Source organism: Taurulus bubalis (genome assembly GCF_910589615.1).
Source record: "Taurulus bubalis genome assembly, chromosome: 19".
Lineage (NCBI taxonomy): Eukaryota > Metazoa > Chordata > Actinopteri > Perciformes > Cottidae > Taurulus > Taurulus bubalis.
This window is the reverse complement of record NC_136607.1, coordinates 716,725-785,000: the sequence shown is the minus strand read 5'-3', so window position 1 is coordinate 785,000 and position 68,276 is coordinate 716,725. Positions and strand designations below refer to the sequence as shown.

At 43.7% G+C, this 68,276-nt stretch overlaps 2 protein-coding genes across 2 annotated transcripts; one reads left to right on the top strand and one right to left on the bottom strand.

The window, feature by feature from the left end:
- Positions 1-18,764: 18,764 nt before the first annotated feature.
- On the top strand, positions 18,765-26,799 carry LOC306751298 (leukemia inhibitory factor receptor-like; the record flags this gene model as incomplete). The annotated part of the gene is made up of 16 exons (XM_079234859.1): positions 18,765-18,866; positions 18,970-19,123; positions 19,230-19,502; positions 19,598-19,700; positions 20,129-20,265; positions 20,341-20,483; positions 20,859-21,012; positions 21,101-21,162; positions 21,676-21,895; positions 22,282-22,458; positions 22,544-22,645; positions 22,727-22,891; positions 24,056-24,184; positions 24,270-24,363; positions 24,462-24,513; positions 26,458-26,799. The coding sequence occupies 16 exons, from the start codon at positions 18,765-18,767 to the stop codon at positions 26,797-26,799; spliced, it is 2,409 nt and encodes an 802-aa protein (XP_079090985.1).
- Positions 26,800-31,713: 4,914 nt separating this feature from the next.
- pam (peptidylglycine alpha-amidating monooxygenase) lies at positions 31,714-64,400 on the bottom strand (the record flags this gene model as incomplete). Its single annotated transcript, XM_079234858.1, has 27 exons — positions 31,714-32,463; positions 32,862-32,921; positions 33,532-33,789; positions 34,506-34,556; positions 34,799-34,895; positions 38,565-38,680; positions 39,047-39,250; positions 39,983-40,193; positions 41,802-41,874; positions 41,975-42,091; positions 42,455-42,581; positions 44,989-45,252; positions 48,842-48,898; positions 49,074-49,264; positions 51,230-51,333; positions 52,438-52,514; positions 52,598-52,678; positions 53,515-53,582; positions 53,701-53,749; positions 53,914-53,997; positions 55,101-55,192; positions 55,656-55,743; positions 58,701-58,758; positions 61,807-61,927; positions 63,223-63,367; positions 63,889-63,896; positions 64,345-64,400. 27 exons carry the CDS (start codon positions 64,398-64,400, stop codon positions 32,288-32,290), a joined length of 3,033 nt encoding a protein of 1,010 aa, XP_079090984.1. The 3' UTR covers positions 31,714-32,287.
- Between the last annotated feature and the right edge of the window lie 3,876 nt (positions 64,401-68,276).

Genomic DNA, 68,276 nt, shown 5'->3' with positions numbered 1-68,276 from the left:
TCACATGACGTGTCACATGACACGTCATGTGACACGTCACGTGACCGAGACCAGCGTCTTGATGTGTCAAGACTCACAGACGGATGTATCCGATAATTTTTCTAAATAAAACATCTTCCAGACCTGGATAATCAATCAAATATTCTTTTCCTTCATCCTCTCTGTGCGGCCGGACCTGCTGTCTAGAGTTCAGGGAGAAATGTTTCTTTGGTGGAACTATTACAAAGATTGTGAACTACAGACTGAACAATGCATTGTATGGTATGAACGCATCATCAGGGTTATTACTCCCCTGACCATCACTGTAACGCTTCAGTCCACACAGGATCCTCTCCTCAGTAGCGGAGTGCTAGCGCCCTCTAGTGCTCACTCAGGAAAATGTTAACAATGCAGCGTATCACTTATGATACGTTAACTAAATATCAGGAAATATTTCTCTCAGATTAACGGGAAACTTGTTCAGTAACAATACACAGATGTTTATTGAAGAAACTCAACAGGAGTTTTAACAGACGGATGATTCAAAGGAAACTGCATCAGTATATAATCTGTCATCATTCAAAGGTATGTCCCATATCATTTAAAATACATTACCTACTAAACATTACAGTTTTAATGTTGTATTTTTATTTTATTTCTTTTGTATGTTTGTAGTGATTGTGGCAGAACAGAAGAAGCTTGTATCAGATGTCTGTGCTGTAAGTGATGCGTTAGTCCAGTGGTGGGATAGTAAACAGGAGAATAAGTGTTGAGGCTAAGGCCGTTAGCGTCATGCTAATTGTCAGAATGTCTATGCACAGCATGTCTCCTGGTGTTGAGACTGTGTGGTGTATTGTTACCCTGAGAGCTGATGAATACATCCCAGCGCCGGTTACTGAGCCGCCTCAGAACCTCTGCTACCCTGGTGGGGTTGCTTTGACTCGTGAGAAGTGTTTGGCTTCATTTGGTGGCCGATTTAGAGTTTGAGAATTTAAATATTCGTAATCGTTCATCATATTACATATTTACATACGTACATGAAATGTGGTCCCTGCATTTAACCCATCCTAAGGAGCAGTGAGCTGCTGCGAGGCGCCCAGGGAGCAACCAGGGGTTCAGGGTCTTGATCAAGGACTCTGAGACATGCAGACTATGGGGAGACCAGGGATCGAACCGCGAACCTTGTGGTTTCAGGACGACCACTCATGAGCTATTGTAAAATACTATGCGACATAATACATTTCTTAAAGTATCAAAACTGTTTGAATTCATGTTTTCATAGTCAAGTTGACGTCAACGTGCTCTTTCCTGAACGCAACCAAGAGGTTTTGTTGCCTGAGTGATGGACTGTGTGTGTTTCTCATGTGTAGTGATGGACTGTGTGTGTTTCTCATGTGTAGTGATGGACTGTGTGTGTGTGTTTCTCATGTGTAGTGATGGACTGTGTGTGTGTGTTTCTCATGTGTAGTGATGGACTGTGTGTGTTTCTCATGTGTAGTGATGGACTGTGTGTGTGTTTCTCATGTGTAGTGATGGACTGTGTGTGTTTCTCATGTGTAGTGATGGACTGTGTGTGTGTTTCTCATGTGTAGTGATGGACTGTGTGTGTTTCTCATGTGTAGTGATGGACTGTGTGTGTGTGTTTCTCATGTGTAGTGATGGACTGTGTGTGTTTCTCATGTGTAGTGATGGACTGTGTGTGTGTTTCTCATGTGTAGTGATGGACTGTGTGTGTGTTTCTCATGTGTAGTGATGGACTGTGTGTTTCTCATGTGTAGTGATGGACTGTGTGTGTGTTTCTCATGTGTAGTGATGGACTGTGTGTGTTTCTCATGTGTAGTGATGGACTGTGTGTGTGTTTCTCATGTGTAGTGATGGACTGTGTGTGTGTTTCTCATGTGTAGTGATGGACTGTGTGTGTTTCTCATGTGTAGTGATGGACTGTGTGTGTGTGTTTCTCATGTGTAGTGATGGACTGTGTGTGTGTTTCTCATGTGTAGTGATGGACTGTGTGTGTTTCTCATGTGTAGTGATGGACTGTGTGTGTGTTTCTCATGTGTAGTGATGGACTGTGTGTGTGTTTCTCATGTGTAGTGATGGACTGTGTGTGTTTCTCATGTGTAGTGATGGACTGTGTGTGTTTCTCATGTGTAGTGATGGACTGTGTGTGTTTCTCATGTGTAGTGATGGACTGTGTGTGTGTTTCTCATGTGTAGTGATGGACTGTGTGTGTTTCTCATGTGTAGTGATGGACTGTGTGTGTTTCTCATGTGTAGTGATGGACTGTGTGTGTTTCTCATGTGTAGTGATGGACTGTGTGTGTGTGTTTCTCATGTGTAGTGATGGACTGTGTGTGTTTCTCATGTGTAGTGATGGACTGTGTGTGTTTCTCATGTGTAGTGATGGACTGTGTGTGTGTTTCTCATGTGTAGTGATGGACTGTGTGTGTTTCTCATGTGTAGTGATGGACTGTGTGTGTTTCTCATGTGTAGTGATGGACTGTGTGTTTCTCATGTGTAGTGATGGACTGTGTGTGTGTGTTTCTCATGTGTAGTGATGGACTCTGTGTGTGTTTCTCATGTGTAGTGATGGACTGTGTGTGTTTCTCATGTGTAGTGATGGACTGTGTGTGTGTGTTTCTCATGTGTAGTGATGGACTGTGTGTGTTTCTCATGTGTAGTGATGGACTGTGTGTGTTTCTCATGTGTAGTGATGGACTGTGTGTGTGTTTCTCATGTGTAGTGATGGACTGTGTGTGTGTGTTTCTCATGTGTAGTGATGGACTGTGTGTGTTTCTCATGTGTAGTGATGGACTGTGTGTGTGTGTTTCTCATGTGTAGTGATGGACTGTTTGTGTGTTTCTCATGTGTAGTGATGGACTGTGTGTGTTTCTCATGTGTAGTGATGGACTGTGTGTGTTTCTCATGTGTAGTGATGGACTGTGTGTGTTTCTCATGTGTAGTGATGGACTGTTTGTGTGTTTCTCATGTGTAGTGATGGACTGTGTGTGTGTGTTTCTCATGTGTAGTGATGGACTGTGTGTGTTTCTCATGTGTAGTGATGGACTGTGTGTGTTTCTCATGTGTAGTGATGGACTGTGTGTGTTTCTCATGTGTAGTGATGGACTGTGTGTGTGTTTCTCATGTGTAGTGATGGACTGTGTGTGTTTCTCATGTGTAGTGATGGACTGTTTGTGTGTTTCTCATGTGTAGTGATGGACTGTGTGTGTGTTTCTCATGTGTAGTGATGGACTGTGTGTGTGTGTTTCTCATGTGTAGTGATGGACTGTGTGTGTGTTTCTCATGTGTAGTGATGGACTGTGTGTGTGTGTTTCTCATGTGTAGTGATGGACTGTGTGTGTGTGTTTCTCATGTGTAGTGATGGACTGTGTGTGTGTTTCTCATGTGTAGTGATGGACTGTGTGTGTGTTTCTCATGTGTAGTGATGGACTGTGTGTGTGTGTTTCTCATGTGTAGTGATGGACTGTGTGTGTGTGTTTCTCATGTGTAGTGATGGACTGTGTGTTTCTCATGTGTAGTGATGGACTGTGTGTGTTTCTCATGTGTAGTGATGGACTGTGTGTGTTTCTCATGTGTAGTGATGGACTGTGTGTGTTTCTCATGTGTAGTGATGGACTGTGTGTGTTTCTCATGTGTAGTGATGGACTGTGTGTGTGTTTCTCATGTGTAGTGATGGACTGTGTGTGTGTTTCTCATGTGTAGTGATGGACTGTGTGTGTTTCTCATGTGTAGTGATGGACTGTGTGTTTCTCATGTGTAGTGATGGACTGTGTGTGTGTTTCTCATGTGTAGTGATGGACTGTGTGTGTTTCTCATGTGTAGTGATGGACTGTGTGTGTTTCTCATGTGTAGTGATGGACTGTGTGTGTGTGTTTCTCATGTGTAGTGATGGACTGTGTGTTTCTCATGTGTAGTGATGGACTGTGTGTGTTTCTCATGTGTAGTGATGGACTGTGTGTGTGTTTCTCATGTGTAGTGATGGACTGTGTGTGTTTCTCATGTGTAGTGATGGACTGTGTGTGTGTTTCTCATGTGTAGTGATGGACTGTTTGTGTGTTTCTCATGTGTAGTGATGGACTGTTTGTGTGTTTCTCATGTGTAGTGATGGACTGTGTGTGTGTGTTTCTCATGTGTAGTGATGGACTGTGTGTGTGTTTCTCATGTGTAGTGATGGACTGTGTGTGTTTCTCATGTGTAGTGATGGACTGTGTGTGTGTTTCTCATGTGTAGTGATGGACTGTGTGTGTGTGTTTCTCATGTGTAGTGATGGACTGTGTGTGTGTGTTTCTCATGTGTAGTGATGGACTGTGTGTGTGTTTCTCATGTGTAGTGATGGACTGTGTGTGTTTCTCATGTGTAGTGATGGACTGTGTGTTTCTCATGTGTAGTGATGGACTGTGTGTGTTTCTCATGTGTAGTGATGGACTGTGTGTGTTTCTCATGTGTAGTGATGGACTGTGTGTGTGTTTCTCATGTGTAGTGATGGACTGTGTGTGTGTGTTTCTCATGTGTAGTGATGGACTGTGTGTGTTTCTCATGTGTAGTGATGGACTGTGTGTGTGTGTTTCTCATGTGTAGTGATGGACTGTGTGTGTTTCTCATGTGTAGTGATGGACTGTGTGTGTTTCTCATGTGTAGTGATGGACTGTGTGTGTTTCTCATGTGTAGTGATGGACTGTGTGTGTGTTTCTCATGTGTAGTGATGGACTGTGTGTGTTTCTCATGTGTAGTGATGGACTGTGTGTGTGTTTCTCATGTGTAGTGATGGACTGTTTGTGTGTTTCTCATGTGTAGTGATGGACTGTTTGTGTGTTTCTCATGTGTAGTGATGGACTGTGTGTGTGTGTTTCTCATGTGTAGTGATGGACTGTGTGTGTGTTTCTCATGTGTAGTGATGGACTGTGTGTGTTTCTCATGTGTAGTGATGGACTGTGTGTGTGTTTCTCATGTGTAGTGATGGACTGTGTGTGTGTGTTTCTCATGTGTAGTGATGGACTGTGTGTGTGTGTTTCTCATGTGTAGTGATGGACTGTGTGTGTGTTTCTCATGTGTAGTGATGGACTGTGTGTGTTTCTCATGTGTAGTGATGGACTGTGTGTTTCTCATGTGTAGTGATGGACTGTGTGTGTTTCTCATGTGTAGTGATGGACTGTGTGTGTTTCTCATGTGTAGTGATGGACTGTGTGTGTTTCTCATGTGTAGTGATGGACTGTGTGTGTTTCTCATGTGTAGTGATGGACTGTGTGTGTTTCTCATGTGTAGTGATGGACTGTGTGTGTTTCTCATGTGTAGTGATGGACTGTGTGTGTTTCTCATGTGTAGTGATGGACTGTGTGTGTGTTTCTCATGTGTAGTGATGGACTGTGTGTGTTTCTCATGTGTAGTGATGGACTGTGTGTGTTTCTCATGTGTAGTGATGGACTGTGTGTTTCTCATGTGTAGTGATGGACTGTGTGTGTTTCTCATGTGTAGTGATGGACTGTGTGTGTTTCTCATGTGTAGTGATGGACTGTGTGTGTTTCTCATGTGTAGTGATGGACTGTGTGTGTTTCTCATGTGTAGTGATGGACTGTGTGTGTTTCTCATGTGTAGTGATGGACTGTGTGTGTTTCTCATGTGTAGTGATGGACTGTGTGTGTTTCTCATGTGTAGTGATGGACTGTGTGTGTGTTTCTCATGTGTAGTGATGGACTGTGTGTGTGTGTTTCTCATGTGTAGTGATGGACTGTGTGTGTGTTTCTCATGTGTGTGAGAGGCTGAGAGCATCCTGTCCTGTTGCCACATGAGGCCTCAACACATCTGACCCTGGACTCACCCTGGACTCAACCCTGTGGGAAGTAACTGCCCAAAGCAGTTCCTCCCAATGACCCAATGTCACTTTCCATCACCAAGTTCAGTCAGAAAGTGGACTTCTGAAAGCAGACATACTTTGTGATAGTGGGGTCATACATTTAAACGATCACTTTGAAAATGGCATTGTGAAATCAATAGAGACAAAAATGACTTTGAGTTACTGTGAGGAACTTTTAGCTGGTTATGAAGTCTCAATTTAATGAAGCTAGAGCGTAAGTTCAGTCAGAAGACTCTTGCACGCTTAAGCCTGTAATTTATTTCTCATACATCTGCCAATAACTTCTCACGCATGCTCACTCATTATTTCCTCCTGTCATTTCTTGGGGCCGTCAATCATGACATCAGCTGTTTAGATCAGCTGGTCTCCTCTGACCAATAAGAACACTGACATGGTTACTGTCATCTTGCTGCTGTCTCTTTCAACATGAGTGTTTCTCTACCTTCAGTCCATCCATGTTGCTGTTACACACACCTCCCCATCTCCACCCAGTCTTCATCAGGTCCATCATCTTCATCAACTCATCATTCTATCAGCCTCATCAGCACCAGGACTGGACTTCACAGAGTGATTCATCTTGCTGCTGATCGGAGAGACGGCCCTCACTTGCAAATCTCCTGGAGAGTCCAAGCGCCAAAGACTCAATCATCTTTTCTTTATCTGGCTGGTCTCTCCTGAGTGAAGTTGTCTTCTATTCTGCACTGTGTCAATCTAACTTCTTATACCTTGATACTTAACTCTCAATTGTTGATATATGTTAATATTTATATTCTATTCTTTTGTCGTAAACTTTGAGCAAACTCTGGCCTATTGCTTGACTCCCAGTATGCTTTAGTTAAAGTAAAGGCAGTCAATGAGCAGACGACCCTGCAGAGCCCTGACGCTGCTACACAGTGCAGTTCATTTGTGTCTTCAAAGCTTCTTAATATTTAATGTGCCACATGTTCAAATTGCACCAAATTGAAAAACTCACTCCAAGGGGTCCTCAGCAGTACACCCACCGAGTGTGCATAAAGTCTGGATGAGAGGACAATGACAACAAGTCTGTTCCTTATAAAAACATTTTCAAGAAGATTCTTGATTTCCCTCTTCAGTAGGGCATCGTGATAAATATTCATAACATGAAGAGGACTTTATGAAGGCAGACTGAAAGACTGAAACTAGGACCCGAACATTCAGAGTGCATGTCTGATCTGGCCACTGTGACTCACGATTACCAGAAAGATGAATCTCCATTTCCTGAAATGAATTCCACAAGGATTTCACAATCATAATGATCTCAAACAGCAAATGGATTTCCAGAGCAGTACCACTGGCTGCTTGTGAAGGGAGTGTTGGTCCAGGGACTAATTTACAGCCTCCATGGTGTTATCCGTGTCAGAGCCAAACAACCAGCCAGACTACATGCAAGTATTTTGATTCCTCTTTATGAAAATGCCTCAGGAATATGCTGCTTTATGAAGTATAGTTTTGTTACAAACTGATCATTATTTCCACAGGTATTGTTAGCAGATGGTTTTGATTTATTTTGTCATAGTGAGCGGGATTATGATGATCACCTGGTTATTGTTGGCCTCGCTGTTCTTCAAGAGCACACAAGCACATGGTGAGTGTGGCATCCTTTATCTGTTTATCTATTTACAGCTGATACTACACTGTAATAGCATAAGAATGTTTCCCTTTTTCATTTGAATTTATAATGCACATTACATTGCATTTTAAAGAAGACAATAGTCTTTATACTTGTTTAAATTTACGATAGATTATAAATCTACAGGCAGCCTATTTACTGTAATAATTATGATTGATTAAACACCATTTTTGGTTCTAACAGTGCTTATTTAAATGTTTTCATAACTTGTTCTGACATGCAATATGAAATGATACAGTATATTTAAGACTGCATGCAGCAGTCATAGACCACCTCAGCTTAAACTGAAAATATACACAAGAAAGACAAAAGAGGTGGACAAAATATTTCAACATCACGGCCCACTAGATTCATTTAAGCATGCAGTGGTGTTTCTTCCTGAAAAGATTATTGTCCTCATCTTAACATTAACATGCCAACACCTTCTAGGAAGCACTAAAAACACACTTGCTTTGGTGAGCTGAAACAGGTTCCAAGATAATGATTTTTAAACGTCATTGAACTGACTCGAGAAAAAGCAAATTGAAGAAGAGAGAAAAAAGAGGAATAAAGCATCCAGACATGGGCGTTCAAGAGGGAGGGAGTTTGTTCGGTGAGCGGTAAATGGACTCGAACCTTTTTTCTCCATCGTTCAGCCATCTACACACATTGCTACATGACGTCCTCCAGGACTAACTAACATCCACACACATTGCTACATGACGTCCTCCAGGACTAACTAACATCCACACACATTGCTACATGACGTCCTCCAGGACTAACTAACATCTACACACATTGCTACATGACGTCCTCCAGGACTAATTAACATTTACACACATTGCTACATGACGTCCTCCAGGACTAATTAACATTTACACACATTGCTACATGACGTCCTCCAGGACTAATTAACATTTACACACATTGCTACATGATGTCCTCCAGGACAAACATCCACACACATTGCTACATGACGACCTCCAGGACTAACTAACATCCAGACACATTGCTACATGACGTCCTCCAGGACTAACTAACATTTACACACATTGCTACATGACGTCCTCCAGGACAAACATCCACACACATTGCTACATGACGTCCTCCAGGACTAACTAACATCCACACACATTGCTACATGACGTCCTCCAGGACAAACATCCACACACATTGCTACATGACGTCCTCCAGGACTAACTAACATCCACACACATTGCTACATGACGTCCTCCAGGACTAACTAACATCCACACACATTGCTACAGGATGTCCTCCAGGACTAACTAACATCTACACACATTGCTACATGACGTCCTCCAGGACTAACTAACATCTACACACATTGCTACATGACGTCCTCCAGGACTAATTAACATTTACACACATTGCTACATGACGTCCTCCAGGACTAATTAACATTTACACACATTGCTACATGACGTCCTCCAGGACTAATTAACATTTACACACATTGCTACATGATGTCCTCCAGGACAAACATCCACACACATTGCTACATGACGTCCTCCAGGACAAACATCCACACACATTGCTACATGACGTCCTCCAGGACTAACTAACATCCAGACACATTGCTACATGACGTCCTCCAGGACTAACTAACATTTACACACATTGCTACATGACGTCCTCCAGGACAAACATCCACACACATTGCTACATGATGACCACCAGGGCTAACTAACATCTACACACATTGCTACATGACGTCCTCCAGGACAAACATCCACACACATTGCTACATGACGTCCTCCAGGACTAACTAACATCCACACACATTGCTACATGACGTCCTCCAGGACAAACATCCACACACATTGCTACATGACGTCCTCCAGGACTAACTAACATCCACACACATTGCTACATGACGTCCTCCAGGACAAACATCCACACACATTGCTACATGACGTCCTCCAGGACTAACTAACATCCACACACATTGCTACATGATGTCCACCAGGACTAACTAACATCCACACACATTGCTACATGATGACCACCAGGGCTAACTAACATCCACACACATTGCTACATGATGACCACCAGGACTAACTAACATCTACACACATTGCTACATGATGTCCTCCAGGACTAGCATCCACACACATTGCTACATGACGTCCTCCAGGACTAACTAACATCCACACACATTGCTACATGATGACCACCAGGACTAACTAACATTTACACACATTGCTACATGATGTCCTCCAGGACAAACATCCACACACATTGCTACATGATGACCACCAGGGCTAACTAACATCTACACACATTGCTACATGACGTCCTCCAGGACTAACTAACATTTACACACATTGCTACATGACGTCCTCCAGGACAAACATCCACACACATTGCTACATGACGTCCTCCAGGACTAACTAACATCCACACACATTGCTACATGATGTCCACCAGGACTAACTAACATCCACACACATTGCTACATGATGACCACCAGGGCTAACTAACATCCACACACATTGCTACATGATGTCCACCAGGACTAACTAACATCCACACACATTGCTACATGACGTCCTCCAGGACTAACTAACATCCACACACATTGCTACATGACGTCCTCCAGGACTAACTAACATCCACACACATTGCTACATGATGTCCACCAGGACTAATTAACATCTACACACATTGCTACATGACGTCCTCCAGGACTAACTAACATCTACACACATTGCTACATGACGTCCTCCAGGACTAACTAACATCCACACACATTGCTACATGATGTCCACCAGGACTAATTAACATCTACACACATTGCTACATGACGTCCTCCAGGACTAACTAACATCTACACACATTGCTACATGATGTCCACCAGGACTAATTAACATCTACACACATTGCTACATGACGTCCTCCAGGACTAACTAACATCTACACACATTGCTACATGACGTCCTCCAGGACTAACTAACATCCAGACACATTGCTACATGACGTCCTCCAGGACTAACTAACATTTACACACATTGCTACATGACGTCCTCCAGGACAAACATCCACACACATTGCTACATGACGTCCTCCAGGACTAACTAACATCCACACACATTGCTACATGACGTCCTCCAGGACAAACATCCACACACATTGCTACATGACGTCCTCCAGGACTAACTAACATCCACACACATTGCTACATGATGTCCACCAGGACTAACTAACATCCACACACATTGCTACATGATGACCACCAGGGCTAACTAACATCCACACACATTGCTACATGATGACCACCAGGACTAACTAACATCTACACACATTGCTACATGATGTCCTCCAGGACTAGCATCCACACACATTGCTACATGACGTCCTCCAGGACTAACTAACATCCACACACATTGCTACATGATGACCACCAGGACTAACTAACATTTACACACATTGCTACATGACGTCCTCCAGGACAAACATCCACACACATTGCTACATGATGACCACCAGGGCTAACTAACATCTACACACATTGCTACATGACGTCCTCCAGGACTAACTAACATTTACACACATTGCTACATGACGTCCTCCAGGACAAACATCCACACACATTGCTACATGACGTCCTCCAGGACTAACTAACATCCACACACATTGCTACATGATGTCCACCAGGACTAACTAACATCCACACACATTGCTACATGATGACCACCAGGGCTAACTAACATCCACACACATTGCTACATGATGTCCACCAGGACTAACTAACATCTACACACATTGCTACATGACGTCCTCCAGGACTAGCATCCACACACATTGCTACATGACGTCCTCCAGGACTAACTAACATCCACACACATTGCTACATGATGTCCACCAGGACTAATTAACATCTACACACATTGCTACATGACGTCCTCCAGGACTAACTAACATCTACACACATTGCTACATGACGTCCTCCAGGACTAACTAACATCCACACACATTGCTACATGATGTCCACCAGGACTAATTAACATCTACACACATTGCTACATGACGTCCTCCAGGACTAACTAACATCTACACACATTGCTACATGACGTCCTCCAGGACAAACTAGCATCTACACACATTGCTACATGATGTCCACCAGGACTAACTAACATCTACACACATTGCTACATGACGTCCTCCAGGACAAACTAACATCCACACACATTGCTACATGACGTCCTCCAGGACTAACTAACATTTACACACATTGCTACATGACGTCCTCCAGGACTAACTAACATCTACACACATTGCTACATGACGTCCTCCAGGACTAACTAACATTTACACACATTGCTACATGACGTCCTCCAGGACAAACATCCACACACATTGCTACATGACGTCCTCCAGGACTAACTAACATCCAGACACATTGCTACATGACGTCCTCCAGGACTAACTAACATTTACACACATTGCTACATGACGTCCTCCAGGACAAACATCCACACACATTGCTACATGACGTCCTCCAGGACTAACTAACATCCAGACACATTGCTACATGACGTCCTCCAGGACTAACTAACATCCACACACATTGCTTCATGATGTCCACCAGGACTAACTAACATCTACACACATTGCTTCATGATGTCCACCAGGACTAACTAACATCTACACACATTGCTTCATGATGTCCACCAGGACTAACTAACATCTACACACATTGCTTCATGATGTCCACCAGGACTAACTAACATCCACACACATTGCTTCATGATGTCCACCAGGACTAACTAACATCTACACACATTGCTTCATGATGTCCTCCAGGACTAACTAACATCTACACACATTGCTACATGACGTCCTCAAGGACTAACTAACATCTACACACATTGCTTCATGACGTCCTCCAGGACTAACTAACATCCACACACATTGCTTCATGATGTCCACCAGGACTAACTAACATCTACAAACATTGCTACATGACGTCCTCAAGGACTAACTAACATCCACACACATTGCTACATGATGTCCTCCAGGACTAACTAACATCCACACACATTGCTTCATGATGTCCTCAAGGACTAACTAACATCCACACACATTGCTACATGATGTCCTCAAGGACTAACTACCATCCACACACGTTGCTACATGATGTCCTCCAGGACTAACTAACATCCACACACATTGCTTCATGATGTCCTCAAGGACTAACTAACATCTACACACATTGCTACATGACGTCCTCAAGGACTAACTAACATCTACACACATTGCTTCATGACGTCCTCCAGGACTAACTAACATCCACACACATTGCTTCATGATGTCCACCAGGACTAACTAACATCTACAAACATTGCTACATGACGTCCTCAAGGACTAACTAACATCCACACACATTGCTACATGATGTCCTCCAGGACTAACTAACATCTACACACATTGCTACATGACGTCCTCAAGGACTAACTAACATCTACACACATTGCTTCATGACGTCCTCCAGGACTAACTAACATCTACACACATTGCTTCATGATGTCCTCCAGGACTAACTAACATCCACACACATTGCTACAGGATGTCCACCAAGACTAATTAACATCTACACACATTGCTACATGACATCCTCCAGGACGAACATCTACACACATTGCTACATGATGTCCACCAGGACTAACTAACATCCACACACATTGCTACATGACATCCTCCAGGACGAACATCTACACACATTGCTACATGATGACCACCAGGACTAACTAACATCCACACACATTGCTACATGATGACCACCAGGACTAACATCCACACACATTGCTACATGACGTCCTCCAGGACTAACATCCACACACATTGCTACATGATGACCACCAGGACTAACTAACATCCACACACATTGCTACATGACGTCCTCCAGGACTAACTAACATCCACACACATTGCTACATGACGTCCTCCAGGACTAACATCCACACACATTGCTACATGATGACCACCAGGACAAACTAACATCCACACACATTGCTTCATGATGTCCACCAGGACTAACATCCACACACATTGCTACATGACGTCCTCCAGGACTAACTAACATCCACACACATTGCTTCATGATGTCCACCAGGACTAACATCCACACACATTGCTACATGACGTCCTCCAGGACTAACATCCACACACATTGCTACATGACGTCCTCCAGGACTAACTAACATCCACACACATTGCTTCATGATGTCCTCCAGGACTAACTAACATCCACACACATTGCTTCATGATGTCCTCCAGGACTAACTAACATCCACACACATTGCTACATGATGTCCTCCAGGACTAACTAACATCTACACACATTGCTACATGATGTCCACCAGGACTAACTAACATCTACACACATTGCTACATGACGTCCTCCAGGACAAACATCCACACACATTGCTACATGACGTCCTCCAGGACTAACTAACATTTACACACATTGCTACATGACGTCCTCCAGGACAAACATCCACACACATTGCTACATGACGTCCTCCAGGACTAACTAACATCCAGACACATTGCTACATGACGTCCTCCAGGACTAACTAACATTTACACACATTGCTACATGACGTCCTCCAGGACAAACATCCACACACATTGCTACATGACGTCCTCCAGGACTAACTAACATCTACACACATTGCTACATGACGTCCTCCAGGACTAACTAACATCTACACACATTGCTACATGATGTCCACCAGCACTAACTAACATCCACACACATTGCTACATGATGACCACCAGGGCTAACTAACATCTACACACATTGCTACATGACGTCCTCCAGGACTAACTAACATTTACACACATTGCTACATGACGTCCTCCAGGACAAACATCCACACACATTGCTACATGACGTCCTCCAGGACTAACTAACATCCACACACATTGCTACATGATGTCCACCAGGACTAACTAACATCCACACACATTGCTACATGATGACCACCAGGACTAACTAACATCTACACACATTGCTACATGATGACCACCAGGACTAACTAACATCTACACACATTGCTACATGACGTCCTCCAGGACTAGCATCCACACACATTGCTACATGACGTCCTCCAGGACTAACATCCACACACATTGCTACATGATGTCCACCAGGACTAATTAACATCTACACACATTGCTACATGACGTCCTCCAGGACTAACTAACATCTACACACATTGCTACATGACGTCCACCAGGACTAATTAACATCTACACACATTGCTACATGACGTCCTCCAGGACTAACTAACATCTACACACATTGCTACATGATGTCCACCAGGACTAGCTAACATCTACACACATTGCTACATGACGTCCTCCAGGACTAACTAACATCTACACACATTGGTACATGACGTCCTCCAGGACAAACATCTACACACATTGCTACATGACGTCCTCCAGGACTAACTAACATCTACACACATTGCTACATGACGTCCTCCAGGACTAACTAACATCTACACACATTGCTACATGACGTCCTCCAGGACTAACTAACATCTACACACATTGCTACATGATGTCCTCCAGGACTAACTAACATCTACACACATTGCTACATGACGTCCTCCAGGACTAACTAACATCTACACACATTGCTACATGACGTCCTCCAGGACTAATTAACATCTACACACATTGCTACATGACGTCCTCCAGGACTAATTAGCATCCACACACATTGCTACATGACGTCCTCCAGGACTAATTAACATCTACACACATTGCTACATGATGTCCTCCAGGACTAACTAACATCCACCAGCCTACACATGGACATGGACCAGCAGAGCCTGGGATTGAACCGCCGATCCTTTGATTGAATGGTACGTCAGATGGGTTTTATATGAAATTGGGCATCAATAGTTGAAAAAGGGGTGCTGAGAAAAAATTAAACCTCACTTCCAAACATTTGTCTCATAAATTATTCTTAATGCAGCCACAGAAGTCACAAATATAACAAAAGAGACTATTTATTTATTTTGTGTTTTACATTTTTTTTGTATTTGTCAAAAATTATAATTTTCCTTTGTAGAAGTTAATGAATGATCGTTACCTTATATATATATATATATATATATATATATATATATATATATATATATATATATATATATATACTGTATATAACATGTTGTAACAAGCTCCTGTTACTTCTTTTAATTGTTAACTGCTTTTATTGTCACATGCACTGGCAGACTGCGCCTCTGCTCTCTCCTCCCTGTCCGCTCCATCCCTACTGAGCTTCATATAGGGACAAGACACAAACCCCTAAACAGTCTCAGCTGAGGCCAATTAGGCCTCATTCCGGCACCTGTTCCCTGAGCCGCTCCTCCACTCCCCCTCCGCAGCTGAGCATAACTAAATGGACCCGTACTTGTATAGCGCTTTTCTAGTCTTCAGACCACTCAAAGCGCTTTAACACGACATCATTCACCCATTCACACACTGATGAGAGGAGCACCATGAAGGAGCCACATCAGATTGTCAACCATTCATAGGCAAGGCAAGGCAAGTTCATTTGTAGAGCACATTTCAACAACAAGGCGATTCAAAGTGCTTCACATAAAACCATTAAAAGCATCAAAACATAATGCAGATTTAAAAACAGTTAAGAAAACATTAAAACAGTCAAAAAACAAAATAAAAGTAGAAAAAGCAACTTAAAAATTAAAAGTTGAATAAAAGTTGCAGTGCAGTTTAAGAAATAAAATGCAGTAGTGAGATGCAGTAATTGAATCTGGTTCAGTTAAAGGCAGCAGCAAACAGAAAAGTCTTCACTGTGGACTTAAAGGAGCTGAGGGTCTATGAGGGTCTCAGCAGACCTGCAGCTCTCAGGACCTTGTTCCAGATGTGTGGAGCAGAAAAGCTGAACGCTGCTTCTCCATGTTTAGTTCTGACTCTTGGAACAGAAAGTAGACCCGTCCCAGACGACCTGAGGGGCGGGATGGTTCATAAGGTAGCAGCAGATCACAAACATACTTAGGACCTAAACCATTCAGTGCTTTATAAACCAGCAGCAGGATTTTAAAGTCAATTCTTTGTTTGACAGGGAGCCAGTGCAAAGACCTCAGAACTGGAGTGATGTGATCCACTTTCCTGGTCTTAGTGAGGACTCCAGCTGCAGCTTCCTGATTGACTTTTTACAGAGGCCTGTGAACACACCGTTACAGTAGTCAAGTCTCCTGAAGATAAATGACCTGTGAACACACCGTTACAGTAGTCAAGTCTCCTGAAGATAAATGACCTGTGAACACACCGTTACAGTAGTCAAGTCTACTGAAGATAAATGACCTGTGAACACACCGTTACAGTAGTCAAGTCTACTGAAGATAAATGACCTGTGAACACACCGTTACAGTAGTCAAGTCTACTGAAGATAAATGACCTGTGAACACACCGTTACAGTAGTCAAGTCTCCTGAAGATAAATGCATGGACAAGTTTCTCCAGATCCGGTTGAGACATAAGTCCTCTAACCCTTGATATATTCTTCAGGTGGTAGTAGGCTGATTTTGTAATTGTCTTGATATGGCTGTTCAGGTTGAGGTCTGAATCCATAACTACACTTAGATTTCTGGCTTGGTTTGAGGTTTTTAACATCAGTGATTGAAGCTGAGCGCTGACTTTCAATCGTTCGTCCTTGGGACCAAAAACAATTACTTCTGTTTTATCTTGATTTAATTGAAGAAAATTCTGGCACATCCAGTTATTGATTTCTTCAATGCATTTAGCCAGCCCTTGTATGGGACTATAGTCCCCTGGTGATATAGTTATGTAGAGTTGTGTGTCATCTGCATAATTATGATAACACACTTTGTTGTTTTTCATAATCTGAGCCAGTGGAAGCATGTAGATGTTGAACAGAAGAGGCCCCAGTATTGAACCTTGGGGAACACCACATGTCATCCTAGTCAGCTCTGATGTGTAATTAGCTACCGACACAAAGTATTGTCGGTCCTTCAAGTAGGATTCAAACCAGTTAAGTGCTGCGCCAGAGAGTCCTACCCAGACTTCAGTCCGTCTAGTAGTATGTCATGATCAACCGTGTCGAATGCAGCACTGAGATCCAATAATACTAAGACTGAGGTTCTGCCACTGTCTGTGTTTAAGTGGATGTCGTTGAAAACCTTAACAAGAGCAGTTTCAGTTCTGTGGTGCTGACGAAAGCCTGGAAGACATCAAAACAGTTATTTTCAGCTAAGAAGTTGTTCAGCTGTTGAAAAACCACCTTTTTCCATTATTTTACTTAAGAATGGGAGGTTTGATATTGGTCTGTAGTTTTTAATATTCCGGGGTCTAAACTAGCCTTCTTTAGAAGTGGTTTAATAACTGCAGTTTTTAGGGCTTGTGGGAAGACACCTGAGAGAAGGGATGTGTTTACAATTTGTAAAAGATCAGCGGTCATGCAGTGTGAAATATTTTTGAAAAAGTGTGTTGGTAGAATATCCAAGCAGCAGGAGGATGTGTTCAGATGTTGTATAATGTCTTCTAGGCTTCTTTGGTTAATTGAGTGAAATTGTGTCATGATATTTGAATGGATGCTATTTAAAGATGGGGACAACACATATCCTGTGGTTGGTGTGGAGCCACCGACTGCTTGTCTAATTCTCTGAATTTTATCAGCAAAATAGGAGTCAGATTGATTGCATGTCCAGGTGGATTGGAGCGTAGCCGTTACCGACACCGGAGGGTTTGTTAGCCTGTCCACGGTAGCAAATAAGGCGCGTGTATTGTTTTTGGTTATGATGTCAGAGAAGAAGGCCTGTCTTGCATTTCTAAGTTCCAAATTATAATTGTGAAGTCTCTCTTTATAGATACCACAGTGAACCTGGAGATTAGTTTTTCGCCACCTGCGTTCAGCTTTCCCACACTCTCTTTTCTCTATTCTGACCAGCGTTGCATTTCTCCATATTCATACACCGTAGAACAGCTACGGGAGCAATGTAGGGTTAAGTGTCTTGCTCAAGGACACAACGTTATGGACTAGCAGAGCCGGGGATCGAACCACCGATCGAAGTACGACCCTGCTCACCACTGAGCCACAGTCGCCCCACCCCTACCACCACACACGTCTTCATATCTGTCTACTGTCTGTGTCGATGATGTCCTCACTATTGTTTGTCTATATGATAACTAACGTGCATTAATCATCATCCTCAGGGGCTTTGCATTGTGGACCTCAGAATCTGACTCTTTCCAGCTGTGGCCAGATGCTGCTGCTGACCTGGAGGGACACGCCCCCATGCTCTGCACTGCAGGAGGTGCTGGTCTATGAGCTGGAGGTCCTCATAGCAGACCAGCAAGTCCATTACGTAAGAGTTATATTACACCAACATGACTGACTTCCATAACAATAACTTCAGCCTCTAAAATAGCCAACGGTGCATATCTTCATTTGGTGATGTAATGTTTTAGGATGAAGTTGCTGTGGCACCTGACCAGATAGAATCCACTCACTCCTGGAACTGGACGTCCCATCTGGCCTTGCAGTGCGCTTCCCATGCAGTCCGGCTCGGTTCCCGTTACAAAAACCAAACAAGCCCATGGAAGCAAAGCCGGACTCTTCCTTGTAATGTTCAGCTCACTTATATCCATGTTCTCATCATTATTACACATTTGACAGTCATGGCACTCCTTCAATGTGCTGCTGATGTCCTGTTACTTTGCTTCTTCAGGGCTGGAAGTCGCAGTAAAGCCGGAGGTTTTTCCAAAGGACGGAGCGTTTGAGGTCGGCAGTAACGTCACCTTCTGCTGTGTTCTGCCTGCAAGGGAGGTTTTTAAAAACATGCGTCTGACTGGATATAGAAGTGGAAATATGAATGCCATACGGATCAGCAGTCAGACATATGCCCTGACCGTCCTCCTGAGCCGGGCCTCAGAGGACAGCTGCACTGACGTTAAATGCAGAACAAATACCAAGGAAAACGGGGCGTGTGCTTACATCGGCTGTGAGTAGGACTTAGTGTTGTGTGGACTTTCAGGATTTTTAAATACGTCTTCTATAATGCTGGCTGTTCTTTTTTTAAACTCTTGCATCACTCAGACCGCCCTGACGTAAGAGATCTTCAGTGTGAGACCCAAGACCTGGAGTCGGTCCTCTGCCACTGGAGCGCAGGAGGAGAGACAGACGTCCGGCTGCTTGGACGGTACGACTCAGAGGACGAAGCAACCGTCCTGAAACGCTCCACCCCGAAGAGCACGACTCCGACTGAGCGTCAACACAGTCAAACTCATAAAGGACGGTTTCACTGGAGATTAGTGTTATGTGTTGTGTTCAGGAGCTGCATGTGCTGGATCTAAATATCTAATTATGTCAAAAATATCTATTTCTGAATCAGAATCTGTGAATGTTTGACCAATATTCATGAACATTGTAGCTCGTGGGCTATAAGGATGAGTTATTGACTCTGAATGGAATAGATCAGACCTTTACCCATCAGGTCACATGATCACAAAGAGTTTTGATGAATGACTGAAATCATATCTCCAGTCAACATATTGGTATTTCATATCTGAGTTAGTCTGAGCTTTGTTTTGTATGGAATGACAAGTGAGACTCTCCTTTGTGTTCCAGTCCATGTGCAAAGCGTCTGAGGGGACGATGCCGTCACAAAGTGAAAGTAGATGTTGGTGCTAGAAACTGGACGTTGACAGCACAGAATGCATTTGGGGAGGCGGAGCTTTCAGACACTGCAGACCTGATGCAGAGAGGTAGACATACTCACAAAGTAAAGGAGCATTTCTCTTGTAATCATTGAAGTGATTGTTGTTTGTCTTTGGTTTCAGTGCACATGTTCCCTCCAAGAGAAGTGACCGCTTCAGCCCTGGATGCCAGAAGTGTCGGCCTGGAGTGGAGCTGGACGGTGCCGCGCTACAACCACCTCAACATCACATGCCAAGTACATGTCAGCAAGGGAGGAAATACCACAGTAAGATGACACAAGGAGAAGGATTACCTGAGCAAGGTCAACTAAAGGTCAACTAAAGGTCTTAAGGTCAACTTGCCTTTGATCTCCAGACATGTCAATAGTGCTTTTAACGGTTAACTATTTGTGACAGGTTACAATAATTCAGAGGTGCACGACCAACACCGACACACACACACACACACACACACACACACACACACACAGAGACAGACAGACAGACAGACAGACCAAAGTGCAGCAGGCTTGCACTACACTGGTGGTAGCTACACACGTTTAAATGATGTAAGTGATAAGACCAGCCGGTGGGATGTGATGGGCTACTGTGACTCTGCTGGTAACAATCCTCCCAGCGTTGTGTCTCTGTTGTGTTCCCAGATGGAACACTTTGGAGTTGGTCTTAAGTTTGTACTTTTGAAAAGCTTGATACCGAATTGGAGATATGAAGTGACTGTACGATGTGGAACAGTGCAACGCTTCTGGAAATGGAGTGACTGGAGCACAAGCCTCCCCTTTCAAACTAAGGGTGACGGTGAGTAATAACGTAAAGATGTCCATACGTTAATAACTCATAGCAGCAATTGAACAGATGTTGTCATGTTCTGGTTTATGTCTCACAGTTCCAGATGCTCTTGATGTGTGGATGCAGATGAAGGTCAACCAAATTACAATCATCTGGAAAGTAAGTCAGATGAGTGAGCACCACTTTATAATAAGCAACTCTTCATAAAGCTTTTTAATGAACTGCTTTATTTGATGGTGACAAATAAAAAAGCCATGGTGTTGACGTGACTCCTGCTGCTTGGATCTGAGTCATGTGGAGAAGTGAGTCACTTTAAAACCTCCTTTAGGAGCCATCCGCCCTCTGAGTTCAGAGTTCAGAGTTCAGATCAGAAACAAAAGGCCCAATAACAGACTCATGTCCCTTCAGAAGACAGTCTAACGCATGATGTTCCCTCTCTGACTCACGGGAGACTGTGGACAGAAGCTCCTCCTCTCCTCTCTTTCTGCTGGTCTGTCCTGCACTGCAAGGCTCGCTGGTCATGGACTTAGCGCCCCCTAGAGGACTGTGATGTTTAAAGAGACACAAAGAGGCCAGAGGGTTTCCCCTGCAGCAGCATGACGTGCGGAGCAGACCTCATCATGCTGCTACAGGGGAAACCTGCTCTTCCAAAGCCTGACTCCCTCTTTACAGAAACCATTGGCCAACCAGAGTCACGGACACATCCAAGACTATGAGGTGATCTGGACACAGAGCTCAGAGAGAGATCTTCATCGAGCCACAGTGCCTCTCAGCCAGCACAGCCTGGCTCTCAGCCTGGACACCGCTGAGGAGTACACCGTCAGCGTCACCGCCAGGAATATGAACGGCAGCTCGGCCCCGTCAACCATCACCACCCCCAGCCTGCATCCAGGTATGAAGCCCAAAGATGAGATCAGAACCCTTGAGTCCAGGATTACAGCAGCAGAGCACACAAGAGACATAGTAATGCAAATCAAGTCATACAAATAAACAGTAAAGAAGAATATATGAAAGTATTTCTATTGCACCAGTTGAACGTAATTAAAGTGTTGAAGTGTTTGTGGTCGACTGAGAGCTCAGCTTGTTGTGCAGCCTGACAGCAGCAGGAAGGAAGGACTTCCAGTAACACACACACACACACACACACACACACACACACACACACACACATAACGTACTACCGTTAGGGGAGAATTCAGTTTAAACAGATAGACCTTATCTTAAGAGACTCAGCACGCTCGAATACAAACCTAACTTCCGAAGCGTCTTCATGTTCAGACGTCACAGTGACCCCGTCGTGGATCGATGGCCGGGCCGGCGGCTTTGAGCTGTCCTGGTCGGCCCGGCCCGCCGCCAGCTGTGGCTACGTCGTGGACTGGCGTCCGCTCTCCGGGCCGGGCGTCGTGGAGTGGAAGAGAGTTCCTCCCAATGACACCACAACGACAATATCCTCAAGTACGTGTTGTTCGTTGTCCACACAGCAGTTACGATGCAGCAGCCTTACATTTACAAAACATCCCTCCTGTCACCTCTTATCCAGAAACCTTGAAAGGCGGCCTGAGGTACTGGTTGTCGGTGTACTCCTGCTCCCGGGACGCCCCGGTGCTGCTGCAGAGAAGAGAGGGCTACGCCCGGCAGCAACGTGAGCCGCCTGTATATATTATATCTTGTATGCACGTGTGTCTGGAATAGAACAGCTTGTCCAGCGGTCTTCTATTTGCAGGAATACCGGACGGCCTGTTTAAATCCTTGAAGGAGAAGCAGCAGCACTCGGACGTTGAGGTGTCCTGGGACCCGGTTCCTCTGAGAGAGCAGCCGGCTCGGGTCCTCGGCTACGTCCTGCGCTGTTTGGACAACGACAACAACAAAGTCCTCACGTTCAGCACCGGTATTCTGACGGCCGTTTCCCTGTGATGACACAGCGTTATTACACCAGACTCATTCACAGATATTAGAAGACGTCGCATGTCAGGACGCAGCGTCCCTGAAGGGAACATCCGTGAGGCAGCAGCGCGGCCACGTGTTCCTGGTGGTTGGTTCCCAGCAGTGCAGGCAGCTCCCGCCAGGCTGCATTATTACATGTATTTATACCACATGTCCTGTCAGCCATGACGACGACAACATTGAACAACAATACAATAAAACACACTTGTTACATCAAATGTGTTTTCATAGGAGAAGTATGAATTGTTGACACACATGGTTATTAATACATACTTAAATTATCTTTATGTCTGCATACAGCTACACTATAGTGCAATTAACATTCAACGAGGTAAGAGAGAACATTACAATAATGTCCAACTGTAGTCCAGTAAATATGGACGAGTCAGTTGATGATCACATACATGTTAATACGACTGCTGTCAATCAAATGAAGAAAGTTCAATTGAATGATATTTTAACAATATTTATTGTCAGATAAATAAATTAACTGGATAAATTATAAATATTACAGAATCTAATATTAAATAAATGATCTTCTCTCAAATGAGGACTGGATTAAAAAAATTAAATACATAACAGAAAGCTTTTTAAAATATGTGCATCTTAAAATAAAGTACTTAACTGAACTCAAACCCTGGAGCTTTAAATTCACTTCATTCAGGTGTGAAGCCGCAATATTATATTCTCATTTTTGTGCTTATGGAAACATTTTTCCAGCTGTTACCTCTCTGTTTACATTAATGTTGGCAGTGAATTCATGTGTTAATAAGGTTCTGGTCATATTGGACTCTGAGATTGTAAAAGCTGCGCTGGTTAAAATAGAAGCGTTTCATCAAAATGTCATAATTCAAAATGATCCATCGGTTTGAAGTCGGGGTCCAGACACAGCGGTGATTGGCTCCGCCCCTTAGTGACCCGCTATATGTAGAGTTATACTGCTGACACAGTACACGTTACATCATTGTGTTTCCTTCATATCTACACACAGACTTTCTGACTGAACTATTTGAAAAGCTCACTGTGTGTTGGACCGTGGCCTTCATGGTTCTTCACAGCGTTTATGACATATAATGTAATATAATAACGATATCTTTTGCTTGGTCAGGCGATCCTGAAGCCACCAGTCTGACGGCCAGAAACCTTCCCATCAGCTCCTACAGGTTCACGGTGACGGCGCTGACGGCAGCTGGAGAGTGTGGAGCCGCGTCCATCGCTGTGACCTTGAACTCTCCGAGTAGCTTCTTTGTCTTCACATCACTGTTTCCACTTCATTTATAGAACTATGGATGTGTTACTCCTGTCATGTCTTAACTCCCCAGCGGACTACTGGATCAAAGCGGTCTTCATGTCCCTGCTCCTGGTCCTTGGCCTCCTTTCCCTCATCGCCATCCTCTGCTGCAGACACTGGACCTGGTGAGCAGCTGGACCGACGCTCCACGTTGCCTCTGACGTTGAATAACCGCATGGCGTTGCCATGTCTGTGTGATTGATGTCATTCTTTCATCCAATAGCATCAAACAGAAGGTCTATCCTCCCATCCCAAAGCCAGTGATGACATCACCGGTAGGTCTCAAGGGACTGGACACACACTGCTGTGTGTTCAGTGTCTCAAACAACTAGCGTTAGCTCTGATCGGCTTAAGACTTGACGGCATTAAAAGGCAGCAGTGATCTCGTGATAGAGGCCATTGAGTGGCTTTATGGGAAGAGAGGGATCCAGTGTGTGTGGACCTCGACCGACACCAGAAGCTTCTGAAGTGGTTTAAACCACCTGGCCTTTACTAAACCTGGTACTAGCGCTACGCTGGTCTTTACTAAACCTGGTACTAGCGCTACGCTGGTCTTTACTAAACCTGGTACTAGCGCTACGCTGGTCTTTACTAAACCTGGTACTAATGCTACGCTGGCCTTTACTAAACCTGGTACTAGCGCTACGCTGGCCTTTACTAAACCTGGTACTAATGCTACGCTGGCCTTTACTAAACCTGGTACTAATGCTACGCTGGTCTTTACTAAACCTGGTACTAATGCTACGCTGGTCTTTACTAAACCTGGTACTAGCGCTACGCTGGCCTTTACTAAACCTGGTACTAATGCTACGCTGGCCTTTACTAAACCTGGTACTAATGCTACGCTGGTCTTTACTAAACCTGGTACTAATGCTACGCTGGTCTTTACTAAACCTGGTACTAATGCTACGCTGGCCTTTACTAAACCTGGTACTAATGCTACGCTGGTCTTTACTAAACCTGGTACTAATGCTACGTTGGTCTTTACTAAACCTGGTACTAATGCTACGCTGGCCTTTACTAAACCTGGTACTAGCGCTACGCTGGTCTTTACTAAACCTGGTACTAATGCTACGCTGGCCTTTACTAAACCTGGTACTAATGCTACGTTGGTCTTTACTAAACCTGGTACTAATGCTACGCTGGTCTTTACTAAACCTGGTACTAATGCTACGCTGGTCTTTACTAAACCTGGTACTAATGCTACGCTGGTCTTTACTAAACCTGGTACTAATGCTACGTTGGTCTTTACTAAACCTGGTACTAATGCTACGCTGGCCTTTACTAAACCTGGTACTAGCGCTACGCTGGTCTTTACTAAACCTGGTACTAATGCTACGCTGGCCTTTACTAAACCTGGTACTAGTGCTACGCTGGCCTTTACTAAACCTGGTACTAGCGCTACGCTGGTCTTTACTAAACCTGGTACTAATGCTACGCTGGTCTTTACTAAACCTGGTACTAATGCTACGCTGGTCTTTACTAAACCTGGTACTAATGCTACGCTGGTCTTTACTAAACCTGGTACTAATGCTACGCTGGTCTTTAACAAGCCCAGTCCTGGACTAGACTTCCCATTGGCTGCACCAACCACACGTGAGTTGATTAAAGGCTGTGCTAGTATGCTAATGGCTAGCAGAGTGTCTTGCTTCAGACATTGTCAACAGTCTCTGTTTTTCTAATGTCTTATCATTTATTATCTGCAAAGAAAAAGAAAGTACATCAAGATATGAATGCTAATAGAGCTGTAACATAATGCAGAATGTCCAGTTCATTCATCCTATTGGCTGCTGAGAAACTACTGAAAACTACTGATCAGGTACAATATGACCTCTTGTGTATGTTATTGTCCACACAAATATTAATTTCACCTACAGTGCAGGCTAGATCGGCTTTAAATACATATTCAAACCAAGCAGTGTGTTTTCTGCTTGTGATAATGAGCCATAACTATATTATAAGCAGCTTTCATATTGTATGAGATACAAGCCAACACACATTTAAAATACAATTGTAGTTATTCCTTATTGTGTCTCATTTGAGTTCCCCAACTTTACAGAAGTGCAACACGAGAGTATGTTAACGTTAATATTCAGTGTAAATCCATGTGATGGCTGTGGTGCTTCAGAGACATTACACATGGATGAAGCTCCTGTAAATACATGGGAGGTCTTGTTGTCCAGGGTGAACTCCGATGTCTTCCTCTTCACGTGGACCAGTGCCTTCCCAGTGAAGCAGATCTCCTGGATGTCCTGGAGCTGCATTGGACTGCAGGAGCCTCAAGGAACCCAGCGGCCAGCCAGGAGAACATGGAGGGTTCCCCCCCCCAGCCTCTGAGCCAGAGCGCCTCTCAACGCCTCCCTCTGCCCACCGACGCCCCGCCTCAGGCAGCGCCACAACCTCCTCCTTTCAGAAGTGTGTTGACCAACCCGTCCTACAACCTGGTGATCCCGCGTGGGGAACAGAGGTCCAGCTCAGGTCCTGCTCTTCAGGAAGGAGCCTCTCAGGGGAGAAGTGCTCGATTCAATGTCTCTTGTGCTGATGAAATGACCACCGGATAACGCGTGGCAACACGATGTAACCACCAAAACTCTCCGATTGCTCTCAGTAAACCCCACGGACTCAGAGATGACCGAGACTGGATCTGCAATGTACTTCACGCCAATGTATTTGCAAACAGCAGCTTACAAACAAGCAGAGTTGGTCCCGGATGGAAACAGACACAGAGCTTCCCTCCCTCTGTGTTTTTCAGGCCCCCTCCCTCGGGTATCCCAGTGGTGTAATCATCTACTTCTTTCTCCGAAATCAATGTTTTTGTGACCTCAACGTTGCTGTCAGGTCAGCCTGACATCACTCCTCCTGTCCCGTTGCTCTTCTGACCCTCGTTGCTAGGCTGCAATATCCTGCTCTGTACACTGGACACTCTCAGGCGTCTAACGTTTCCCTCTCCACTATTCGCTCTGTCCCTCTGGCGGCCCTCACCTTTACACATTCATCATGACGCCAGCAGGATTATTTCAACAAGATTATATTAAACATGTTCCTTCCACAGAGACCAGGATGCAGAGTCCTGTGGCTCCTGCATGTCGTCTAGCTGGATCCATCCTACACATTAACACCAGGCTTTGTGTTACCATCCTACACATTAACACCAGGCTTTGTGTTACCATCCTACACATTAACACCAGGCTTTGTGTTACCATCCTACACATTAACACCAGACTTTGTGTTACCATCCTACACATTAACACCAGGCTTTGTGTTACCATCCTACACATTAACACCAGGCTTTGTGTTACCATCCTACACATTAACACCAGGCTTTGTGTTACCATCCTACACATTAACACCAGGCTTTGTGTTACCATCCTACACATTAACACCAGGCTTTGTGTTACCACGTGTGAGTGTGCTGCTCGGACCAATCCTGCTCCTGCTTTCAGTTCTCCTTCTGAATTAAACTGATCTTACCATAAGGGAAAGGCCAATTAATCAGAGAGATGGGTGTTTTCGGGGTTGTGCTCAGGTGATGGCATGACAGAGTCCACTTAGGACTAGCAACTAGCATCCACTAGTGGAGCCTGTCTGTTAGAGTTTCCTTCTGGTTCGCCTCTTTAACTTCTTCAAGTTTCCAAAGCAAGTTAATCTCCTCTTGGTCTTCTGGGTCTACATGACCCGGATGGCTGAGGATCTTCAGACATACTACTTTATGTTTCATGAAATATCACTGATAAAGTAACATGCACTGAGTCATACTGCACCAGTCAGAGGAGAGGTCCTCTGGCTTTATTTAAGAACTAAGTTCAAAGACCTGTTGGTCCCACTGGTCAGAAGTCTTTAAACTATTATTATATAGTATAGTATTTTATTCAGCCATAAAGTACTATACAGCCTGTTTACATTTAGAGCGTTCCATATCAGTGCGCACTTAACCTTTTTTTCGAAAATTAGTTATAAAAAAACTCAAACGCTTCTAGATCATCAACCACAGGTCCGATTTAATAAATTTAAACGGCTAAAGTACTATAAGCCCTTGTGAGAAGAGAAACGATGGACTACATTTAAAAAAAAGATCGTTATATTTTTTATAATTACGTAATTACGTAAGCTCAACATGACTGAGCGATTGTAACGTTTCACTTTTTAACTCATTTTGTGCCCCTAACAACGGAGGATTTCGCTCAAAGTAGTTCAAAGGGTTTGCCGGCCCTCCGCTGCGTGTCGGGCCTAACAACTCCCTTGAACAGTACATTATTGTAGATACAGTACTGTCTCTCGTACCTTATTGCTTAAATAAGTGTTTTATTAGTTAATAAGTGTTTTGTGATTTTCTTCTGTTTGTTTTTTGGGTTAGTTAATGTTCATGACTTGATCTCTGAACTGTTCCTGATGCCTCTTCAGGTTTTCTGTGTTTGGCTTCAAACCTGCATTCTTGAGATTGTGGCAATTGCGTAATAAAACAATCTTGACTGTCATGGTTTTGACAATACAGTTTGGATATATATATATATATATATATATATATATATATATATATATATATATATATATATATGTGTGTATTAATAAACTACAGGAATACATTTAACTTAACCTCAAAATAAAATGTGAACAACTCTCCTGTATTTATGTGAGGTATTGATCTCTCTCTTAAATAAATAAATGAGTAAATATTAAATACAACACAAACCCTATGAAGCAAAATCCATTTGATGCTGGACTTCAGAATAAGTGTGAAGTCCAGATGATGACGCTAACAGATTAATGTTCTGTGTCTGAGCACCGTAGAGAACTGTGTTCATTCCAAAATGTGAAAGTCACACAGCAATAATGTAGAAGATCCCAGTAACAAGTAGAGAGGCGTCTACTGAAGGCCGGTCATAATAAATAAACCAACACGGTGATGCTTTGCAGATACTTTATTACACAAATAACATAGTTACTGAAAATAGTACTCTTGCAGCAAAACCAGTGTCAAAATAAATATCAGATAGCTCACACGTAAACATTGGAAATGCAATTTCTATGGCATGCCATTTAGGAAATGATTCATACAAAGTTTATGGCAAATACAGATATGGTAGCTATAGTAGATATTGATAGAAAAAGAAATATTTGATGAGGGTCTGAGAATACATGATGTCATGTAAGATTAGGAAATGAAACCTGAGGATACAGAATTAAACTGGATATTCTGGTTAGCATCATCATCCTCTCCCACTGTCTGTGTTGTGGATTATCTTTATTAATAAACAGAACCACACCAGTGGGTTCAGTCTGTTTGCTACACACTATATTCTTCATGTCACAGCGAAGCTAACATGAAGCTAACGTTAAGCTAACGTTAAGCTAACGTTAAGCTAACAATGCTGCTGTGCTTTAGACATTTCTTCATCTTAGTGAACACCACATTATTTTTAACTGAAAGAAAATTCCTCTGCAACTATTTTGAATATTGATGAATCATTTATATAATCATTTAAAACATTTAAATTGTAAACATTCACTGGGTTCAGCTTCTCACATCTGAGTATGTGTTAGTTTTCTGTCATGAAGTATATTTTGGTTTGGACTGTCCAACAAAACAATAGATTTTAATATTTCAATTTGAGCTCAGGGGAATGACGATGAATACTTTAAAATAATTTCTGACATTTTATAGCTGAAAGGATTGAACAGCCAGATTAATCAAAGAGAAACATCTTCTCTTAGCTCCAGCCCTCAGTATCCGGCCAAGCGGTGCAGACTAAACAGCAATGATGTCTTTTGGATTCATAACCACGTGAGTTCTGAGAGAGCAGCTGGCTTTGGAAAGAGAGAACACAAAGATGAAGGAATTGTTGGTAAAGAGCTAAAAACCTCCTGATGATGACGATGATGATGATGATGATGTGGTTCCGTTGAGAGAGAACATGTTCTGTAAGGAACCGTTCCTCAATCCATGTTGTTTCTTCATAATGTTGGAAGTTTGTGAGTTTGATTTAATAATTACAGTGCAGACACTTGGCTGTTTGATTGGCATCGTGCACACACACACACACACACACACACACACACACACACACACACACACACACACACACACACACACGCAGACATAAATATACATATAATAATATCCCTTTCTGGTCACTTGAATGAAGGTAAATCAATATGAAGCTGTAAAGCAGCAGCTGTGTACATGTAATGGTGGTGATGACAAAAGGCAGAAGTAAAAAGGCACAAAATGAAAGTTAGCGAACTGAAACATCTATTGAACTACCGCTGTGTGCTTCACTACGTGTACGATAGTTATGTACGTAAGGATGCATCCAGTCAAATAAACGCTCTGTACTACATGATATATCAATGGTGTTAAACTATTGATTTTTAAAATCACAATGAATAATCCATAATTAATCCTATTTACTTTAATTCTTATTCAGATATTGAGATGTCATGAAAAAACGCTCAACAAGGGAGTCAGAATGTTGTCTGCAGAGCAGAGCGACACAACGTGAACACACACACCACATGATGTCATCACATCAAACACACATGAACAGCTGGATAGGACTGTTATCACTATGATATAACTATAGGATAGAACTGTTATCACTATGATATAACTATAGGATAGAACAGTTATCACTATGATATAACTATAGGATAGAACAGTTATCACTATGATATAACTATAGGATAGAACAGTTATCACTATGATATAACTATAGGATAGAACAGTTATCACTATGATATAACTATAGGATAGAACAGTTATCACGATGATATAACTATAGGATAGGACTGCTATCACTATGATATAACTATAGGATAGGACTGTTATCACTATGATATAACTATAGGATAGAACAGTTATCACGATGATATAACTATAGGATAGAACTGTTATCACTATGATATAACTATAGGATAGAACAGTTATCACGATGATATAACTATAGGATAGAACTGTTATCACTATGATATAACTATAGGATAGAACAGTTATCACGATGATATAACTATAGGATAGAACTGTTATCACTATGATATAACTATAGGATAGAACTGCTATCACTATGATATAACTATAGGATAGAACTGTTATCACTATGATATAACTATAGGATAGAACAGTTATCACAATGATATAACTATAGGATATAACTGCTATCACTATGATATAACTATAGGATAGAACTGTTATCACTATGATATAACTATAGGATAGAACAGTTATCACAATGATATAACTATAGGATAGAACTGTTATCACGATGATATAACTATAGGATAGAACAGTAATCACTATGATATAACTATAAGATAGAACTGTTATCACTATGATATAACTATAGGATAGAACAGTTATCACTATGATATAACTATAAGATAGAACTGTTATCACTATGATATAACTATAGGATAGAACAGTTATCACTATGATATAACTATAGGATATAACTGTTATGAAGTGCCAGCATGTGACGGCCTTAAAGGTACAGTGTGCATCCACATTGTGTTTCTCTTGGTCTGAAGAGGAGGAGGCGGAGCTAGCCAGCAGACAGCAGCTGCACTTTAAGAGCCGACGTGTGCAGGTGTGAGTTCACCTGCTGCAGGTGCTGCTCGCAGCGTGACATGACAAAGGAGCCCTGAGGGGCCCAACAGCGCGCTCCGACTCTCCAGCGGTTAATACTTGACCCTTTTTAGTCATAGAAAGTCATTTTGTGAAGTTTGGTATGAATTAAAATTAAAATCCAGCAATGGGCTTGGATCTGTTAACAAAATGACTCATTTCAAGACTTCCATGGATTCTTTCTAAACCCTGATGCTAACGTCTCGCTCTGGTCTTAAGGCTGAAGCTGATCATGGTCACTGAAGGCCAGTTTGATGAGGGGAACAATCTGTGGGCATCGTGTCAACAAGCTGGATACAGATGGCAGGTTCATTCAATAAAGATTCAAATGATGCTAAATCATTTGTAAATACACAACATATCTTTAAATATATAAACAATACGATTGGCAGCTACCACAACAGGTGTACAGACGATGAAGAGCAGGCAGCCTAAGAGGAGCCGGGCGCCGCCGGCAGGGCGGAGTACTCCTCGTTCTCCGAGTCGCTGCTGTCGCCCGTCCTCTCCGGGTCGCTGCCCTCCGTGCTCAGCTGGTCGAAGCCCTGCCGACTGTACCCCTTACGGGACGCCAGGAAGTTCCCCAGGTTCAGCCCGCCCACCGCTCTGCCTGCAGGGGGCACAGGGTTATGTTCCACAAGGACAGACACCTTCTCTTGGAGGTTCAGAACTCTATGAAGACACGGACACCTTCTCTTGAGGATTTAATACTATATAAAGACACAGAGACCTTCTCTTTGAGGTTTAGAACTCTATGAAGACACAGTCATGAAAATAACTTTTCTGTGTTATGAACAACGTCTCCTCTGTCTCGTGGACATGCTGTGACATCAGAGGGCGGTTACATGTTTTAAACTACTTAACGTAACAATAACTCATCATATATATGATGTTAATGACATACCTCTGATTCTTTATGTGTGATATTAAAGGACATACCTCTGATTCTTTATATGTGATGTTAATGACATACCTCTGATTCTTTATGTGTGATATTAAAGGACATACCTCTGATTCTTCCCAGGATTCCTCCCACAGAACTGGGTTCACTTTTGACCTCACAAGCGTCTGCAAATGAACAATATTCAATATTCAATAATCAGCCGAATGATGACCAGATACTGAGAGTACAAACACATCAGATGATACAGAGCAGCATGGACTGTTACTACACTCATCAACACGGCCCTTCAGGACTTTTTCATGACTTTAACCAAATGTCCATTACAAGCATTTAGTGAAGTCTGGGTGTAAACAGTAGAAAGTGAGTAAATGTAGTATTTAAACTAACAATGAGAACACAAAGCATACAGTAAACCTTAAATGACTCAAATGAATGAGACAATAGTTTGATTAAAAGAATAAACATTATATGTTTGCCTGCTTATATTTTGAGTCTTTCTTTTAAAAGCATATTCATTATTTCAAACTCAGCGTAAATGAATGTCATGAACACATGAATAGAACACATTTACATGACTTTTACTAAACTTTGGGGATTTTATTTTTTCAAGAACTTTTCTAGACCTGGAAATAACCATTTTAAAACTCCATGACTGTTCCAGGTTCTCCATGAGCATAAGAACCCTGAGAAAAGCTCTTTTGTGTCCTGGTTTATTATTTAAATAATATCTATGCTGGTGTTCTTCCATGTTAAAAACCTCTGGCTCATACGTACTGCTCTTCCTCCAGCAGATGAAGCCTCCGATGGACATGACCAGCAGCAGCGGGATGAGCAGCAGGGTGCTGATGACAGCGGGGAGGGCACCTGGCCCACCCGGCCCGGGGCTGGGCTTGGCTGCGCTCTTCTTCTTCTTCTCCTCTTCTTCCTCCTGTGGTTGAGGCTGCAGAGGCACCGTCTGCTTCTCCTGGACGGCTGCTGTCTTTGACTTGTTGAGCTCCGGCCTCACCTTAGTCCTGACGAATGTCTCTATCTCTATACGACAGAAACGTTGTGATTAACGGGGTTTACAGTCCAGGATCTCTTCTTAAAAGTTTGTTTTTTGTGGATAAAAAGCAAATCCTATTATTTATTTTTTTATCAAAAACCATAACCTTAAGAAAACCAGGCAGGAACCACCTGTCCATCAGGACTAACTAGCATTCATACTGATGGGAGGAGCTACCATGAAGGAACCACCTGTCCATCAGGACTAACTAACATTCACACTGATGGGAGGAGCTACCATGAAGGAACCACCTGTCCATCAGGACTAACTAACATTCATACACTGATGGGAGGAGCTACCATGAAGGTACCACCTGTCCATCAGGACTAACTAACATTCACACTGATGGGAGGAGCTACCATGAAGGAACCACCTGTCCATCAGGACTAACATTCACACTGATGGGAGGAGCTACCATGAAGGAACCACCTGTCCATCAGGACTAACTAACATTCACACTGATGGGAGGAGCTACCATGAAGGAACCACCTGTCCATCAGGACTAACCAACACTGTAGACACAGGTATGGGAGACATTTGGAGTGTCTTGCCCAAGGACACATGGAAATGGACTAGCTGAGCCGGGGATCGAACGTCCGATCCTCTGATTGTAGGAGACCTGCTCTACCACTGAACCACAGTTGGCCACATTGACTTTACCATCATGAAGAATATAAAAACTTTTAAACTCAACAATATTCACCATCAAGTTCTTGCACCTCGATTCCAGCTTTCTTGACAGAGCGATGTAACTCTGGAAATGAAAAAGAAAATCACATATTTTATTTTAAAATCCAGTGGAGGTTCCAGGTTAATAAACTACAAAGTTACATTACAGGTACAGTTTCAAAGTCACAACAAAAAGGACTTGATGATTTCTGTATTCTCACCAATATCTACTAAAGTGCATTTCACTCAACGCACACATTAAGCTGGATGTGCACAGGATAACAACACATAGTGTAGATGCATCATAGTGAATGAAGCTGAGCTTACTCTCAGTGGTGAACTTGAAGACTGATTTACTGCCTGCATCCCCGACAAAGACGCTCCCGTCACTGCTTTCAACTATGTCGTGAGGCATTTTAAACTCCTGCAAAGGAAGGAAAATACAGCGTCATGTAAAGGTTTAGGCGCAGAAATGATCACCGTCCCAAAATCCCAATGGTCTGGAACAGTCCAGTACTGGGTACAGTGGGCCTTACATTCAGGCTTACTGTGTAGTCAAATGTCCCTCCGTTGCATTAGGAATCTCTAATGCAAACCGAATATAGATGTTTGGAATAGTTTGAATTATTATTATTCCGTGTTAAATGCATTTGGATCACAGACATTGCAACACCTTTTGCAAACAGACTTAGCAGGGACTCATTAAAAAAAACCAGCAACCTGCTGAATGCCCAGTCGTCGTCACAGAAAGGTGTTGTGGGAAGTCTGCAAAGACCTCGGAGCGCTGCAGATGCAACACAGCCGGTCCAGTGGTGGACACTGGTGACCGAACGCCTCTGCTGCAGGTCGTACCCTCTCTCCTGTTTGCTGTCTAACTTCGGCTGTACGTTAAGAAAGGCAAAAAGCCCCAAATAAATCATATAAAAAAACGGGGATTGGTAAAGAACCCTACAGCTTCTCCAGAACTCTTCTCGACCAACAACAATCTGGCACTATCCAGTTTGAAGCCAGAGGTAGAGGGTTCCTTTGGGTTCCTGGTCCCAACGCTGTTAAGCAGACTGAAGAATGGCGGAAGAAGAGCAACACATCATTGAGAGGAAAACCAACAACACCTGAAGAAATGGTTCAGAACTCCTCCAAGCTTTTCTTAACTATGCCTCTACATGTGAGTCGTATTACGTCTGAGAGACTTCAAAGCCGTCTCAACCAGATCTGGGCTCAAGCGGGCCGCCAACTGCCACAGAACAGGCAGGGAGTTTCTGAAGCTGGTAGACAACATTGGCCACCAAGGAATAGGCAAGACCTGGTCCCAGACCTGGTCCCAGACCTGGTCCCAGACTTGGTCCAAGACCTGGTCCTAGACCTGGTCCAAGACCTGGTCCCAGACCTGGTCCAAGACCTGGTCCAAGACCTGGTCCCAGACCTGGTCCAAGACCTGGTCCCAGACCTGGTCCCAGACCTGGTCCAAGACCTGGTCCAAGGCCTGCTAAAGACTGAGAGGATCTTCCGTGAGTGCAGCATCTTGTGTTTCACGGAGACATGGCTGCACACGGATTTTCCGGACCACAGCGCGTCGGTGCCCGGCTTCAGGACTGTACGGGCGGACAGAGACGCTACACTGAGCGGCAAAAAGAGAGGGGGAGGGATTGCAGTGTATGTGAACGAGAGGCGGTGCAACCCCGACCATGTGTGTGTGAAGGAGCGTTTCTGCAGCCCGAACATTGAACTGTTAGCCGTGGGGATGCGCCCGTATTATTTGCCGAGAGAGTTTACGTCTGCCATTGTTGTCGCCGTTTACGTGCCACCATCAGCTGACGCTGAGGAAACAGTGGACACCATCCACTCCACTGTGTCTGGACTGCTGAGTCAACAGCCAGGTGCTTTTATGACAATAACTGGTGACTTTAATCACACAACACTGGACAAAGCTCTGCCTATTTGTATACAGTATGTTGACTGCCCCACAAGAAACAATAAAACTCTGGACCTCCTGTATGAAAATACTAAGGATGCATACAGGGCCACTGCCCTTCCCCCCCTCGGCAGGTCTGATCACGACCTGGTCCTGCTGACACCCAGGTATGTTCCTCTGGTGCAGAGGCTGCCTGCGACCTCCAGGACTGTTAGGAGGTGGTCTCAGGAGGTTAACGACGCCCTGCAGGACTGCTTTGAGTCGGCGGACTGGGATGTGCTGTGTGGACCACATGGGGAGGACATCAACAGCATGACAGACTGCATCACTGAATACATCAAGTTCTGTCAACACACCACCATACCATCCCGGACTGTGCGCTGCTTCCCCAACAACAAGCTCTGGATCACCAGGGACCTGAAGGCTCTTCTTAATAAGAAGAAAGCTGCTTTCAGGTCTGGGGACAGGGATGAGCTCAGGAGAGTCCAGCGCGACCTGAAGGTGAAGATCAGGGAGGGCAAGGACTCCTACAGGAGGAAGCTGGAGGCCAAACTCCAGCAGAACAACACGAGGGAGGTGTGGACCGGGATGAAGCAGATTACCGGCTTCAAGGTGGGAGGGAGACAACCAGGGGGCTCCCTGGAGAGGGCCAACGAGCTGAACTGTTTCTTCAATAGGTTTAGTTCACAGCCCTCATCCGTCTCCTCCTCTCACCACACCTCCACACCTCCCCCTGTGCCCCCCTGTTGAGCTGCACTTTCGCTGAGCTCTCAACACCAAATGGCTCTCCCAATGAGCCCTCAACACCAAATGGCTCTTCCATTGAGCCCTCAACACCCGGTGGCTCTCCCAATGAGCCCTCTACAACAATGGGCTCCTCCACCCTCCCCCTCTCTCTGTGACGACTGACCAGGTGAGAAGACAGCTGGAGAAACTCCCCCAAGGCAAAGCTGAAGGACCTGATGGCATCAGCCCCAGGGTCCTAAAGACCTGCGCCACCCAGCTGTCTGGTGTCCTGCAGCACCTCTACAACCTCAGCCTGAGGCAGGAGGAGGTCCCGGTGCTGTGGAAGACGTTGTGCCTGGTCCCTGTCCCGAGGAAGTCGATTCCATCCGTCCTCAACGACTACCGACCGGTAGCCCTCACCTCCAAGGCCAAGACCTGGTCCAAGATCTGGTCCCAGACCTGGTCCAAGGCCTGGTCCAAGACCTGGTCCCAGACCTGGTCCAAGGCCTGGTCCAAGACCTGGTCCAAGGCCTGGTCCAAGACCTGGTCCCAGACCTGGTCCAAGGCCTTGTCCCAGACCTGGTCCCAGACCTGGTCCAAGGCCTGGTCCAAGGCCTGGTCCAAGGCCTGGTCCCAGACCTGGTCCCAGACCTGGTCCAAGGCCTGGTCCCAGACCTGGTCCCAGACCTGGTCCAAGGCCTGGTCCAAGGCCTGGTCCCAGACCTGGTCCAAGACCTGGTCCCAGACCTGGTCCAAGACCTGGTCCCAGACCTGGTCCAAGGCCTGGTCCAAGACCTGGTCCAGGCAGTACAGGTACAGGTGAGGCCATGTCAAGGTGCTTCTGTCTCTTGCAGACACACTGGAGCAGGAGAATGCCAGAAGGGCCAGAAACCTTGAAGTCCCGTCCTCAGTTGTTCTTTTACTGTGTGAGTCTGTTAAGAGCCGGGTGTTAATGGTACATTCCTGGATGAAGGAATGAATGTGTACAACATTTTAATGTGAGGAATACATACCACAAACTGTCTGTGAATCCATTGTAAGGACACTGATAGTTATGTTCAGCTTTTGTAGAAAAGAGGTCATTTACAAACTAAAGTTTATATGTAATGGAGAAAATGTGGATATTGCCAACGGTTTTACATATCTGTGTCTGTTCATAATGAATAATAATGGATCATCTGAGAGCTGCATAAGCAGCATGTTGGCCCTCATTAGGGTTACATCTTACTGGTATGTTATGTTGTGTGCATGGGAGGTACAATATAAACCCTAAAAGTTAACGACCACCTGAACATAAATGGGATGGTTGCTTCCTAGCAGTAAAGAAGAAGACAGTAGAACTGTCGACATGCCTTAAAGATACACAGCTTCACTACTCAGTGTAGCACAGACAGGAAGCTATAGAGCAGCGCTGAGTGTGTGTGTGTGTGTGTGTGTGTGTGTGTGTGTGTTTACCTTTTTCTCCGGGTTGAAGGTATCCAAAATATCCATGGTAGAATAATCTATTACAAAACCTCTGAGTGGAGTTGAGCGATATGGAGATTCCCCATTTACTGCAAAAATTAAACCATCTTCTCTCACACACACACACACACACACACACACACACACACACACACACACACACACACACACACACACGTCATTTTCCACATTTTCCATAATGCAATTCATAATACATGTTACACTTTGTGTGTTCATCCCATGATGATGTCACTGTGACTTCTTCAGGGTTATTTTCTAGGCTGATCCTCAGACCCCTGGCATTATACAACCTTCCAGTCTAAGAGATCCCCACGCATGAACTCAAATAGTGAACTTTCATTTCTACTACGACTGAAAGGAGAACAATGCACGATGTCCCTCATGGTGGGATAACACACGATATCTAAGTAGTATGTGATGACTGTTCCCGTCAGCTCCATCAGTGACCTCACCTCCAGCTGGGCTGTAGGAGATGGCAAACACCTGCCCTCCAAACTCCTCTTTCTTTATTTCCTTGACAAACTCTCCAGTGTGGGCGAGGAAGCACTGGATACGGCCGTTCTCCCGGTCAGCCACACACACCTCCTGTCTGTCAGGGAGGAACACCAGGCTGTGGGGGATCTGGAACGGGACGCGCCGCTTCCTGTCTGACGAGCCTGTAGACCAATGAGGACAGCACAAGTTATGGGGAGAGAGAGAGAGAGAGAGAGACACACACACAGACAGACAGACAGGAGAGAGCTTCCTAACACAACCTCATGTCTACACTTTAACACAACTTGTGTGTGGTTCAATGGTTCCTGCATGTTGAGCTCGTCCTCTGCTGTTTTTCCACACAGGATGAAATAAAAAGTCACAACATGGATTCCTCTGAGCAGGATGAAGGGATGAATTACTTAAAGCCTACATGCCTGATTGAGTTATGAGTCATAGATATGTCTCTGCTTCATGAGCAGCTTCACTGTGCTGCCAACCAGCTGTCACAACAACGTGAGCTGCTTTCCTCTTGGCGACTTCAACACATCGTTGACATGAAAAGCATAATAATGATCTCCTAATAAAGATCACTTCTGAAGCTAAGTGATAGCACCAGATCTTATTCGTGGGCACAAAAGGAATAAAACGCCAAGGGGCGATGGATACGTTTGCATGGCAGTGTAATAACACTGTAATAACACTGTAATAACACTCAGATATTTCTGCATTTATATTCCGTCATTTTCATTTGTTGTCTTTTGTTGACCTTTTGCTTTAAAACATTCCAGAGGCTGTGTGTGTGTGTGTGTGTGTGTGTGTGTGTGTGTGTGTGTGTGTGTGTGTGTGTGTGTGTGTGTGTGTGTGTGTGTGTGTGTGTGTGTGTGTGTGTGTGTGTGCAGTCAGATTCCTACCTGCGCCCCAGTGAGACAGGTATTTGCCCTCAGCTGAGAACTTGAGGATCCTGGCATTGCAGTAGCCGTCGGACACGAAGACGTCCCCGGTCTGCGGGTCCACCGCCACGTCGGTGGGCTGGCAGAAGTGCTTGATGTCACTTCCTGGGGTGAAGGCCTCCCCGAGGGCCAGCAGCACTCTGTCTCTGCCGTCACTGCTCACCTTTAACACCTGAGGACGGACCGGAGCACGACTCTTCATCGGTGCTACTTTTCACCTCTTCATTCAATTCAGTTTATTTTGTTGAGCCCGTAATCACAAATCACAGATTGTCCTCAGAGCTTTACAGTCTGTACACACAACATCCTCTGATGTCATGTGACCAGGAGGACAATATATGTCATGTGACCAGGAGGACAATATATGTCATGTGACCAGGAGAACAATATATGTCATGTGACCAGAAGGACAATATATGTCATGTGACCAGAAGGACAATATATGTCATGTGACCAGGAGGACAATAGATGTCATGTGACCAGGAGGACAATATATGTCATGTGACCAGGAGGACAATATATGTCATGTGACCAGGAGGACAATATATGTCATGTGACCAGGAGAACAATATATGTCATGTGACCAGGAGGACAATATATGTCATGTGACCAGAAGGACAATAGATGTCATGTGACCAGAAGGACAATAGATGTCATGTGACCAGGAGGACAATATATGTCATGTGACCAGGAGGACAATAGATGTCATGTGACCAGAAGGACAATATATGTCATGTGACTAGAAGGACAATAGATGTCATGTGACTAGAAGGACAATAGATGTCATGTGACCAGAAGGACAATATATGTCATGTGACCAGAAGGACAATAGATGTCATGTGACCAGGAGGACAATATATGTCATGTGACCAGAAGGACAATATATGTCATGTGACTAGAAGGACAATATATGTCATGTGACCAGAAGGACAATAGATGTCATGTGACCAGAAGGACAATAGATGTCATGTGACCAGAAGGACAATAGATGTCATGTGACCAGGAGGACAATAGATGTCATGTGACTAGAAGGACAATATATGTCATGTGACCAGAAGGACAATAGATGTCATGTGACCAGAAGGACAATAGATGTCATGTGACCAGAATGAACATAACAGTTATCAAACCAGATCTGTTCTGCATGCATTCACATCAGACCTACAAAGGCTTGCAAAAGTATTCATACCCTTGAACGTTTCCACATTTTGTCACATTACACGCCACAAACATAAATATATTTTATTGGAATTTTATGTGAAAGACCAACACAAAGTGTCACACAATTGTGAAGTACAAAGAAAATTATACATGTTTTTAATTTTTTTTTTACCAATAAATAAACTGAAAAGTGCAGTGTGCACAATGATTCAGCCCCCCTGAGTCAATACTTTGTGGAACCGCCTTCTGCTGCAATTCCAGCTGCAAGTCTTTTGGGGTTTGTCTCTACCAGCTTTGCACATCTAGAGACGGAGACTTTTGCCCTTTCTTCTTTGCAAAACAGCTCAAGGTCAGTCAGATTAGATGGAGAGCGTTTGAAATAATTTTGCACACTGCACTTTTCAGTTTTTTTATTTGTGAATTTTCTTTTAAATCATGTATAATTTTCTTTGTACTTCACAATTGTGTGACACTTTGTGTTGGTCTTTCACATCAAATTCCAAAAAAATATATTTATGTTTGTGGCGTGTAATGTGACAAAATGTGGAAATGTTCAAGGGGTATGAATACTTTTGCAAGTCTCTGTACTGTTTATGAATGAAGTTTTAATGACACGTACCTGGTGAAGAGCCACATCAGTGACCCAGTAGTTATTCTCCCTGTCCGTTGTTATTCCATGAGGCAAATAAAACCTGCAACATCAGGGACTTTAATCAGTTTGGTGAAACAGGACGTGACAATACTAGAAAGGCCTGCTGGTCCCTGCTCAGCACTAAAGAAACTACAACTTACATATCTCTGCCAGACGCCTTCAGGATGTTGCCTTTGGCCAAGTCCACAACCAGAACAGTGGACTGCTGGATGGGCCCCTGGGACCTCTGCTGGTATCTGGCCTGGCTGTTAAAAGAGCTACAAGGAAGGTTCTTTATGGGTCCACAGAAACATCTCTCATATATGCAATCTACTTTTGGTTTTCTGTTAAATCTTCCAGCTCATTCATGCTGTAGAAGCTGCATTGATCGGCACTTGACTGCAGTTCAAACAGGGATGGATTACATGTCATCTGATGGACAAGTTATGTCGCAAAAGTTATGCATTTTGAAATGAAAACATAGAGTAGACGAAGGCTCCAGATAAACTAATGCCACTACATTCAACACATGCAGTACAACGTTTCAGTTTATCTGTAGAGCACATTTCAACAAGCGATTCAAAGTGCTCACATGAAAGCATCAAAACATAATGCACATAAAGATAATGATGAGTTGTTACCTGGACCCCCAGCGGTGGTCCCCTCTGTGGAAAATGACCAAGTTAGCGTCTGAGTCGAGGGCGAGTCCTGAAACCTGACCGAGCTGAAGGGAACTCTGAGGCCACGCAGAGACCTGCTCCAGGTGGTCTACACACACACACACACACACACACACACACACACACACACACACACACACACACACACACACGCACACGCACACGTAAACATTCACATAGTTTTCCACATAACATTTTCAAAGAGGCAGAAATAGTTGTGAGTAATGAAACACGTTCTAGGGCTGGGTCAATATAATAATAATAATAATTTTATTTAGCGCTTTTCTGAATACTCAAAGGCGTTTAATATGCTCATCTCTCGATCACAATACTTGGCTGCTATTAGATATGAATTCGAACTTTTGGGTATTGCAATTGTATAATTATTGCGATTTAATATTGTTATACATTAGTTTACTTTGTAAAATTAGACCATGGGGAAAAAGTACAATCACTTCTCGAGACGTTCTCTCTGAGTTGATCCCATAACACTTCAGCATGTCAGCGGCAGTCACTACCAAGAATGTCCAGTCCAGACAGTCCAGACAGGGTGATGTGTGTCTGTAGTCACATGTCCTTCCTCTAACTGTGTCCTCAGACAGCGCCTTTCTTTACCTCCATGATCAATCAGGGCCATTTGAGTCACTTCATATAGCGGCCACTACAGCAGCACTACACTGTGAGGGATGGACCTCAAGCCGGTCCGTTACCGTGTGGAATAAGGAAATAAATGACCGTCAAAAGAACTGCCAGAAAAATGTAAGATTTTAATTTTTTTCAATTCAACCAATAAAAAAATCAATTAAATTACTTTTGTACAGCCCAAAATCACAAATGACTAATAATCCACAGAAAGCTTTACAACGTGTACACATACGACCTCCTCTGTCCCGGGACCTCACACCGGTTCAGGAACAACTCACCCAAAAAAGGACCATTAGTCCTGATCATAACTACATCATAATAAGTATTCATTCATTTTCTGAATTTCAACAGTTTAATTAGCTCCAAGCCCCGCGGCGGCCATTATCGGACAGGAACAGAGAAGAATGAGTCAAGTGACGTTTCCTACAGGATCCCTGGAACCACAACGTTGATTCACTTCATTTAAAGTACTGAAATACAGTAAAGCCTTGTGGGAAGAGTTATAGACGAACAGAAAAAAATAAACGTACCGTTAAATTTATGTAATTACGTTAACCCTGTAGCCTCGCCGTCACTTCCAGGCGGCGGCCGTAACGTTTCACTAGATTGTTAATAAGTACACTTTACAAAGTCAGATGAATTAAAGACACTTCTTCGTAACCATATGAGTTTGTATGAGTCTAATAAAGCATTAAAGATCCTCTGTAGTATATTAGTACCTGAAGAATCCAAATGCGGCCGGACTGTTTTTTTCCCATACTCTCCTTCGACATTTTCGACTCTGCAGGCTTCCGTGGCCGTGGAAGTTTCTTAGAAGGCGTCACATGTCTTAAGCGGAAAATTATGCAAAGATTGATACCCAGCATGTCCCAAACCGACCATGTTTTGGCATAAATGTTAAAACGTTTACATTTTTTAACCGAACGACACAGTTTTTTGACTGAAACTCCTTCGTAACACCACAAGGCTTTGATTTATTGTGATAATCTTGCAGATTCCGATTCTTTAGGTCATCATAATTACAAAGAGGCGTCTTACACTCTGCAGGTTGTTTGGGCCTTGAAGCATCTGGAAAAACCCGGGGGCGGCTCAATAAGGCCTTTTTGGGGAATCTTGATCAAATTATGCTCAGATCATGCTGGATGTTTATAGTTATGATTAAAATATGGTATAAAAGTTTAATTTTTGTAGTATTAGAGTATTATAACTCATTTGGGGTTGCTCTGGAAATAAAAAAAATTGCCCACAAAATCACTTTGAACAGCAGCTATGAGCACTCGGCTCATATGGTCATGAATCGTACACACACACACACACACACACACACACACACACACACACACACACACACACACACACACACACACACACACACACACACACACACACACACACACACACACACACACACACACACACACACACGTTGCATAATGCTACAGTGGCAGAAACGATGCCTGACTGGAAACCAGGAAACAGAACGTGTTTTCAACAGCATAGACCTCAGGATGCACATCAAGGGTTTAGTGGACAGCACTGAACCCTTATCAGCAACGATAAGAGAACTCAGCACAGACCCTTTGAGAACAAGCAGCCCCTCTGCTCTGAAGCCAGAGAACGAGTCTTCACCTCCAGACTGAAGTGAGCCAGCGTTACGTAACATGCAGTCTGCATCGGTAGAGCCGGTCTGAGTAACGCATCCATGAGGGGCACAAAGATATACTTATATCTTCAAGTCATTTCAAAGCACAAGAAGTTCTACAAAAAGCGAAAGGGTGATATTGTAATTAATGTGTTACAGTTTAAGAACACAAGGGGTCAAAAACAACACGTTAGCATCCAGGACCCACCTTCGGCGAGCAGCTTGCTTCTCGGCGGCTCGGCTGTGGCCTCAAGCTGATGGAACCTGTGGACTCTGTCCCTCACCAACACATGATCCAGCCTGGTCTGGACGGCTAGCCTGGCTCTGGGAAAGCCCAGGTCTGTCTTGCGCATTAAGCTATCAATGTGAGCCACCAGCTCAGCCTGGGCTCTCTGCAGCTCGCTGTACCTATGAGCGGGCGCTACTTCCTTGCTCTGGCCTAGCAGCGTGGACATAAAAGAATAGAGGTCACCTGCACAGACAAGGGCAGAGAAGGACAGGAAAGAATGGAAATAAAGGACAGGGACACTGTAGGCCAGAGGCAGAGTCTTGTTTCAACATCAATCTAGCTCACGTTCAGAAGGCTGATGACATTTAATTGGGACTAGTGACATAACAAACAAAACAAACAACACACATGTATTGGCCCCTACACATCGTGTAAGACGTGTTTGGCTAGACACCGAGCGGAGTTGTGTTGTCAGAAGATGGAGTTCAGAAGGAAAGAGTTCACCAGCAGGAAGCAACAGAGCGTTTAATGACCAGACTGCACGAGTTACTGTACAACCTATTCATTATAACCTTAAAGGTATTTTATATATGAACGACAGGACTGAGACCCCTAAAGACATCACCAACTCACCGGCTGTCCTACATCACACTTAACCACGTTTCCACTTATTCCAGAGAAAGATATAAGGCCCTCCCCTGCACACCTTTCGGCCAATCAGATCACATCTCAGTTCAGCTTCTGCCTGACACGGACTGGCCCTTACAACGGGACAAAGTGGACTTTCAATGCTCGCTTGAGGACCACTTCTTGGCTTCTTGACTGATATGGAGGCAGATGTGTGCCGATCCTTCAGAAGAATGATCCACACAAGGAGCCTCCAAGCTCTGCATCCAGCTCAGAGACAGAAGGCTCAGCACCACCCTCTGTGATGGGACCCTGTACTTCCTGAGGGGCAGAGACCTTCCACATCCTCCACCGACCTGGCTCAGGTTCAACATGACTCCAGGATACTTCTACAGGTGCATCCTGCTATCCCCAGTCTACAGGTACTCCACCAGCAGGTTATCAGGGGCCCCATGCACCCGAGCAACAAGCTGCCTGCCGACGTCTGGCAGACGGTGAAACAAGAGCAGGAGAGCTTCCTTTTCTGAGCTGTTAAATAACCCCAGAGTACATTTTCTTTAATAATGGAGAAACGGGTTACTACTGGAAAAAGGACGACCACAACGTGATAGAAAACGAATTGAGCCGAGTGGGAGGAGCGACCATGAAGGAACCACCTGTCCATCAGGACTAACTAGCATTCACACTGATGGGAGGAGCTACCATGAAGGAACCACCTGTCCATCAGGACTAACATTCACACTGATGGGAGGAGCTACCATGAAGGAACCACCTGTCCATCAGGACTAACATTCACACTGATGGGAGGAGCTACCATGAAGGAACCACCTGTCCATCAGGACTAACTAGCATTCACACTGATGGGAGGAGCTACCATGAAGGAACCACCTGTCCATCAGGACTAACTAACATTCACACTGATGGGAGGAGCTACCATGAAGGAACCACCTGTCCATCAGGACTAACATTCACACTGATGGGAGGAGCTACCATGAAGGAACCACCTGTCCATCAGGACTAACTAGCATTCACACTGATGGGAGGAGCTACCATGAAGGAACCACCTGTCCATCAGGACTAACTAGCATTCACACTGATGGGAGGAGCTACCATGAAGGAACCACCTGTCCATCAGGACTAACTAGCATTCACACTGATGGGAGGAGCTACCATGAAGGTACCACCTGTCCATCAGGACTAACTAGCATTCACACTGATGGGAGGAGCTACCATGAAGGAACCACCTGTCCATCAGGACTAACTAGCATTCACACTGATGGGAGGAGCTACCATGAAGGTACCACCTGTCCATCAGGACTAACTAGCATTCACACTGATGGGAGGAGCTACCATGAAGGTACCACCTGTCCATCAGGACTAACTAACATTCACACTGATGGGAGGAGCTACCATGAAGGTACCACCTGTCCATCAGGACTAACTAACATTCACACTGATGGGAGGAGCTACCATGAAGGTACCACCTGTCCATCAGGACTAACATTCACACTGATGGGAGGAGCTACCATGAAGGAACCACCTGTCCATCAGGACTAACTAACATTCATACTGGGAGAAGCTGCAGCTTTGCTCTGAGGTGCAGGGATCAGAACGTAAAGCATTGTTTAAATGACGTAAATCACTGACATCAACAAAGAAACTATATATATATATATATATATATAACTATATAACTATATATATATATATATATATATATACACGCAATAACATCCAACCTTATGGCATCCTGTTGAATTCATGCAAAACTAAAACAAGTTTCTCTCTTATGGTTTCTGATTCTTCACGATGGAGAACTAAGGACACGATGTGTATCTAAGGACGTAGATCTACAGTCTGTCAGAGTCCTAGTGGACAGGTCTTCATCCATTAGGTCTCAATAACCAACAAAGCATAAGGGCTGAATCACAGCAGCATAAACCAGACAAAGCTAAGTGTAAATGTTTCAGAAATTACCAGTTGATATCAGTGGAGTGATGAGTGGGGTCGGGTGACAAAATACACTGTGAGACAATATGAATTGGGAGCTAATAACTTAGCTGGCTGCGCTAGCTGGACTGGTAAACAGGAACCAGCCGTTTACCTTCCTTTAGCTTCAGAGCAGCTTCTGTCCTCTGGCTGGGAGACTCCTTAACTCATCCTCCACACGTATTCATATAAATACACACACACACACACACACGCACACACACACACACACACACACACACACACACACACACACACACACACACACACACACACACACACACACACACACACACATGATAAAGTCTTGTTTTGCGTATGTTTGTATGTGTGTTTTTTTCTTATGGAGCAAAAGACTACAATAAGCATTCTTTAGTTGCGCAACCCTGTACCACTAGTTGGATGAGCAGATACGGTCTTCCATAATTCTGTTTCACTCAGTTTTGTGTATAAAAGTTAATTAAACAAAGGCCTCCATTTGTTACTTTTCTAATTGTCTGTAATTTGAGGTATAAAGGAAACAATGGACGAAGTGGCGGAAATTTAAAATTAGGTCATAATATTAAATACAGGGTTCATATACACATTCTGACCAATGGGTTTCATGACTTTAACCAAATGTCATGACAAACATTTAGTGAAGTCTGGGTGTAAACAGTAGAAAGTGAGTAAATGTAGTATTTAAACTAACAATGAGAACACAAAGCATACAGTAAACCTTAAATGACTCAAATGAATGAGACAATAGTTTGATTAAAAGAATAAACATTTATATAGATGCCTGTATGTATGTCTGCTTATATTTTGAGTCTTTCTTTTAAAAGCATATTCATTATTTCAAACTCAGCGTAAATGAACGACATGAACACATGAATATAACACATTTACATGAACACATGAATATAACACATTTACATGACTTTTACTAAACTTTGGGGTTTTATTTTTTTCAAGGACTTTTCCAGGCCTGGAAATAACCATTTTAAAAAGGGCAATATACTGAATAATACAATGGTAATAAAATGGAAATTCAGCCTGTTTGTTTGCACAATTTTAGAGATAGTTCTGTTGTCGTATTGTATTGTGTACATTATATGTACTGGAATTTTGTTTGCACCTTTTGCTAAGTGTTGTGTGTTTTCTTTTGAGCACTTGAGAGCAAATAAAGTGACTGAACCGAGAATGATCAGACTGGAGGTTGCTGTCTTGAACTTACCCTGATCCAGAGCCTGCTCCGCTTTGCTTTGATCCAACAACTTGTTATCTTGATGGTCTTTGGGGGGAAAATAGAGTTTAATTAGACAGCTTTTTGTTTGTTTATGTAAATGTAAGTAATTAAAAAGACAATTGACTTTAAAAGTATACGTTCAGCTCCTAACCAACAGGGAAAGCTATCATGAGGCTAACTTAGCAGCATGCAACATGAACCATACGTGATGCCGTTGTACCTGAGTGCCCCATGTGCATCATAGAGTTCATGTGCCCTGGACTGACCGCGATGGGGACGTTGGCCTCAGCTGGAATGTGCTGGAACAGATCTTTGGAGCCGGGCTCCATGCAGCTCATGTAGGGGACGGCATGTTTGCTGTCCATGTAGTACATTATATAGAAGTTGCACATTTCATCATCAGAGGTACCACTGCAGACAAGACAGAAAAGTAAATGCGTCACTCTTGGTACGATACAATTATGGAGGAAAGGTGCTATACCTGTATATTAAGACCTGCTTAATATCATATCACAATATCTCTGACTGCTGGCCAGCAATGCCGCTGCAGCCCGGGGATGAATGCTCAACAGTCACTGACGACGGAGCACATTATCTTTAATCAGGTAGGTGACCTCAGTACATCCTTTAGTTACAATACTTAAACAATCACATTTAAGGCATAACCATCACAATGTTTGCTTATGTGATGGATATTGACCAGTAAGATTATTTTACCTTCAATGATGTTTATCGCTATCAAGAATCTGAATTCTCTAAAAGGTTTGTCTTTTTGCTAAAGAAGAATATGAAATGAATCCAAATAATAAGCAGATTCATCAAATAGAACTGCAAACGAAGAGAGTACCCTGTGAACATCAAATATGTGTGTGTTACAGTAATCAAGGCCCTCTTATTATGAACATTATTGAGAAAGAACACTAATTATGGAGAAAGCCCAGATCCCAGTGTGCTGATTGATGTCAATCACCACGTCAATCACCACGGCAACCACCACGGCCCGCAATGGCCGACCGCTCTAATGGCTTCATGGCCAAGTGCAAGACGATGCTTTGCCCGATGTCCTTAATACCACAAAAAATACACCAACTAGCATTATGAGCTACAATGCTAACATGAAAGAGATCATGGATCAGCGCATCTGGAGAAGGCCGACTGTTCTGCTCCACACTGATGCGAGACGGCTTATAGAGCTCTGTCCGGAGATAAAAGGAGTTTCTCCTTGTTGTTAAACATCCAGAATACAACCAACTAAACGACGATCAGTTTTTTGACTAAAACTCCATGGTAACCCATTTTGCAGACATGGTGCTCGCATAGTCCTGGCAGGAGGCGATGAGGGTATTCGTATTAATGTCACCTGACTGGGTTTCAGGGATGAGGGTTTTTTTCTAAAGAGGACATCTTCGTTTTTCACCGTTTTAATATCTCCTCGGTAGGAGATCAGATCTCCTGGATCTTACTTGGTTCACGTGGTCTGATCTCCTGGACCTTACTTGGTTCATGTGGTCTGATCTCCTGGACCTTACTTGGTTCATGTGGTCTGATCTCCTGGACCTTACTTGGTTCATGTGGTCTGATCTCCTGGACCTTACTTGGTTCATGTGGTCAGATCTCCTGGACCTTACTTGGTTCATGTGGTCTGATCTCCTGGACCTTACTTGGTTCATGTGGTCTGATCTCCTGGACCTTACTTGGTTCACGTGGTCTGATCTCCTGGACCTTACTTGGTTCATGTGGTCTGATCTCCTGGACCTTACTTGGTTCACGTGGTCTGATCTCCTGGACCTTACTTGGTTCATGTGGTCTGATCTCCTGGACCTTACTTGGTCGTGGTGGAAGCTGCACTTCATTCATTTCAATAAGACGATGATAAAGTGAAATAAGTGCAAAGCAGACATTTCATAACTTTTTAACATGGACAATTAAAAAGTACAATGATGACATGAAAACTTCCACTACGCAGTGTGTTGGTGTCTGAGGCATCATAGGGTCATATTTCATCATCTCATGATATCTGAAACAACACAACTCTAAAAACGTAGACCCTTGCATTTGTTTAACCAGTGTTGGTTTTGTTCTCAATGCATAGTTATAATGTCATTATTTCTCCCCTTGAAGTGCACAGAGTAAAACAGCAGCACACTGCATGAACCATCAGACAGCAAGTGTAGAGAAACAGACCCTGACTGAAATAAAGCCTGTAGGCTATATTTCAATACCAACACAGTCCAAAGGAGACAAACAAGAGCTCATCTATTATTCAAGAAGTCTGAACAGAACCTAGAACAACCATAGAAACTTAAAGGTACTTTTGAATTATAGATAAGCTACAATCTGGTGCAAACATGCATTAGGTTATACAACTGAACTCACCCAATGTAGGTCTTGGAGGTTCTGCCCTCCCCAGTAAACATACATCTGGCAGCAATGGTGTCGCCATACTTCACCTCCACCTCCTCGTTAGCCGGATAGAAAGCCTGTAGAGAAAAGACATTCACTGTTGAGCAATGAGCAAACTAATTAATGACATCTTTACTCAGCAATACAAAAGAATAGAGATGGAACTATGACCCATTTAATTACTAACACTAGCATTGTTTATAATTTTGTTGCTGTTGGTATCAAAATGGGTTTAGAAAATTTCTGGTATCGTGATATCCCTTAGCGATATTAGCCACCTGTTTAAATGTAGTAGCATCTTGCTTTGTGTTGCTAGTGCGTTTTAACATTCAAAGCTCCAAAGAACTAGACAATACTAGTAAAGGAACTGTGGGGTGAGTACAGTGACGAAGACAGTGAGGACCAGGAAAAACTCCTTGGACTCGAGAAGAGTAGAAGAACAACTGTCATCACGCACAACTGTGAATTTATAGCTCCCATATCATTAATTCATCATATGCACATGTAAAACATCATTTCAGTCTCAGTCATCATCATTAAACATTCATTTCATTGCTATGCCGATGATACTCAGTTATATCTGTCGATCAACCCAGACGAAATCAACCAGGTCGCTAAACTTCAAGCATGTCTTCAAGACATCAAAACCTGGATGACCTGCAACTTCCTGCTGCTGAACTCAGACAAGACTGACGTTATTCTACTCGGCCCAGAACACCTCAGAGTTTATAGTACCATATTACCCCACTAGAGAGTTTATAGTACCATATTACCCCACTAGAGAGTTTATAGTACCATATTACCCCACTAGAGAGTTTATAGTACCATATTACCCTACTAGAGAACTCATAGTACCATATTACCCCACTAGAGAGTTTATAGTACCATATTACCCCACTAGAGAGCTCATAGTACCATATTACCCCACTAGAGAGTTTATAGTACCATATTACCCCACTAGAGAGCTCATAGTACCATATTACCCCACTAGAGAGTTTATAGTACCATATTACCCCACTAGAGAGTTTATAGTACCATATTACCCCACTAGAGAGTTTATAGTACCATATTACCCCACTAGAGAGTTTATAGTACCATATTACCCCACTAGAGAGCAAACCAGGGACATTCAGATTATTCGGCATGCATGCACCTTCAACCCTCAGGATGTGATGACGTACCTGTGGGAGCTGAGGGGATTGTCTCCCAATCAGGTTCCACTTCCCGTCTCGGATCCTGTAGCCACTGACCACTTTACCTGTGACAAAAATACGTATCCAGGTTATCAGTGAAACTAAATAAGATGACTGTGAGACTGCTGAATTCTCTGGTATGACTCACCGAGGTGGTGTGTGTGGGTCCTGAAGCCAAATGGGTGGATGGGATATGAAGTGTAATCACAGGCCATGTCTGCATTTGTAACTAGAAAATAAATGAGTTGATGTCAAGGCAGGCCCACTCTTTGACCCCTGTACCCGTCTGGCACTGCTCTAGTATTATGCATCGCATCAGCAACATTTGAATGTGGACTATTGGACTCAGACATTTTGGGAGGAAAGTGTGTTATACACATATTGCAGTGGCGGGCCGTGGATTTTCTACATGCGCCAGCTGTTCGCTATAACTTTGTGATTCTGTTTAGGCCAGCAGAGAAGGCTTAGCAGATGATGTCAATGCCAATATTCACTCCTGTTATAACGACGCCTGTTGGCAACAGATAGTCACAGTCGCTGTTGTGTAGTTTTGGCCATTTCCACTCTGTAATTTAACAAACTCCTCCTGGAGATTTAACTTGATCTACTTCAACCGTTGCGATTACAACTTATTACAAGTTTGAGCTTTCATGAAATGGCGGAGAATGTATGAGATTTATTATGAGCCATTGAACAAAAGCTGCTGGTACCTGGCTGTACTTGGTTCAACCTGCTGCAAACTGGACATTCTTCATAACAATCCAAGCCTGAGTTCATATTAATGTAAACATTGACTTATGTCACAATGCCCCCTAGTGGCTACAGGAAGTTGGTGTTATGTGAAAAACATCCATCTTACATGAAATTTACAACATATTGCATTTCTATATTCTTATAAACAAGTTATATTGTAATGCTTGGTATGCACCCTGGCAGCTTATGTACATTCAAAGTACTTGTCCTTATGTCCTTATGTCCTTATGCCCTTACAGAAGTGGTTCCTAAAACCCTAATACACCTAAATTCCTGCACATTTCAGTCTAGTAGAACATACACCAAACATACCTCTTTTTCCTGGAAGGATAACTGTGTCCACAGACATTAGCAGGTATATGCCAGCAATGAACGGCTGCCTGTGAGGAGGAGGATGTTTTTAAGTAAAACATGTTTACTGACTTCTCCTTTCTTTTCAGGTCTATATGTACGTCATGTAGCATCACAGAGAAGGTCATGCTGTCAGTGAATACTTACAGTTTGGAAGTCATTCTTAAGGTAACTCCTGAGCAGTCTTTATGATGGTCTGCAGAACAAAAGTCATCATTGTTTTCATCTGAATGAGCACTAGAACCAAAGTTTACATATCGTGGTGCTTCATTTAGCGTCATAGCAGAAGAACATTAACACTGATTGAACACCCAGAAAAAAAGGTGCTGCATTTTCCCTTCAACTTCCATGAGGACTCACCTTTGAAAGCGCTGACGTCTCCATAATGGATCTGCAGCACGAGGTGGGACATTCCAGAATTTCTTCCAACTTTAAAACCAACATCTAAAAGACAACAGAAAGAAGAATGACACATGGAGATGACACCAACCGAGGGAACAGATAGAAAGATGTACATAAAACCAATACTTGATGATCCAGGATCTTTCTTTACCTCAAGTATTTTATATACTATATTCTAGCAGTAAGGTCTGTAGAGTATGAAGGCTAAAGAGGAACACGTGTGTGTGTGTGTGTGTGTGTGTGTGTGTGTGTGTGTGTGTGTGTGTGTGTGTGTGTGTGTGTGTCTTTCATGAAGGGTTACTTGTTTGCTGCTAGTCAACATTAACCCGTTGAAAACTGTGGAGCCCATATGCCAGATATTGCTATAACAACTGTATAATTCACTTCTTCATTTACTCATAACCAGTAACATATAGACTGATATCTACACATCTGAACACACGGCTCTCATTACACTCTTTTGTTACAACACAACATTATTTAAACAGCCCTAGTGGTTGCAGAGATACACCTTTTATAGTTTGGGTATGACATTTTCGAGCAAAGGCCTAAAAACAGGTGTTTTCAAAAGGACAACTTGATTTTCACACTTATTTAGCCGACATCGTCCCACTACTCTTGTTACTGTGATCTCAGAGCGCAGTGTAGCGCCCCCTGCTGGACGGCTGCAGCAGCGCTCCGTGCCTCAGACCTCGGTCCTGACAACGGAGCGACTATAAGACATGAAGGATATGTGGACTAATGCAGATCTCTGCAGGCTACTGACTCTCATATCAGGTCCGCTGGGGCGGCAGAAATAAAACAACCCCTTTATCAGAATCTGCATATATTTCAATATGTTTGGTCTAAAGGAAACGCCTAATTGTTTTAGAATATAACTCCCGGGACATCCTCTCTTTGCAGCTTTGGTGATCGTTCCATCTTCAGGAATCATATGAATACGGTGCACGTCTTTAAGTGTTGATATCGTTTCAGTATAATATAATTTCAAATCATTTTATGTGCTTTTATGTTTATTTATATTTAATGTAGGGAGTGCACAGTGCACTGGGGCTATTTAGTCACAGAACTGGAACTCCCCATTGAGCTGCTGGGTTGAGGAGTCGGTAGAAGATGTTCATGGTTGTCTCCCTGGAGAGACTTACCTTTGGGTAATCTAGTGGGCGGGGCGTTCCGAGCCCAGGCATACATGATGGAGGCTTCATCCTTACACGTGCCCTGTACGCTGCCACAGTCCCTGGAGAGAGAAACAACCAATCAATGGCAGTCAGAGAGCAACACTGACAGCGCCCCCTGGGTGGAAGAAGACCTGCAGGCTGAGACAGACTCTCAAGGACAAGTAGGACTTTTCTGGACCTGGACATGGTTCAATGTGTTGAATGTGACTGTGCCAAACTAAGTTTGGAAGGAAGACACTTCACATCAGTCATTTGTTGAATGTCCCAAAGCCGCTCATCCATTGTGACGTCTATCCATCTGGAAAGCTTTCCCTCAGGCGCTGCTCTACAAGCTTCTCCTAACCTCCAGTTCTCAACCCTGCTGTTGTCACTACACGTCATCCTGGATGCTGTTTAACCAGATGTGAAATGTTGTGTAATACTTACTAATACAAAACAATGAAACAACTGCTGTAAAAGCCTGCAGGCTGTGACAGGGTGTGCTGTTGATACTGGGAGGACCATGACTGACTGGGACATTACCAGTAGCTGCTGGTGGACACTGGAGTCTGGCAGCCGAACAGCAGCATGTGGTGAACCGTGTCCATGCTGGCGTGAGGCAGGAAGTCCACTGAGGAAGAGAAGCAGTGTGGTCAACACGTGTGAAGAGGAGCTGCACACTAAAGAGATGACAGCTGGGTTGAACAACATGAGTGTTCCCGCCGGGTCAAGGCCACAGGGCAGGAAACACATGAAGCCTTCAGACTGACGTCCAGACAGCGCTGCATCAGGCTGGACCAGGGAGAAGAAAATCACCTACATCCCCAAAACCTGCTTCATAAAATAAAGTCCATGTTGTTCATGTACATCACACACAGTGTATACTGCTGCTGTGACTTCTGTTCTTACTCATAGCGGTTCTACGTATTCTTCTACAATGTGCTGCTTCTACTTTACACTGATTGTGCAATATCGCTATCACATTTTTGTGCCTTATTTTTTGTGCAATACTGTCTCTATACTTTGGTGCCTTATTTTTTTTCCTTAAGTTTATTATAATTGTGTGTTAGGAGGACCCAGCAAAACAAGTTTTTCATTGCACAGAGTAACTGTCTGTTATCTGTGCAATGACAATAAATATCTTGAATGTAATCTACTGCTGCTCTCACTCATACATCTCTGTACATCTACCAGAGAGACCATCTGTCCATGAAGTGATCTTCAACTCAAAGTATTAGAGATGTAGAGAGGTAGAGATGTAGAGATGTAGAGAGGTAGAGATGTAGAGAGGTAGAGATGTAGAGATGTAGAGATGTAGAGATGTAGAGATGTAGATATGTAGAGAGGTAGAGAGGTAGAGATGTAGAGATGTAGATATGTAGAGAGGTAGAGATGTAGAGATGTAGATATGTAGAGATGTAGAGAGGTAGAGAGGTAGAGATGTAGAGATGTAGAGATGTAGATATGTAGAGAGGTAGAGAGGTAGATATGTAGAGAGGTAGAGAGGTAGAGATGTAGAGATGTAGATATGTAGAGAGGTAGAGATGTAGAGATGTAGAGAGGTAGAGATGTAGAGAGGTAGAGATGTAGAGATGTAAAGAGGTAGATATGTAGAGATGTAGAGATGTAGAGAGGTAGAGAGGTAGAGATGTAGAGATGTAGAGAGGTAGAGAGGTAGAGAGGTAGATATGTAGAGAGGTAGATATGTAGAGAGGTAGAGAGGTAGAGATGTATATATGTAGAGAGGTAGATATGTAGAGAGGTAGAGAGGTAGAGATGTAGAGATGTAGAGAGGTAGAGATGTAGAGAGGTAGAGAGGTAGAGATGTAGAGATGTAGAGATGTAGAGAGGTAGAGAGGTAGATATGTAGAGAGGTAGAGATGTAGAGAGGTAGAGATGTAGAGATGTAGAGAGGTAGAGAGGTAGAGATGTAGAGAGGTAGATATGTAGAGATGTAGAGAGGTAGAGAGGTAGAGATGTAGAGAGGTAGATATGTAGAGATGTAGAGAGGTAGAGAGGTAGAGATGTAGAGATGTAGATATGTAGAGAGGTAGAGAGGTAGAGAGGTAGAGATGTAGAGAGGTAGAGAGGTAGAGATGTAGAGAGGTAGAGATGTAGAGATGTAAAGAGGTAGATATGTAGAGATGTAGAGAGGTAGAGAGGTAGATATGTAGAGATGTAGATATGTAGAGATGTAGAGATGTAGAGATGTAGAGAGGTAGAGAGGTAGAGATGTAGAGAGGTAGATATGTAGAGAGGTAGAGAGGTAGAGATGTAGAGAGGTAGAGATGTAGAGATGTAGAGATGTAGATATGTAGAGAGGTAGAGAGGTAGAGATGTAGATATGTAGAGAGGTAGAGAGGTAGAGATGTAGAGATGTAGAGAGGTAGAGAGGTAGATATGTAGAGAGGTAGAGAGGTAGATATGTAGAGATGTAGAGATGTAGAGAGGTAGATATGTAGAGAGGTAGAGAGGTAGAGATGTAGAGATGTAGAGATGTAGATATGTAGAGATGTAGATATGTAGATATGTAGAGAGGTAGAGATGTAGAGAGGTAGAGAGGTAGAGAGGTAGAGAGGTAGATATGTAGAGAAATTTAGAGGTGTAGAGGTGTAGAGAGGTAGAGAGGTAGAGATGTAGATATGTAGAGATGTAGAGATGTAGAGGTGTAAAGAGGTAGAGGTGTAAAGAGGTAGAGGTGTAGATATGTAGAGAGGTAGAGAGGTAGATATGTAGAGATGTAGAGGTGTAGATATGTAGAGAGGTAGAGATGTAGAGAGGTAGATATGTAGAGAGGTAGATATGTAGAGAGGTAGATATGTAGAGAGGTAGAGATGTAGAGGTGTAGAGATGTAGAGGTGTAGAGAGGTAGATATGTAGAGAGGTAGAGGTGTAGAGAGGTAGAGAGGTAGAGGTGTAGAGAGGTAGATATGTAGAGAGGTAGATATGTAGAGAGGTAGATATGTAGAGAGGTAGAGATGTAAAGGTGTAGAGATGTAGAGGTGTAGAGGGGTAGAGAGGTAGATATGTAGAGAGGTAGAGGTGTAGAGAGGTAGATATGTAGAGAGGTAGAGAGGTAGATATGTAGAGATGTAGAGGTGTAGAGATGTAGAGAGGTAGAGAGGTAGATATGTAGAGAGGTAGAGGTGTAGAGAGGTAGAGAGGTAGAGAGGTAGAGAGATTTAGAGGTGTAGAGGTGTAGAGAGGTAGAGGTGTAGAGGTAGATATGTAGAGCGATTTAGAGGTGTAGAGAGGTAGAGGTGTAGAGGTAGATATGTAGATAGATTTAGAGGTGTAGAGGTGTAGAGAGGTAGAGATGTAGAGGTGTAGAGAGGTAGAGAGGTAGAGGTGTAGAGAGGTAGAGGTGTAGAGGTAGATATGTAGAGAGATTTAGAGGTGTAGAGAGGTAGAGATGTAGAGGTGTAGAGAGGTAGAGGTGTAGAGAGGTAGAGATGTAGATAGATTTAGAGGTGTAGAGGTGTAGAGAGGTAGAGATGTAGATAGATTTAGAGGTGTAGAGGTGTAGAGAGGTAGAGATGTAGATAGATTTAGAGGTGTAGAGGTGTAGAGAGGTAGAGATGTACTCACCAACATAAGCGTCTCGACTCGTTGGCAGAGGAAACGCTGTGCACAGGTAAGTGTCCGACTGAAACATTACAGAAACAAGTCATCAGTTTCTGAAACGACATGTCATGATGCTGCTTCAGGACATGTTATAATGCTGCTTCAGGACATGTTATAATGCTGCTTCAGGACATGTTATAATGCTGCTTCAGGACATGTCATGATGCTGCTTCAGGACATGTTATGATGCTGCTTCAGGACATGTCATGATGCTGCTTCAGGACATGTCATGATGCTGCTTCAGGACATGTTATAATGCTGCTTCAGGACATGTTATAATGCTGCTTCAGGACATGTCATGATGCTGCTTCAGGACATGTCATGATGCTGCTTCAGGACATGTCCTGATGCTGCTTCAGGACATGTCATGATGCTGCTTCAGGACATGTTATGATGCTGCTTCAGGACATGTTATGATGCTGCTTCAGGACATGTTATGATGCTGCTTCAGGACATGTCATGATGCTGCTTCAGGACATGTTATAATGCTGCTTCAGGACATGTTATAATGCTGCTTCAGGACATGTCATGATGCTGCTTCAGGACATGTCATGATGCTGCTTCAGGACATGTCATGATGCTGCTTCAGGACATGTTATAATGCTGCTTCAGGACATGTTATAATGCTGCTTCAGGACATGTTATGATGCTGCTTCAGGACATGTTATGATGCTGCTTCAGGACATGTTATAATGCTGCTTCAGGACATGTTATAATGCTGCTTCAGGACATGTTATAATGCTGCTTAAGGACATGTCATGATGCTGCTTCAGGACATGTTATGATGCTGCTTCAGGACATGTCATGATGCTGCTTCAGGACATGTTATGATGCTGCTTCAGGACATGTTATAATGCTGCTTCAGGACATGTTAAAATGCTGCTTCAGGACATGTTAAAATGCTGCTTCAGGACATGTCATGATGCTGCTTCAGGACATGTCATGATGCTGCTTCAGGACATGTCATGATGCTGCTTCAGGACATGTCATGATGCTGCTTCAGGACATGTTATAATGCTGCTTCAGGACATGTGATGATGCTGCTTCAGGACATGTGATGATGCTGCTTCAGGACATGTCATGATGCTGCTTCAGGACATGTCATGATGCTGCTTCAGGACATGTCATGATGCTGCTTCAGGACATGTCATGATGCTGCTTCAGGACATGTCATGATGCTGCTTCAGGACATGTCATGATGCTGCTTCAGGACATGTTATGATGCTGCTTCAGGACATGTTATGATGCTGCTTCAGGACATGTTATGATGCTGCTTCAGGACATGTGATGATGCTGCTTCAGGACATGTCATGATGCTGCTTCAGGACATGTCATGATGCTGCTTCAGGACATGTCATGATGCTGCTTCAGGACATGTTATGATGCTGCTTCAGGACATGTTATGATGCTGCTTCAGGACATGTCATGATGCTGCTTCAGGACATGTCATGATGCTGCTTCAGGACATGTCATGATGCTGCTTCGGGACATGTCATGATGCTGCTTCGGGACATGTCATGATGCTGCTTCGGGACATGTTATGATGCTGCTTCGGGACATGTCATGATGCTGCTTCAGGACATGTCATGATGCTGCTTCAGGACATGTTATAATGCTGCTTCAGGACATGTTATGATGCTGCTTCAGGACATGTCATGATGCTGCTTCAGGACATGTCATGATGCTGCTTCAGGACATGTTATAATGCTGCTTCAGGACATGTTATAATGCTGCTTCAGGACATGTTATGATGCTGCTTCAGGACATGTCATGATGCTGCTTCAGGACATGTTATGATGCTGCTTCAGGACATGTTATGATGCTGCTTCAGGACATGTGATGATGCTGCTTCAGGACATGTCATGATGCTGCTTCAGGACATGTTATAATGCTGCTTCAGGACATGTGATGATGCTGCTTCAGGACATGTGATGATGCTGCTTCAGGACATGTGATGATGCTGCTTCAGGACATGTTATGAGTCACATTAAGAAGAACCCACCTGATGAGATATGTCTGGCTCTGGTTATGTCTCCTTTCACATGTTGAGGTTTATTTTATGATACTGTGAAATAGTCTAGGACCGATTGAGATCTGAATGTTTATTCATTGTATTATTATTGTGATGTGCAGACGTATAACTTAAACCCAACAGGAGATCTAATTGGCTTTATTCTCCATTTCCATCCCAACTCCCTCTGGACATTTCACCAGATGGACTTCCACTCGGCTCAGTTGCATCTTAAGACCTTTGCGATGCTACATTGAAAAGGTTTTCAGTTTTGGTGGAACTATGTTGCTGTGACAGCGAAAAAGTGCCTTTGAAATATGAAATATATGAACAAATAAGGAGGCATTATATTCAATACATGTTGTCAAAGGACAAACAAGCCAAAGAGGGTGTTTCCATTGTGGTCGTGTGTGAGTGTGTGTTAAGATAATGACTTCTCTGCATGATCAATTTAAACGCTTCATGTTACGTCACTGCACCTTTATAGAGTTGTTTGTTTAATCATGTGTGTGGAGTAAAATATTCTTTGAACTATAAATGCACGGATGTTCCCTTTAAGTCCTCCTGCTCCATTAAGCACATTGGACCTACAGTCTGTTGTACATTTCCTTTTAAGATGAGTCTAAGAGAGAGACGACTAACAGAACTACAGTCCATGCTCACATGACTGGACAAACGATAACTGTCTCATTTCTGGCCAAAAGTTATGAGTAGACAAGGAAAATAGGATTTGTAATTATCATATTAAAGATTAAATTAAAAGATACTATTTCATTGTAAATCCTAGAATTGACTCATTAACAATCCTCAGGACATCAGTATTGAATCTGCAAACTGGTTTCAGTCAGCCGGCCGTCAGAAATCTTTATGAACAACCACAGCACAGGATATAGAGACTTACACGTTTAGCTTGTTCTGCTTGACCACACAGCAGAGGCTGCTTATGCTATTTTAAAGGCCATGATGACAGTAGAATAGTATTGGGGAGGTTACCCCTAGTGGTGAGGAGTGGAAGTGCGGAGATGCAGAGCCCTCAGTGGTTCAGACACACAGACTCACCGCAGCGGGGACAACGCCAGGCATCCGGATATCCAGAGAGAAGTTGTGAGAGCTGGTGAAGACCTGCTGCTTGGTCCTGGACCCACAGTCTCTGGGATCTGACCACACATCCTCCTGAGCCCTGCAGGGACAGAGCAACGGAGTGAGGAACGGAGGTATAGAGGCCACAGACAGACTGCCGCCTCAGGGGTCGGCAACCTGCCGTCCTTAGCCCCTCTGGTGCCGCTCCTTAGCCCCTCTGGAGCAGCTCTTTAGCCCCTCTGGTGCCGCTCCTTAGCCCCTCTGGTGCCGCTCCTTAGCCCCTCTGGAGCAGCTCCTTAGCCCCTCTGGAGCAGCTCTCCTTAGCCCCTCTGGAGCAGCTCCTTAGCCCCTCTGGAGCAGCTCTTTAGCCCCTCTGGAGCAGCTCTTTAGCCCCTCTGGAGCAGCTCTTTAGCCCCTCTGGAGCAGCTCTTTAGCCCCTCTGGAGCAGCTCTTTAGCCCCTCTGGAGCAGCTCTTTAGCCCCTCTGGAGCAGCTCTTTAGTGTCCAGTGGACAATCCTTCAAAGGGAACTCCTCTTATCTTGGAGTTTGAGGTGATATTGTGTCACTGTGAAGCAGCTTCCCTGCAGGTGAATAATCGTGACTCACAGAACTCCACCCTCAGTAAACCATCAACGCCAACGATGCTGTCTGACCCGTCGGCTGATATGTGGCGAGAAATTATTAAACAACAAAACCGGAAATGTTGAATGACTCTTCCAGAACAAACACACAGCATCTGATGAACAGTATCAAGCTGCAGAAGAAGAAGAGCGATTCCTCAACTGCTGCAGCGAACTGAGTGAAACTCCACTCCTGCTGCTGGTTCTGTGGCTCATGAGACACTGAGGCGGCCGCTATGAAGACGATCCCTCCTCCTCCTGCGGAGCTCTAACGTCCGTAGTGAGGACGCTCAGTGAGACCGTAGAGAAAGATATGAGTTTAAAATGTAAAGCTCACGTGAGGAGGACAGATATTGAACCTGCTACCCTGAGGTTACAGGATGAACCCTGGACCACATGAGCCACACATATAGACAGGACTCATCTTCTGCATAGTTGTGTTTTTAATGGACCTCATCACTCTCTCTCTTTGGGCCGGACACACATTTACAACATCTGTGTGAAGTAAACACAAGTTGTGAATGACCAACTCACCAGAGGTTTGAGCATACAGTCATTAATGTGCACAACTAATATTTAGCTAATGCATTCAGTAGGAAAAGATTAGCTGTGGGCAGAAGGACGGACACACACACACACACACACACACACACACACACACACACACACACACACACACACACACACGAGAGAGATGATAACAACTTAAACTTCCCATAAATAGACTTTACATCTCCAACATTCTTTCCAGAACAAAGCGTGTTTCCTGCCTCACCTCTTGACCCGGGACAGAGGGCTCTGGATCCCCCGGCTGTGGCTGCTGCAGGTGAAGGTGAGCAGCACCAACCAGAACACAGGGACTCCCATCATGCATCTGGCCATCACAGCTCGTGTTGCTGCTGCGGCCGGCTGGCAGTGTCCTGCGGGGAAGACTCACTGGGTTATTCACACAACAGAGGACTGGAACACCTGCACACATGCACACATGCACACCTGTACACCTGGACACCTGGACACCTGTACACCTGTACACCTGCACACATGGACACATGGACACATGCACACATGCACACATGCACACCTGCACACCTGCACACATGCACACATGCACACCTGGACACCTGGACACCTGGACACCTGGACACCTGGACACCTGTACACATGGACACATGCACACCTGTACACCTGGACACCTGGACACCTGGACACCTGCACACATGCACACATGCACACCTGGACACCTGGACACCTGGACACCTGTACACCTGCACACCTGCACACATGGACACCTGCACACCTGCACACATGCACACATGCACACCTGTATACATGGACACATGGACACATGGACACATGGACACATGCACACCTGCACACCTGCACACCTGCACACCTGCATACATGCACACATGCACACATGCACACATGCACACCTGCACACCTGCACACCTGTACACATGGACACCTATACACCTGTACACCTGCACACCTATACACCTGCACATCTGGACACCTATACACCTGTACACCTGCACACCTATACACCTATACACCTATACACCTATACACCTGTACACCTGTACACCTGCACACATGCACACCTGGAAACCTGGACACATGCACACCTATACACCTATACACCTGCACACCTGCACACCTGCACACCTATACACCTGTACACCTGCACACCTGCACACCTATACACCTGTACACCTGCACATCTGGACACCTATACACCTGTACATCTGGACACCTATACACCTATACACCTGCACACCTGTACACCTGCACACCTATACACCTGCACATCTGGACACCTATACACCTGTACACCTGCACATCTGGACACCTATACACCTGCACATCTGGACACCTATACACCTATACACCTGCACACCTGTACACCTGCACACCTATACACCTGCACACCTGCACACCTATACACCTGCACATCTGGACACCTATACACCTATACACCTGTACACCTGCACACATGCACACCTGGACACTTGGACACCTGCACACCTGTACACCTATACACCTGCACATCTGGACACCTATACAGCTGTACACCTGCACATCTGCACACCTATACACCTGCACATCTGGACACCTATACACCTGTACACCTGCACATCTGGACACCTATACACCTGTACACCTATACACCTATACACCTGGACACCTATACACCTATACACCTGCACACCTGCACACCTATACACCTGCACACCTGCACACCTGCACACCTATAAACCTGCACATCTGGACACCTATACACCTGTACACCTGCACATCTGGACACCTATACACCTGTACATCTGGACACCTATACACCTGTACACCTGCACATCTGGACACCTATACACCTGCACATCTGGACACCTATACACCTGCACATCTGGACATCTGGACACATTCACACATGCACACCTGTCTCCCTCTGGTAGTCAGAACTAGAGCTCTAGAGCTCTGCTAGCGCGTGGCGTGTGAGCTGCTGGCCGTGGGCCAGGCTCTCTTGTTCTTATCGTAATGAGCACTGTCTGACTTCCTGCTTCACCTCACGTCTCCACACGTCATCTGTGTTTCTGTGTGTGTGTTTCTGTGTGTGTTTCTGTGTGTGTTTCTGTGTGTGTTTCTGTGTGTGTTTGCTCTGTGTGTTTGCTCTGTGTGTGTTTGCTCTGTGTGTGTTTCTGTGTGTGTTTCTGTGTGTGTTTGCTCTGTGTGTGTTTCTGTGTGTGTTTGCTCTGTGTGTGTTTATGTGTGTGTTTCTGTGTGTGTTTCTGTGTGTGTTTGCTCTGTGTGTGTTTCTGTGTGTGTTTGCTCTGTGTGTGTTTCTGTGTGTGTTTGCTCTGTGTGTGTTTGCTCTGTGTGTGTTTCTGTGTGTGTTTCTGTGTGTGTTTCTGTGTGTGTAGCTGAGGAGCTTAGCAATAATAAATCACACCAAAACATAAACACTGAAAGCGTGTGTCGTTATTGGATGCCTGGTGTAGCCTACGGAAGAACTCAGTTCAACAACTTCTCACGTTCTCTATATTTATTTACTAAATGATGACTGACCTCGCTAACCTGAACTTTAATAGACATGAAGAGTAATGGAGAATAACAGCAGAATATAAGGATTTATATTATCACTACTATTAACCTGGAGCTTAGCAACCCTACTTTAATCATTGTAATAACAGTAAAAACACAACAGGAGTTTCATTCAGGAGTTCACAACAAAGACGTAGAGCAATATATATATATATATATATATATATATATATATATATATATATATATATATATATATACGTAGAGAAATATAATGTTGCTCCTGATATCACTAGGAAAGGGGCAAAACATGTCCCCACAATTTCCTCTAATAATTACGATAATGTAATAAACTTAGAAATTAGAAATGCGCCGTCCGCGTTTAAATGAACCTTCTGGACTTCCTGTCATAGCGCCGCTGCTGCACAGCTGTTGCGCAACACACAGGGCAACATGCGGACACGCCGCTGCTCAAAGACGTTAGAAAAAGCTTGATTAAGGTAACAAAACAAATCAATAAATATAATTTTGAATTATAAAAAAATAAAAAAAGTTACAATTTTTAATAGTTGTTTAAAAAATGGAATAACAATGAATTACCATGAAGAAATAAGAATATTATTATATGAATTGAATATGATTGTCTAATTTATGTTTTCTGTAAACACTTTGAATCTGTAGACTACTGCCTAATAGTCTTATTGTTGCCATTTGATGACAATTGCTCATAAGCCTAAATAAGTACATTTATTATTTTGAACAAAGGTTAAATGTTATTTCACAAGTTTCAAAAAGTGCCCCCAATGTGTATTGCAATGCCCCTGGATTTCAGTTGGTGGGGGCAATAATTGCCCCCTCAAAAGTATGTAAATGTCCTACCCTGGTTCTGGTCAGGATCTTGTACAGATTTACAGGAAATGACCGTTAAACAAAAGGTGTGGGTTGGGCTAAACTTCTCAGGAAGGACAAAGGACTTTGAAACTATCATCCCCCAAGATGTGCATCCATTGTTGTTGTAGGGTTGGGTCTGCAGCAGAGGGTTTGCACAGGCAGGGTTCATGCACATTCTGACCAATGGATTTACATGACTTCTCCATGACTTCTCCAGGTTTTCCATGACCGTAAGAACCCTGCACAGGCTTCCACAGGTGTGTGTGACAGAGAAAAGGTGACTCCAGGACTGTGAGGTCTCAGGTCTGCATGGCTCTCTTCACACTGCACCAAAAGGTTTCTCTCAGAGGTGTGTTCATTCATGGCATAGCTTCTGTCTGCACAGAGCGGTCTAACAGGCCGTTCCCTGGCTGTCAGCCCGTCTCTGTGTGTGTGATGTGCTGCTCACGCTACTGCCACACACACACACACACACACACAACAAGAAGGAACACACACTGTAGGACGCCATGAACAGAATGTAAAACTAAGATACCATGTATTCTTCTACAACTGTAACACAGAGGCTACATGACATGTAACACCCATTGCAATACTCAAGGATAACATAGTCAATACCCATTCACACTCCACTAACTTTACTCACTCATTCATCATCAAATAACTCCACCGCTACCTTGACCACACAGCACAACCATCAGCATGAAGGCTGCTCTGCTGCTCCCAGGTCCTCAGTAAACATGCATTATGATTATTTTATGACTAACTCCCTGTCTGAGGGTCGACTTCTCCTCCTGCATGAGTACACACAGCAACATTCTCCATCACAGAATAAGTACTCTTGATTGTGATGCACATTGTTGTATAGTAACAACATTCATTAACTGTGTGTGGATAACACAAGGGAACATCTCATCCAGCATATTAACTATAGCTATTATCTCTAATAATGTGATGTAATAACCCTATATATGCTTGACATAGGGTTCTTACATCACATTATTAGAGGTAATAGCTATAGTCAATAGGCTGGATGAGAGTAAAGCAGACGCTCCCTTGTGGTTGTGTTGATTAACACACAGTTAATGCATGTTGTATCCTGATGCGTTACTACACAACAATGCACACCACAGTCCAACACTACTTATTCCGTGATAGAGACAGATGTATTAATAAAGGTTGTGAACGGTGTGATGCACAGAGGCATTACAGGCAGCACCTCGGTGACTCATCTGCTCACAGAAAGGTGAAACAACAGGAGCAGCGTGACGTCACAGCCAGAGCAGATAGAGGGAACTATGGAAACAAGCTCCTCCCACTGAAGGACCACTCACGTACTGCACCACACTATGGGATGTAATGATACACGTTATGTACTTCTACAGCCACCCGACCCCCTAACGCAGCGTTATAGTACACGTTATGTACTTCTACATGAAGTGACCCCCTAACGCAGCGTTATAGTACACGTTATGTACTTCTACATGAAGTGACCCCTTAATGCAGCGTTATAGTACACGTTATGTACTTCTACATGAAGTGACCCCCTAACGCAGCGTTATAGTACACGTTATGTACTTCTACATGAAGTGACCCCTTAATGCAGCGTTATAGTACACGTTATGTACTTCTACATGAAGTGACACCTTAACGCAGCGTTATAGTACACGCGTTGTGTTTATCTGCGAATGAGAACATTTACAATAACTGTGATAAGTTAGAATTACGTGCTCATAAAAATAGACCTACTTCCACACAACGTATTGTATTGCGTCAATTTAAATGTGTTATTGTTTTAGTTTTTTTCCTCCCGCAAACACACCGTGACTTGTTATGTTTGCGTGAGGGAAAAACAACAACAATCATTAATTGGATGTCACGCCTAAACTTCCGTGAAGTCAG